The 72089-nt window shown below is 37.7% G+C and overlaps 1 protein-coding gene and 1 pseudogene across 6 annotated transcripts; both read left to right on the top strand.

Moving 5' to 3' along the window:
• The first annotated feature begins 29758 nt into the window (after positions 1–29758).
• On the top strand, positions 29759–49413 carry LOC118628755 (UDP-glucuronosyltransferase 2B31-like). Of its 6 annotated transcripts, XM_036259712.1 has the most exons (7): positions 29789–30098; positions 30450–30509; positions 32205–32353; positions 41293–41424; positions 44201–44288; positions 45161–45380; positions 49134–49413. In XM_036259712.1, the coding sequence occupies exons 1-7, from the start codon at positions 29789–29791 to the stop codon at positions 49411–49413; spliced, it is 1239 nt and encodes a 412-aa protein (XP_036115605.1). The 6 variants fall into 6 exon arrangements, with proteins under 6 accessions (XP_036115621.1, XP_036115605.1, XP_036115594.1 ...); XM_036259728.1 differs by having other exon boundaries at positions 29759–30513; positions 32209–32353; XM_036259701.1 differs by lacking the exon at positions 30450–30509 and having other exon boundaries at positions 29789–30257.
• On the top strand, positions 38924–39061 carry LOC118620841 (annotated as a pseudogene).
• Positions 49414–72089: the final 22676 nt, after the last annotated feature.

Genomic DNA, 72089 nt, shown 5'->3' with positions numbered 1-72089 from the left:
AAATAAAGGACCTATTCGCAAAAAACTACAGGTCATTGTAAAAAGAAATAGAGTAAGATAGAAAAAAGTGGAAGCACATACCTTGTTCATGGATTGGAAGAATTAACATCATTAAAATGTCCATACTACCCAAGGCAATCTATAGATTCAGTGCAATCCCCATCAAAATACCAATGACATACTTCACAGAACTAGAATAAATACTTCAAAAGTTCATATGGAACCAAAAAAAATCTCGAATAGCCACCGCAATCTTGAAAAAGAAGAACAAAGTAGGAGGGATCACATTACCAGATTTCAGGTTATAATACAAAGCCAATGTAAGCAAGACAGCCTGGTACTGGCACAAGAACAGGCACATAGACCAGTGGAACAGAACCGAGAACCCATAAACGGACCCAAGGCAATATGCTCAATTAATATTTGACAAAGGTGGCAAGAGCATACAGTGGAGTAAAGACAGCCTCTTTAATACATGGTGTAGGGAAAATGGGACAGTTACATGCAAAAAATATGAAACTAGACCATCAACTTACACGATACTCAAGAATAAACTCAAAATGGATAAAAGACTTAAATGTGACTCATGAATCCATAAAATCCTAGAAGAAACTGTAGGCAACAAAATTTCAGACATCATACGCAGCAGAATTTTCACTGGTACATCCCCTAAGGCAACAGAAACAAAGGAGAAAATGAACACACGGGACTACATCAAACTCAAAAGCTTCTGCACATCAAAAGATACAATCGTCAAAATGGAAAGGCAACCCACTGTATGGGAGAGCATAATTGCCAATGATATATCAGATAAGGGGTTAATTTCCAATATATAGAGAGTGCTCCTACAACTCAACAAAAGGAAGACAAAGAACCCAATTAAAAAATGGGCAGAGGAACTAAATAGACACCTCTGCAAACTGGACATACAAATGGCTAAGAGACAATGAAGAAATGCTCAACATCACTAATCATCAGAGAGATGCAAATTAAAATAACAATGACCAGAATGGCCACCATCAACAAATCATCAAACAACAAGTGTTGGCAAGGGTGTGGAGAAAAGGGGACTCTGGCTGGTGCGAATGCAGACTGGTGCAGCCACTATGGAAAACAATAAGGTGTTACCTCAAAAAATTAAAAATTGAACTTTCATTTACCCCAGTGATCCCACTGCTAGAAATATACCCTGAGAAGCCTGAAACACCAATCAAATAGCTAAGATCTGGAAACAGCCCAAATGTCCATCTGTAGACAAATAGATAAAAAAGCTGTGGTACATATACACAATGGAGTATAATGCAGCTGTAAGAAAGATCTTTTATCCTTTTTTTTTTAAAGGAAGCTCTTTATTCAGATAGAGTGGGAGGGAGAGAGAGGAAGAGAGAGAGAGAGAAACAGCGACCTGAAAGGGACACATCGAGTGGCTGCCACCTGCACGACCCAACCAGGGCCGGGGACAAACTGCAACTGAGGTACATGCCCTTAGCGGGAACTGAACCCGGGTCTTTCTGGACCACGGGCTGATGCTTTAACAACTGAGCCAAACCAGCCAGGGCAAGATCTTTTATCCTTTGAGATGACATGGAGGGACCTGGAAAGTATTATCCTAAGTGAAACAAGCCAGAGAAAGACAAGTATCATATGATTTCACTTATTTGTGGAATATAATGAACATAACAATCTGAGGAATGGGGTAGTCCCAGAGACATGGAAGTGGGGTACAGACTGACAACCCCCAAAAGAGTAGGTTTTGGGGGAGAGATAAGCCACAGAACTTATATGCATATATGCATGAACAATGGACATAGACAACAAAGCTGGGACAGGATGGGGAGGGGGGATCAGTGGGGGAAAAAGGAGAAACATCTATAAAAATAATTAATAAAAATTTAAAAAATCACAGCATTCTGACACCTGGACCTAACTATTTTGCATATTGCATTAATTAAAAGCAAAGAGAAAGACACTGACTTCAAAACTCCACATATTATTTCGAGAGACACTGTGCTAAGTTCCAAGTGTACTACAATATAGAAGATCACACAAGTTCAGTTTTTCTTGATCTGAATGGTCTTTTTAATAGACTCTTTCCATAACCAGAATATATCACTCAATTTGCCAAATTTATCTTAGCCAAGAGAGGTGTTTCCTTATCATCCTCTCATATATATAAAACATTTTTATGTAACTACTTTTAAAATTTTGAAAACCTAAGAAAAACATCTTTTTCAAAGGTAACTTAACCATCATTATTAGACATGTCATAATTACTCTCAATAACCAAGAAGGTTTATAAGGTTAATTTAATATTATAGAGGAAATAAATATCTGAGTTATAAAAGCATTTATCTTTATATATAAAGATTATACACACACACACATGCGCGCACACACAGGAGGCAGCGGCTTGAACCAAGACCAAAATCTCACAAGTAAATCTGTTAAAAATTCATCAGGTCATAAAAAAATAAATTCTTAATTGAGGCATTCAAGGCAATGGGAAGGAAAGCCAGGCATCAAATTGTAAATAGTCAAAGTACAAAGTTGATTGGTGATTGAAGTGGGAGGGTGAGTAGAGCTGTCCAGATTAAATAAAAAATCCAAAGACCAAAGTTTCTAAAATAATAATGCTAATAATTAATCAGAAATCATAGTTCATAGAAAATAAGCTCTTAGAAGAGATGCCATAGCAAAGAGAATGCAAGGTAACATGATGAAAACTAGGCATCAAATTGCAAATAATCAAAGTAGAAAACTGGAGAGCAAGTAGAGTTGGAGGGTGGTAGTTCTGTGGCAAAAGACTAAACAGATAATCCAAGAGCAAAGTTTTTAGTAAATCTGCTAAAATTAATCAGGAATCATACATAGATCATAGAAAATAAGGCCTCAGATGAAATATCATAGTAAGCACATGCACCATAATGTGTGTGTGGGGAGGGGGGGGTCACCGATGGCAAAACAATTAATGTAGAGAGCCAGAAAGAGAAAACTGGGTAGGTGAATGCATTGGCGGGTCTGTGGCAATATAAAACTAAATAATCCAAAGTCACAAAGAAGCTTAGAAAACATTTTAGGTAATAATGGAACAGAGGCACAAGAGATTGATGAAAATAGACTTTTGCAATGAAGTCAGTTCTCCATCCTCACTTTCCACAAGTTACCTGTCACAACACTGCTGATTTATTCTAAGGGTAAACTGACAAAGAAGATCCCTTGGCCAAGTTATATTTAAGAGACAGAATTTTCAGCTTTTTGCTGGTAAATACCCCTTACCACCCTTTCCCACATGTTTGGCAATATTTATATTTAGTTTTTCTAATATTTATAATTTTTTTGGAGACCAGACACCATACACACAAATTTAGGTATGGGAAAACACAAGATGGGCTGAATCATGGGAGTGTTCCTCAGGCTCCCATTCTTTTCAGGAAGTTATCAAGTCACCTTCCTTTTACATTAAATCATAATAATCAATGTTTCAGAATGGTTCACATTTATTAGGACAGAAAAATAAATGACATGGAGGTGGAGGTAAAAGATATCGTGTCATTTAGTTCACCTCATTTATCATGCACTCTTCTGACCACAGATGGTCCAGGAGTTTATTCCTGCAATAAGCTTTTTTCTGTCAACTATATTATGGAGGGCAAGTCTTTAAGCTATGAAAGGGAAGGCTTGTGTATTCCTGGTGACATCTGCATCATTAAGAAGGACTCTTAAGCCACTGGGATTTCCCTGCTTGCCTTTCCCTATACTCCTAAAGAAAATTTATCTTCCCATGAGAAACCTACTAATCTGGTGGCTGGCTGAGTGCAGCTGGGTACCAGATGGAGACAAGTATAAACCATTCAATTTCTTCATGTTTCACACCCTTATTCAATGTGGATGATCATTTTGATCTCTACAAAACAATTACTGAAAGTGATGTGAGAAACATGGCAGTAAGAGAGGTCCTACTAGTCTCTCCCTTGAAGTTATAATAAATTGAACAGCTATAATTTAACAAAGGATCGCCTGCTCAACACAAAAACACAACTGACAGATCCACGCATTTAAACATCTGAAGTGGGCAAATGGGAAAATAGGGTGGGATGGGGGGGTAGAGATGGGCGCTACAGACTCAGTCCAGAGCTCAATTCAGGCAAAGGGGAAGCAGAACACAAATCAGATTGCAGCATACACCCTCTGCAGCCCTGAGGAGCAGAGAAGTAGAATAAGCATTCCTCCTTGAGTGGTCAGCACATACTGAACCCAGTGGCCGATGCAGAGATGGAACACAGAGGTGTGGCAGCTGTGGTCTAGCAGCCACCACAGTCAGGCAGAAAACAAATTCACTGAGCCTGGCCACTTCCCCTCACCCTCCCAGAGCTAGCAGTAAATCCCAGAATAATCTGTAGCAGTGAGTATTGGGTTACAGAGCACACTATCTGAAGCCCTGAGAACTGGAGAGGCAGAAGCATTCCTCCCTTAGTGGCAGGAGAGCACAATGTAGCTAATCCCATTTACAGACGGGGAGGGAGATACAGAGGACAGGCAGCTGAGGTCTGGCAACCACCATTACTGGGAGGAGAACAAACCAAGAATTCAGGAGCCAGCTTCTCTTAACTCACCCTGCCCTTTGTTGAATTTTCTTCCCTTCATCGAATCCATTTTAAAGGGTCCACTAAAAACTTTAAAGAGACTCGTTCCAGTATTTGTTAAGCAAAAGGCAATTTATCAGACCTGTGGAATCTGGGCAAGGGCTGATGCAATCCTGTTATTCTTTTCTTTGAGAAAGTTTTGGAGCATTGATCCCAAACTAAATATTACACCACCATTCTCTCCTGAGCTCTGGACAAACTCTTCTATTTTCTGTATTATATAAAGGGCATTAATTAGGTTTTTTGTTCTATTGATTTTTTTTTTTTTTTAGTTTATTTGAAGTAAACAAATGCACAAATTTCTAAAAAGATAATTGTTAGAATAGTCTTTTCTTCTAACATGTCAAACCATTAAATCACTTTAGAAGGAGATGTGTAATATGAACTCCACTTTCTTTAACCAATGTATAATCAATGATTACTAGGCAACTATGGTGATTTATCTATCAATTCCCAACAAGAGATGGAAGTAAAAAGAAAGTGTTCTTTGAAGAACCCATCACATTATGGCAATACAGGTTTAATTTTCTTAAGTAAATACTAATGATAGTATAATTAATTTCTGTTCCATGTGTCAAACAATACCAGCAGGAATTTTTTTCCTAGTCTCGTGTATAGTAATACTGATATCCAGCAAAAATAGCTTAGTACTTTGTCTGAGATTGACAAGATGGAATCTACAAACAAAATGAACAAGCAGAACAGAAACATTCTCATAGATACAGAGAACATTTTGTTGGTTGCCAGATGGGAGGAGGGTTGAGGGAATGGGTGAAATAGGTGAAGGGATTAAGAAGTACAAAATCATTGCTAGACTGACAAACCTCAAAGGGAAAGGGGTTGGGGGGTGGGAAGAAATAAACCAAAGAACTTATATGCATAACCAATGGACACAGACAACAGTGTGGGAAAAGGCGGGAGGAGGGTGGGAGTGGGGAGGAGGGAGTCAATGGGGGAAAAATGAGGAACATCTGTAATACATTCAACAATAAAGATTTAAAAATTAAAAAATAATAATAATATGATGAAACTACAGGCCAATATCCCTGATGAACACAGATGCCAAAATCTTTAACAAAATATTGGCAAATCAGATCCAGCAATACATCAAAAAATTATTCACCATGACCAAGTAGAATTCATCCCAGGGATGCAAGGCTGGTACAATATTCGCAAATCAATAAATGTGATATACCACATGAACAAAATGAAAGATAAAAACCATACGGTCATATCAACAGAAGCTGAAAAAGCATTTGACAAAATCTAGTACCTACTCCTGATAAAAAAAGCTCAGCAATAGAGGGAATAGAGGGATCATATCTCAATATAATAAAGGCCGTATATGAAAAACCTACAGCCAACATCATACTCAATGGGGGAAAATTAAAAATATTTCCCTTAAGAACGGGAACAAGACAGGGATGTCTACTTTTGCGACTCTTATTTAACATTGTACTGGAAGTCTTAGCCACAGCAATAAGGCATAAAGAAAAAATAAAAGGGATCCAAATAGGAAAGGAGGAAGTAACTGTCATTATTTGCAGATGACATGATATTGTACACAGAAAAACCTAAAGACTCCATCAAAAATCTACTAGACTTAATAAATTAATTTGGCAAAGTAGCAAGATACAAAATTAACATCAAGAAATCAACAGCATTCTTATACACCAACAATGAACTCACAGAAAGAAAAACTAAAAAAATCCCAATTACAATTGCAGCAAAAAAATTAAGATACCTAGGAATAAATGTAACCAACGAAGTAAAGGATCTCTTCACAGAAAACTATAGGTCATTGAAAAAAGAAATAGAAGAAGATATAAAAAAATGGAAGCATATACCATGTTCATTTTTTGAAAGAATTAACATCATTAAAATGTCCATACTACCCAAAGCTATTTATATATTCAATGCAATTCCCATCAAAATGCCAACAATATATTTCACAGAACTAGAACAAATACTCCAAAAATTTATATGGAACCAAATGAGGTCCCGAATAGCCACAGCAATTTTGGGGAAAAACGTAGGAGAAATCATAATATCATATATCAGGTTATGCTATAAACCCACTGTAATCAAAACAGCAAGGTACTGGCACAAGAACAGGCACATAGATCAATGGAACAGAATAGAGGACCCAGAAATTGACCCAAGACAATATGCTCAATGAATATTTAACAAAGGTGACAAAAGCATACAATGGAGTAAAGACAGTCTCTTCAATAAGCGGTGTTGGGAAAATTGGACAGCTACATGAAAAAAAAAATGAAACTAGACCACCAATTTGAACCATACAAAGAATAAACTCAAAATGGATAAAAGACTTAAATGTGACTCATAAATCCAAAAAAATCCTAGAAGAAATGTAGGCAACAAAATTTCAGACATTATATGCAGATGTTTCACTGATACAATGCGCAGGGCAAGAGAAACAAAGATAAAATTGAACACATGGGACTACATCAAACTAAAAGGCTCTGCACAGCAAAAGAAACAACCATCAAAATGGAAAGGGAACTCACTATATGGGAGAGCGTAATTGCCAATGATACATCAGATAAAGGGTTAATTTCCAACATATATGGAGTGCTCATACAATTCAACAAATGAAAGACAAAGAACCCAATTAAAAAAATAGGCAGAGGACCTAAATAGACACCTCTCCAAAAAAAAACATACAAATGGCAAAGAGACACATGAAAAAATGCTTAATGTCACTAATCATCAGAAAGATGCAAATTAAAACAACTATGAGGTATCACCTCACACCTGCCAGAATGGCTGCTGTCAACAAATCATCAAACAACAAGTGCTGGCGAGAGTGTGGACAAAAGGGGACTCTAGTACACTGATGGTGGGAATGCAGACTGGTGCAGCCACTATGGAAAACACTATGGTGTTTCCTCAAAAAATTAAAAATGGAACTGCCACTTGACCTAGTGATCCCACTTCTAGGAATATACCCTAAGGAGCCTGAAACACCAATTAGAAAGAATATATGTACCCTTATGTTAATAGCAGCACTATTTACAATTGCTAAGATCTGGAAACGGTTCAAGTGTCCATCAGTAGATGAGTGGATACAAAAGCTCTTGTACATATACACAATGGAATACTATGCAGCTGTAAGAAAGAAAGATCTCTTATCCTTTGATATGCCATGGGGGAACCTGGAGAGCATTATCTAAGCGAAATAAGCCAATCAGAGAAAGACAAAGACCCATGATCTCACTTATTTATGGAATATAATGAACAAAATAAGCTGATGAACAAAATAGACCCAGAGACATAGGAAGGAGTATGGCTCAAACTGACAGACCTCAGAGGAGGGAGGCGGGGGGTATGGATGAGAAAAATCAAAAAACTTATATGCATGTATGCATAACCAGTGGACATAGACAACAATGCTGGAGGGGGGGGAGGCAGGATAGAAAGGGTGTCTAGTGGGGGAAAAGGAGAAATATCTGTAACAAAAATAAATTAATAAAAATTGAAATAAATAAGCTTTATGCTCTTCTTTGGAAATAAATAAAATATGTAAATTTGTGTTAACACAGAGAAAATCATCTGGAAAAATACACAAAATTCCCAATGACAGGAGTTTAAAATTTTTTCTATATAAGTTTTTACTGTTTGACCATTCGCTATACTGGTTTCATTGCATCATGTGGTTTAATGGAGGGCTAGAAAGTTCCACAACCCATTTCCCCCACTAAAACAATAAAGAACAAACACAGACCAACAAAAATAGCTTATGAAAAGCTTTTAACTATACTGTGTGAGCTTCAAAAATCAAAACAAAACAAAACAAAAAAACCCTGCAGAGCTCTATAAAATAGAAAAGCATAGCAAGCTTTTTCCTGCATCACCCCATGTTCCAGTACACAGCAGCTCAACACCAGGAGCAATCTCCTCAGAGGAATCTCACCCCATAAGAAACATGGGAGCAGGAGAACCCCAGCAAAGCTCACTTAGCAGCCTTGGCTACCTAGGATTCCCACTGTCTTTACCAACGCCTATCCTAGACGACACAGCTGCTCAGAGTCCCCACCACTGCGTCTCCTCCTGGAGCTGATGTGACAGTGAGACCTGCCAACATGGGTTCCTGTCACTGATGTGCCCCATTCTCTGGGATCAGTACAATAAGTGCCTTGCTATGTGCAGGGCCAGATCTGCTGCTGCTATGAGCTCCACCCTCAGTCCCAAATTACCATTACCATTACTGGGACAGCCATTGCTGTTCAGAGTCCTGCCCTCTGAGTTCCAAGTCACACAGTGATTTGCATTACTGAGGTCACTCTACCACTGCTCTGAGCCCCATCCCCTGCGTCCCATGTCTAAGCTCTGACCTCCAGTCCTGGGGGCCACACTGCTGCTGCTCTACAACCTGCCTAAGTGCCAACAGATGGCTTTAACTGGCCACCACTGGGATTGTGATGCTGCTGTTCAGCAACTGCCTCCTGGGGCCAGAGTTCGGACTCTGACAGAACATCCACAGGCTGGCACCCTATCCACTGTGCCCATCACTACTGCATCCTGTCACCCCAGAACTAGTGCTGCTGCTGCTGCATTCCATCCCCTTACCTCTTGCACAACTCACTGTAACATGCCCCAGACCCAGATCCCCAGTTCCACAGATCTGTACTTGCCAGGACCCTGGACACCAACATCATTACTATAGCATGTGCACTCCTGTGACCCAGGCACTGAAACCAGGACCCTGGCTTTGCTACCGCTCTGAGTTCCAGCATGCCAAACCAGTGACAACAGGGATCTAGTTTAGAATTTCTTATCACAGGCAAAAAAGGGGAACAGGAAGACCTCAGAAGCCTTCATCTCTGAGGATCCTGATAGTTCTACCACCAACAGAACATACACATTCTTGAACATTTAGGCATGAAACAAATCTCTCCACAGACATTTAGACAGAAGCAAATGTCAAGCACCTTTGGCATGGACCAAATGTCTCCATAGATGTTTGGACAGGACCCAATGTCCTGCAAAGATAGTAAGTCCTTACCTATAAACTATTATTTTGAATGTAAATTATTCCTAATTCTCTAATTAAGCCATAGAGAGTGGTAAAACAGATAAAAGCAAGAACCAGCTATATGTTGCCTGAATGAACTTTACTTAAAATTTAAAGATACTCATAGGATGAAAATAAAAGAATGAAAAAAGACATCCCAGAAAAAAATGGAAACAGAGAGCAAGGGTATCTTATTTCAGACAAAACAGACATTAAGGCAAAAGATGTAACAAGACATAAAAAGGTCATTATGTAAAAAAAAATGGAGTTAATTCATTAAGAAGATATAGCAATTGTAAATATATAAGTGCCAATATTGGAGCACCCAAATACATTAAACAGTAACATATCGAAAGGCAAAAATAGACAGCAATGAAGTAATAGTGAACTTAAATACTCCACTTTTAACAATAAATAGATTATCCATGAAAAAAATCAATAAGGAAATAACGGGCTTGTACTACATGTCATACTATTAAATCCTAACAAATACATATGGAACATTACATCAGCAGTATCAGAATACACATTTTTCACTAGTCCACATAGAATATTCTCCAGGAGAGATCACATGCTATGTCACAAAACAGTATTAACACATTTAAGAAGATTTAAATCATAGCAAACATCTTTTCAACCACAATAGTATGGCACTAAAAATCAATTACAAACAGAATATTGGCAAATTCACAAATATTTTAAAATTAAATAAGAAACTCCTGAAAGATAAACTGATGAAAGTATAAATCAAAAGAAAAATCAAGCCCAGCAGGTGTGGCTCAGTGGTTGAGTGTTGACCCATGCACCAAAAGAAAAATTTAAAAAATATTATGAGACAAATGAAAATGAAAACATAATCATACCAAAAGTTATATAATTTAGCAAAATAATTTCTCAGTGGGAATTCTGTATAATAAATGTCTATGTTAAGAAAAATGTCTTAAATAAACAAGTTAACTTCACAAATGAAAGGACTAAAAGGGGAAGACCAAACAAAGCCAGATGTTAGCAAAGAAGTAAAAAAATATATAACTAAAATGAAATATAGGAAATAAAATGACAATGAAAAGATCAACTAAACTGAGATAATTTTTTTTAAAGATAAAATTGATAAACCATTAGCTAAACTAAGAAAAAGAGGCAGATTCCAATTATAAATTAAAAACAAAATAGGAGACATTGAAAGTGATACCACTACTGTGAACAATATACACTGATGAATTAAATAATTTAGAAGAAATGGATAAATGCTAACAGGGAATAGACTGACGAATCTCACAGGGAAAGGCAGGGGTGGGGTGTAGAATGAGATTAGCCAAAGAATTTATACGCATATATGCATAACCAATGGACACAGACAATAGTGCAGTAAAGGCATGGGGGGAGGGGCAGGAACATGGTAGAGGATATCAATGGTGGGAAAGAGAGAAACATCTGTAATACTTTCAATAATAAAGATAATATTTTTTAAATCCTAGAACAACACCATAACAAGATAAAATCATAAGGTAATAGAAAATCTGAACAGCCCAATAAGTGGATTAAGTGGATTAAGTCACTAATCAGAATTTTCCCAGCAAATAAAAGCCCATGAACTGATATCTTCACAGGTACATTCTACCATTTTTAAAAAATTAGTATAAGTCTTTCTCAAAATGTTTTTATTTAATTAATTTATTTTTCTTACAGATGTTTCTCCTTTGCCCCCCTCTGATACACCCCCTCCTCCCGGCCCTGTCCCCAGCTTTGTTGTCCATGTCCATTATTCATGCATACATGCAAATAAGTTCTGTGCCTTATCTCTCTCCCCCACACCCTCTTCTGGGGATTATCAGTCTGTACCCCACTTTCACGTCTCTGGGACTACCCTGTTCCTCAGACTGTTATGTTCATTATATTTCACAGATAAGTGAAATCATGTGATATTTGTCTTTCTCTGATTGGCTTGTTTTGCTTAAGATAATACTCTCCAGGTCCCTCCATGTCATCTCAAAAGATAAGATATCTTTCATTCTTACAGCTGCATAATACTACATTGTGTATATGTACCACTGCTTTTTTATCCATTTGTCTACTGATGGAGATTTGGGCTGTTTCCAGATCTTAGCTATTGTAAATAGTGCTGCTATGAACATGAGGGTACATATATTCTTTCAATTGGTGTTTGAGGCATCTTAGGGTATATTCCTAGAAGTGGAATCACTGGGTCAAATGGAAGTTCAATTTTTAATTTTTTGAGGTAACACCATAGTGTTTTCCATAGTGGCTGCACCAGTCTGCATTCCCACCAGCAGTGTACTAGAGTCCCCTTTTCTCCACAACCTCGCCAACATTTGCTGTTTGATGATGTGTTGATGGTGGCCCTTCTGACAGGTGTGAGGTGATACCTCATTGTTGTTTTCATTTGCATCTCTCTGGTGATTAGTGATGTTGACCATTTCTTCATAGGTCTCTTGGCCATTTGTATGTCCTGTTTGGAGAGGTGTCTATTTAGTTCCTCTGTCCATTTTTTAATTGAGTTCTTTGTCTTTCTTTTGTTGAGCTGTATGAGCACTCTGTATATATATTGGAAATTAACCCCTTATCTGATATATCATTGGCAATTACGCTCTCCCATAGAGTGGGTTGCCTTTCCATTGTGGTGGTTGTTTTCTTTGCTGTGCAGAAGCTTTTGAGTTTGATGTAGTCCCATGTTTTCATTTTCTCTTTTGTTTCTTTTGCCTTAGGTGATGTATCAGTGAAAATTCTGCAGCATATGATGTATGAAATTTTGTTGCCTACAGTTTCTTCTAGGATTTTTATGGATTCATGAGTCACATTAAAGTCTTTTATCCACTTTGAGTTTATTTTTGAGGATGGTGTAAGTTGATGGTCTAGTTTCATTTTTTTGCATGTAGTTGTCCAATTTTACCAATACCATTTATTAAAGAGACTGTCTTTACTCCACTGTATGCTCTTGCCACCTTTGTCAAATATTAATTGAGCATATTGTCTTGGGTCCATTTCTGGGTTCTCTATTTTATTCCACTGATCTATATGCCTGTTCTTGTGCCAGTACCAGGCTGTTTTGTTTACAGTGGCTTTGTAGTATAACCTGAAATCTGGTAATGTGATCCCTCCAACTTTGTTCTTCTTTGTCAAGATTGCTGTGGCTATTCGGGGCCTTTTTCAATTTCATACAAACTTTTGAAGTATTTATTCTAGTTCTGTGAAGTATGTCATTGGTATTTTGATGGGGATTGCATTGAATCTATAGATTGCCTTGGGTAGTATGGCCATTTTAATGATGTTAATTCTTCCAATCTATAAACAAGGTATGTGCTTCCACTTTTATAAATCTTCCTCTATTTCTTTTGTCATTGAGTTGTAGTTGTTGGTGAATAGGTTCTTTATTTCTTTGGTTATATTTATTGCTAAGTACCTTAATTTTTTTTGCTGCAATGGTAAATGGGATTGTTTTTTAGTTTCTCTTTCTGTGAGTTCATCATAGGTGTATAAGAATGCCATCAAATTATTGACATTGATTTTGTTTTGCAAATATTGTACCAGCCTTGCATCCCTGGGATGAATCCCACTTGGTCATGGTGAATAATTCTCTTGATATATTGCTGGATTCGATTTGCTAGTATTTTGTTCAGGATTTTGGTGTCTATGTTCATCAGGAATATTGGCCTGTAGTTTTTTTCTTTGTAGTGTCTTTTTCTGGTTTTGGAATTAGAATTATGCTGGCCTCATAAAACAAATTAGGAAGTCTTCCTACTTCTTGAATTTTTTGAAATAGTTTGAGGAGAATGGGTATTAGTTCTTCTTTGAATGTTTGGTAAAATTCCCCCGTGAAGCTGTCTAGGCCTGGGCTTTTGTTTTCTGGGAGAGTCTTGATTACTTCTTCAATTTCTTTTGTTGTTATTGGTCTGTGCAAGTTTTCTATCTCTTCCCGGTTCAGTTTTGGGAGTCTATGTGTTTCTAGAAATTTGTCCATTTTGCTTAGATTGTCAAATTTGTTGCCGTATAATTGTTTATAATATTTATTCACAATCCTTTGTATTTCTGTGGTGTCAGTTATTATTTCTCCTCTTTAATTTCTGATTTTGTGTATTTGGGTTCACTCTCTTTGTTTCTTAGTGAGTCTAAATAAGGTTGATCAATCTTGCTTATCCTTTCAGAGAAGCAGCTTTTTGTTTCATTGATCCTTTGAATTGATTTTTTGGTCTCTATGTCATTTATTTCTGCTCTGATCTGTACTATTTCCTTTCTTCTACTTGCTCTGTGGTTTTCCTTTTGTTTGCTTTCTAGTTCTTTAAGTTGTGAGGTTCGATAGTCTATTAGAAATTTTTCTTGTTTCTTGAGGTAGGCTGTAGTGCTATGAACTTCCCTCTCAGAACTGCTTTCACTGTATCCCATAGATTTTGTGTTCTTGTGTATTCATTTTCATTGGTTTCCAGAAAGTTTTAATTTCTTCCTTGCTCTCCATGGTAACCCATTCATTGTTCAATAACATGTATTTAGCCTCCATGGGTTCAACTGTGTTTGCATGTTCTTGTTGCAATTGATTTCTAGTTGCATGCCATTGTGATCTGAGCAGATGCTTGATATGATTTCAATCTTCTTGAACTTGTAGAGACTTAGTTTGTGCCCTAACATGTGGTCTATCTTTGAGAATGTCCCATGTGCACTTGAGAAGAATGTGAATTCTGCAGTTTTGGGGTGTAATTCTCTGTAGATATCTATGAAATCTATTTGATCTAGTGCTTCATTTAGAGTCTGTGTTTCCTTGTTAACGTTTTGTCTCGAGGATCTATCCAGTGATGTCACGGGGTGTTAAAGTCCCCTGCTATGATTGTATTGCTGTTGATTTCTCCTTTGAAGTCCTCCAAAGATTTTTAATATATATTGGTTCTCTTATATTGGGTGCATATATGTTTACCAAGATTATGTCTTTCTGTTGGATAGATCCTTTCAAATTATGTAGTGGCCTTTTTTGTCTCTAGTTATGGTCTTCATTTGGAAATCAAATTTATCAAATATGAGTATTGCTACCCCAGCTTTTTTTTCCTTTCCATTTGCTTGGAAGATTTTTTCCATCCGTTCACTTTCAACCTATGTGAGTCTTTTGTTGTGAGGTGGGTCTCTTGTAAACAACATATTTATGAGTCATGCTTTCTTACCCAATCAGCTACTGTGTCTTTTTATCAGAGCATTCAAACCATTCACATTTAAGGTGATAACTGATATGTACTTATTTATTGCCATTTTTGTTTAGTGTGGTCATATTTTTCTTCCTGTTTCTTCTACTTATTACAGCAGTTCTTTTAGCATATCTTACAGTGCTGGTTTGGTGTTAATATATTCCCTTAGCCTTCTTCTGTCTGGCAAGCTCTTTATTTGACCTTCTTTTGAATGATAGCCTTGCTGGATAGAGTAGTCTTGGATTCAGATTTTTATTTTTCATGACCTTGATTATTTCGTGTCACTCCCTTCAGGCCTGTAGTGTTTCTCTTGAGAAGTCAACTGCGAACTTTATGGGGTTTTCTTTGTAGGTAACCTGTTGCTTATCTCTTGCTGCTTTTAGGATTCTCTGTTTGTCTTTCATTTTTGTATTTTAATTACCATGTGTCTTGGTGTGGGCCTTTCTTGGTTCTTCTTACTTGGGGCTCTCTGTGCTTCTTGAACCTGAAAGCCTTCTTCCTTAACCAAGTTAGAAAAGTTTTCTGTCACTATTTCTTCAAATATATTTTCTAACCCTTGCCCATTTTCTTCCTCTTCAGGGACTCCTATGATGCGAATGTTATTACGTTTCCAGTTGTCCCACAGTTGTCTTAAGCTGTCTTCCTGTTTTTTAATTGTTTTTTCCTTTTGGTTTTCTGATTGGTTGATTTTTTTTCTATTCTGTCTTCTAATTCACTGATCCAGTCCTCAGCTTCCTCTACTCTGCTGGTTAGTCCTTCCAATGTGTTCTTCATTTCTGCTATGTCATTCTTCATTTCCACTTGGCTGGTTTTCAATGTTTCTTTATCTTTACTCATGGTGCTGATGTACTTACTCATGCTGTTGAATTTCTTCAAGATCATGGCTCTGAACTCTACCTCTGATAATTTGCTTAGCTGCATTTCATTGATCTCATCTTCGATAGAGTTCTCTTGTTCTTTCATTTGGGATTTGTTTCTTTGTTTCACCATTTTGGCTATGTCAGTGGGTTTTGGAGCCTGCCATATTTTCCCTGTGGGTGTGGGTGTTCTGTTTGTGGCTCCCTCTACTGGGTTTGGATGGGCCTGGGTGGGCCCACGTTAAACACCCCTGAACAGGAAAGGTTCAGTTATCCTCTCGCTTTTTCCTGGTGACTAGTAGTCTCAGTTACTCAGTGCCTTTGAATGTAGCCCTGGTGTTCTGCATAAGAGGCTTCCAGAGGGTGGGATAGATGCTGATTGTTAATGAGCCTCAATTTGCAATTCTTTGCCTCACTTGGGAAAGGCTTAATCTCTGAGGGGGGGTGGCTGCTGCTTTTCTCCACAGCTCTCAGAAAGAGTACACTGGCCACTGTCCTTTGTGGCCGCAACTCAGCAAAAACTCTGAGTCGCCTCTAAATCCCGGTTGTCTCTACAGAGTTCCAGCCCAGGCCCTCCCTCTGCCGTAGCCCCTAGGTGAGTGGCTATGGCTATTTTAGCACTCTGTCTTGGCTCTCTGCACTGTGGAGTAGGTTTGGTCTTTATTCCCCAAGGGCCCTGCTCACAGCTAAGTCTGCTGCTGTCCGTGGACTCCCAGCCCACCACCCTCTCATGCCTTCGCAGATCCTACCAGTGTTTTTGATTATATGGTCCTGTCCTGCTGCTTTTCTGTTGCTTTTTTCTGAGGATTTGTCTTTATTTTTGTTGTAATTCCCGTTTGGTCCTGGAAGATCATCTGTGTAGCTTCCATTCACTCCACCTCCATTTTCACATCTTCCAAGCCTATCTTGTGCACAGCTGGGTCACACAGGCCTCTCTTGTGCCCCCACACCCTGCAGGTCCCACAGGTAACTGGATCACACAGTCTCTTTGGGGACCCAGCTCTATGCCTATGTTATGGGCTTCTGGGTCACACAGGCCTCCCTGGTGCTTCAGCACCCCCACAGGTTTCGCGGGTAACTAGATAGCACAGTCCCTGCTGGGTTGCACAAGACTCTCTGGTGTTTCAGCACCCCGCAGGTCCCGTGGGTAACTGCATTGCACAGTCCCTGCTGGGTTGCACAGGACTCTCTGGTGCCCTCACACCCTTCGGTTCCTGTGGGCGGGCAGCTGGATCACACCAGTCTCTCTCAGGCTCCGGCTTCCTACTGCTTTTATGAGCTGCTGGACCCCACAGGCCTCTGTGGAGCCTCAGGTCCTGCAACTGACGGCTGGGTAGTGCTGCTGCCCCATGGGGCTCAACTCCTGCTCAGCTTTTGCTGTAGTTTTTCGGGTTGGGTCTCAGCTTCTAGTCTGTGCTTCTGTTACCTGGGGATGGATGTCTGCTCCCCAGCCTCCGTTGCTGGGGGTATATCTCAACTCTGATCGGGCTGCTACTATGGGTGATGGTGCTAGGTTCCTGGCTGTCCACGGGCTTCCACGACAGGCACCTTGGGAGCTCCACTACTGTGCACTGGTCTATGTCGACACAGAGTGTCCACTGGTCCGATGGTGCCAGGTGCACTGATGGGTTCAGGTTGCTGGGCTCTAGCTACTCCCACTGCCTCTTTCCAGGGAAGACCCCGGATCTTCCAAAATGGTGGGACCTCCCCAAGGCACAGGGAGAAGTGCCCTGAAGATCTGCTTAGCGCAATAGTCGTCTGCTCCATCCACAGCATAGGAACCTTCTGCTCCACGTCTCTGCACTGCTCGGGTTTGGTCATCCACATTCATGTCCACTCACACTCTCTCACACACTAGCTCACACTCTCACACACTCATCCTCCCTCCGGTCCTGCACGCCACCATCTTCCTCTTTCTTTTATTTTTTCTCAAAATATTTTTTAAAAATTAAAGGGTAAGAAATACATCCAAAATCATTTTACAAAGCCAGAATTACCCTGATATCAAAGCTAGACAATGATATTTCAAGAAAGGAAAAGTATAGGTCAATATCTCTGAGGAATATAAATGCAAAAATATTCAACAAAATATTAGCAGATCAAATTCAAGAGCACATTAAAAGAATACATGCACAATTATTAATTTATCCCTGCAATGCAAGAATAGTCAATGTTCACAGATCAATAAATATAAACCATATTAACAAAATGAATAAAAAGCAAATCATATGATCCTCATAGTAGATTCAGAAAACTAAATTTTGCTAAATTCAAAATTTTTTCATAATTAAAACTGTGAATAAATTAGGCATATAAAACATGTACCTCAACATAATAAAGGTCATATATTACAAGACCACAACTAATGTATGTTCAAAGGTGAAAATTTGAAAACCTTTTCTCTAAAATCAGGAATAAGACAAGAATGCCCAGTAATGCCATTTTTTCCATTGTTTGTTTTTGTTACCATGTAACTGATTTCTTATTGCTATTTTTAAAGAAGAAATAGAGAAAATATTTATCCATGGTTCTAGCACTCATAAATAAATATTGCTTACATTTTAATGTATTTTCTCATCTCTTTTTGTTTTTTATCCTCACCCGAGGACATTTTTCGATATTTTGTTCAGATAGAGTGAGAGGGAGAGAGAGAGAGAGAAACATCGACGTGAAAGCGACACATCGAGTGGTTGCCACCCACACGACCCAACCAGGGCTGGGGACAAACTGCAACCAAGGTACGTGCCCTTAGCGGGAACTGAACCCGGGTCTCTCCAGACCGCAGGCCAATGCTCTAACTGCTGAGCCAAACCGGCCAGGGCTCATCTCTTTTCTTTGTATTTGTAGTACATAATTTTTTCTTCCTCTACTTAATTTAAAATAATATTCTATAAACTATTGTTAAACATAATTTTTAAATGGCTGCATTATATAGCATTATATAGATACCATAGTTTATCATTTATTTAACCAACATCTCCTCTTATAAATAATACCAGGATGATAATTTTTTACATAAATCTGTGGATATAGTATATTTCCTTGATTTTACTTCTTAAACATAGAATCATTAACTCAAATAACATAAACATAATTAAATTTTATTATACAGAGAGGGGCAATAGTAGATTTACAGATGTGAGGATGGAAAACATAGTTTATTCTTGTATTACTATAATTATTATATTATTGTCCATACAAATAACAGTATACCTACTTTTGTCCCACCCTGTATAAACCACAAAATATATGAGAAATGAGCAAGACTAACGAGAATCAAATAAATACAAATAATGAGATAACAATGCCACACACCATATTGGCAAAGATTTAAAAGACAGAAAATGCCCAAAGTTAATGAAGATGAAGGGATATGTGTTCTTTTATAGATTTGTTAGTGAGAGAGCAAGTGGCTATTCTTTTTTATTTTATTCCCATCATCCAACTCCCCCTTTAGAAATCATCAGCTGCCTCTGTATCTATGGGTCTGTTTCTGTTTTCTTTGTTCATTTGCTTTGATTTTTTTATATTATACATGAAGTGAAATTATCCAGTATTTGTCTTTTTCTGTCTTAGGTATTTCACTGGGCAATAATGCCCTCTAGGTTCATCCATGTTGTCAAAAATGGTAATCTTTTATTATTTGTATTGCTTAATAATATTACATTACACACACACACACATTCACAGCTTTTTTATCCATTCATCTATTGATGAATATCATATCTTGGCTATTACTAGTAATGCTACAATGAAAACAGGGGTACATATATCTTTTTCAATTAGTTTTTACTTTCTTTAGATATATACCCAGAAGTAGAATGACAGGATGGTATGGTAGTTCTATTTTTTAATTTCTGGAGGAATCTCCATACTGTTTTACACAGTGGCTGCATTGATTTACGATGCCACAAACAGTGTACGAGGGTTCCCTTTGCTCTGCATCCCCACCAGGACTTGTTCATTGTTCATTTAATAGTGATAGCTCTTCTGACAGATGTGAGGTGATATCTCATAGTTCTAATTTAAATTTCCCTGATGATTAGTGATCTTGAGCATTTCTTTCATGTCTGTTGACCATCTGTGTGCTCCCTGCACTTTTTAATTGAATTGTGTGTTTCTTTGATATTAAATTATATGAGTTTCTTATATATTTTGAATATTAATCCCTTATTGGATATACATTGGCAAATATTTTTTTCCCATTCAATAGGTTGTCTTTTCATTTTTTTAGTGATTTCACTGTGCAAAATCTTTTCAGTTTGATGCAGGTCTACTTGTTTTTCTTTTGAGGTCTTTGTCTGATGAGACACATCCAAAATAATATTAATAATACCAACATCAAAGATTTGCTATGTTTTCTACTAGGAGTTTAATAGCTTCAGGTTTTACATTTAAGTCCTTAATCTATTCAGTGTTTATTTCTGTATATGGTGTAAGAAAGTGGTCCGGTTTTGTTTTTTTTCACATGCATATGTCCAGTTTCCCCACTTATTCAATAAACTATCTTTACCCCACTGTATAACTTACCTTCTTTGTCATAGATTAATTTATTATATAAGTAAGGAATTATTTGGGGGCTATTTATAGTATTCCAATGATCAATATATCTATGTTTTTATACCAGTACCAGACTGTTTTTGTAGTATGCATAGTTTGATATGAGGGAGCATTGTTCTTTCTCAAAATATATTTGGCTATTTACAGATTATTGTGGTTCTACATAAATTTTAGATTAGTTGTTCTAATTTTAAGAATGCCATTGGTATAATAGCTAAGATCTGGAAACAGCCCAAATGTCCATCAGTAGACAAATGGATAAAAAAGCTGTAGTACAGCCCGGGCGGTTTGGGTCAGCAGTTAGAGCACTGGCTTGCGGTCCAGAGAGACCCTGGTTCAGTTCCCGCTAAGGGCATGTGCCTTGGTTGCAGTTTGTTCCGGCCCTGTTTGGGTCGTGCAGGTGGGTGGCAGCCACTCGATGTGTCTCTTTCACATCAATGTTTCTCTCTCTCTCTCTTCCTCTCTCTCCCTCTCACTCTATCTGAACAAAAAAATAGAAAAATGTCCTCAGGTGAGGATTAAAAAAAAAAAAAAAGGCTGTGGTACATATACACAATGGAGTACTATGCAGTTGTAAGAAAGAGCGAGCTCTTATCCTTTGAAATGACATGGAGGGACCTGGAAAAGATCATACTAAGCAAAACAAGCCAAACAGAGAAAGACAAGTATCATATGATCTCACTTATTTGTGAAATATAATGAACATTAACAGTCTGAAGAACAGGGTAGTCCCAGAGACGTGGAAGTAGGGTACAGACTGACAATCCCCAGAAGAGGGGGTGGGGGTGGGGGAGAGATAAACCACAGAACTTATATGCATGTATGCATGACCAATGGACATGGAAAACAAAGCTGGGGAAAGGGTGGAGGGGGGGGGAGGAGGGTCTCAATGGGGGAAAAAGGAGAAAAATAAATAAATAAATAAATTTTTTAAAAAAAGAATGCCATTGGTATTTTAATAAGAACTGCATTGAATCTGTCTATTGTTTTGGGTAGTAGGAACATTTTAACAATATTAATCCTTCTACTCCATGAGTAAGTTATATCCTTCCATTTACTTATATCTTTTCAATGTCTTATAGTTTTCAGAGTACAGAAGACAGCACTTTGGTTAAATCAATTCCTAGATATTTTATGCTTTTTGATGCAATATTAAATGGTATAATATTTTTAATTGTTTCTTCTGATTGTTCATTATTGGTATATAAAATGCAACAGATTTTTGTATAATGATTCTGTATCCCATGATTTACTGAATTCATTTATTAGTTTTAGTAGATTTTTTGTTTGTTTGTTTGTTTGTTTTTTGTGGTGTTTTTAGGATTATCTATATATAGTATCATGTCATCTATAAATAATGAGATTTTTACTTCTTCATCTCTGATTAGGATGCCATTTATTTCTTTTTCTTATGATTACTGTGCTATTATTTCCAATACCATGTTAAATAGAAGTGGTGACAGTGGGCATCCTTGTCTTGTTTTTGATCTTATAAGAAGAGCTTCCACTTTTTTTCCCCTCACCCAAGGACACTTTTGCATTTATCTTCAGATAGAGGAAGAGGGAGAGAGAGAGAGAAACATCAATGTGAGAGAGATATGTCCAGTGGTTGCCACCCACACTATCCCAACAGGGCCAGGACAAACTGCAACCGAGGTACATGCCCTTAGAGGCAACTGAACCCAGGACTCTCTGGTCCACCGGCTAATGCTCTAACTACTAAGCAAAACCAGCCAGAGCAAGCTTCCACTTTATTAACATTGAGTGTGGTATTAGCTGTGGTTTTGTCATCTATGGGGATTATGATGTTGAGATGTGTCCACTATACCCACTTTGCTGAGAGTTTTTATCATAAAAGAATGTTGAATTTTGTCAAATGGTTTTTCTGCATCTATTGAGGTGATCATATGGTTCTTATCCTTTATTATTATTAATGAGATGTATCATATTGATTGATTTATGGGTGGTGAATATCCCTGGGATAATTTTCACTTGGTAATGGTGTTAATCCTTTTAATGTATTGTTGAATCTAGTTTGTTATTTTCTTGAGAATTTTTACGTCAATGTTCATCAAGGATATTGGCCTGTAGTTTTCTTTCTTTGTAATGTTTTTATCTGTTTTTTGTATCATGGTAATGCTAGCTTCATAGAATGAGTTTGGAAGTGTCCCTTCCTCTTCAGTTTTGAAACAGTTTAAGACAGGTATTAATTCTTCTTTAAATGTTTGGTAGAATGAACCTGTGAAGCCATCTGTTCATGAACTTTTATTTGTAGAGAGTATTTATTACTGCTTCAATTTCTTTCTCTTTTCTTACAATAATTTTTTTTTTTTCAGTTACAGTTGACATACAACATTCTATTAGTTCCAGGTGTACAACCCAATGATTAGACATTATATAACTTACAAAGTGATCATCCCGATAAATCTTATGCCCATCTGACACTGTACATAGTTACTAAAATATTGACTATACCCCTATGTTCTACTTTACATCCCCATGACTATTCTGTAACTACCAATTTGCACTTGTTAATCCCTTGAACTTTTTACCATCTCCTCAAACCCCCTCCCATCTGGAAACCACCATTTTTTCCTCTGTATCTATGAGTCTGCTTCTGTTCTGCTTTTTGTTTGATTTTTACATTCAGTTGTTTATAAACATGTATTTATTAACATTTTATTGTTTATATATTTTATCTTTTTTTTTTCTTCCTCTTCTTCTTGTTAAAGAAGACCCTTTAATATTTCATGTACTACTAATTTGGTAGTAATGTAGAACTTTAACTTCTTCTTGTCTGGAAAGCTCTTTATATGTCTTTTGATTCTATATGATAGCTTTGCTGGGTACAGTAATCTTTGTTGTCAGGTTCTTGTTTTTCATCACTTTGAATATGTTGTGCCAATTGCTTCTGGCCTGCAAAGTTTCTGTTGAAAAATTAGCTGACAGTCTTATGGGAGTTCCCTTGCAGGTAACTAACTGCTTTTTTCGTGCTGCTTTTAAGAGTCTCTCTTTGTCTTTAACCTTTAAAATTTTAATTATGATGTGTCTTGGTGTGGAATCCTTGGGTTCATCTTGTTTGAGACTCTCTGCACTTCCTGGACTTGTATGTCTATTTCTTTTACCAGGTTAGGAAAGCTTTCTGTCATTATTATTTTTTTTAAATCTTTATTGTTGAATGTAAAAAGTATAACAGATGTTCCACATTTTTCCCACACTGACCGCCTCCTCCCCACTCCCGCCCCCTTCCCGCCTTTTCCCACACTATTGTCTGTGTCCATTGGTTATGCATATGAGTTCTTTGGTTTATTTCTTCCCACTCACCCAACCCCTTTCAATTTGAGATTTGTCAGTCTAGCAATGAATTTGTACTTCTTAATCCCTTCACCTTTTTCACTCATTCCCCCAACCCCTTTCCCAACTGGCAACCAACAAAGGGTTCTCTGTATCTATGAGAATGTTTCTGTTCTACCTGTTCATTTTGTTTGTAGATTCCCTTGTTGATAGATATGTATTCATTGCCATTTTGTTTGTTCATATATTTTATCTTTTTCTTCAAAAAGACCCTTCATCATTTCATATAATAATGGTTTGGTGGTGATAAACTCTTTTAACTTTTTCTTGTCTGGGAAAGTCTTTATATGGGCATCGATTCTAAATGACAGCTTTGCAGGATAGAGTAATATTGGTTGTAGGTTCTTGCTTTTTATTACTCTGAATATTTCTTGCCACTCCCTTCTGGCCTACAAAGTTTCTTTTGAGAAATCAACTGACAGCCTTATGGGAACTCCCTCGTAGGTAACTAGCTGCCTTTCTCTTGCTGCTTTTAAGATTCTCTCTTTGTCTTGAACCTTTTGCATTTTGATGATGATGTGTCTTGGTGAGGGCCTCTTGGGGTACATCTTGTTTGGGACTCTCTGTGCTTCCTGGACTTGTATGTCTGTTTCCTTTAGCAAGTTAGGAAAGTTTTCTACCATTATTGTTTCAAACAGGTTTTCAATTTCTTGTTCTTGCTCTTCTCCTTCTGGCACCTCCAAAATACGAATGTTGGCACGCTTGAAGTTGTCCCAGAGGCTCCTTACACTATCCTCATTTTTTTGGATTTTTTTTTCTTTTTGCTGTTCTGATTGGGCGTTTTTTGCTTCCTTATATTCCAAATCAATGGTTTGCTTCTTGGATTTAGTACTCTACTATTGAAGCTGTATAAATTATTCTTTATTTCAGTTAATGCCTCCTTCAATTCTGACTGTGCATTCATCATTTCTGACTGGTCCTTTTTTATGCTCTTGAGGCCTTCACTAAGCTCACTGAGGTTCTCACTAAGTTCATGGAGCATCCTTATAAGGAGTATTTTGAACTCAGCATCTGTTAGGTTGTTTATCTCCATTTCACTTCGTTCTTTTCTTGGGGTTTTGTTCTGTTTTTTCATTTGGGACCTGTTTCTTTGTCTCCTCATTTTGGTGTCTCCCTGTGTTTGTTTCTGTGTATTACCTAACTAGAGGTATGGGTCTAGCTGAGGCCAGATGCTGCTTGTTTGAAAGAATCTAGGAAAACCTGAAGCAGGATCCAGGACAGGCCAATCCTATGGTTAAGCAACTGGCAACAACTTGGGTGGGTCTGAAAGCTGGGTGGGGCAGCACCTCAGGAAATCACCAGGGCAGGGCAACCAGTGTGAGCTAGGTTGCTGGAGACCCAGATATGGCTTCTGTCTGCCGCCCCAGGGATGGGCTCACCAAAGGAACCAAGGCCTCTGACGGCACGTTTGTCCCGGAGAAAGCCCCCTCTCCAGCCCTCGCTCCAGTGCCAAACAGCTCAGTTCTTCCCTGTATGTCTCTGGTGCCCCTGGAGCTGCCTCCCCTCCAAGCTTAGAGGGAAGGGGTCCGATAAGTCTGTGCACGGGCTCTTTAAGGAGCTGCCTGGGGCTCCAGCCACTTCAGCTTCCCTGAGCCTCAGCTCCCACTGGTTTTTCCAGCCAGCAGTTATGGGGATTCTCTTCCTGACACTGGAACCCTGAGCGGGGCACCTGGTGTGGGATGGAGACCCCTCAGTCCTCAGGAAGGACCTTCCCAGCCGAGGTATCCTCCTGATTGTTATCCACCACACGTGGGTGTGGGACCAGCCCCTCCTACCAGTCTGGATGTGGCTGCTGCTTTAATTCCGTAGTTGTAGACCTTCCATTCAGCTTGATTTCAGGCGGTTTTGAATGATGGTTGTTCTGTAGTTTAGTTGTAACTTTGATGTGGTTGTGGTAGGACACGATACCACATTTACCTATGCCGCCATCTTGACCGGAAGTCTCTGTCATTATTTTTTCACATAGGTTTTCAATTTCTTGCTCTCTCTTCTTTTTCCAGCACCCCTATGATGTGAATGTTGATACATTTGAAGTTGGCCCAGAGGCTCCTTATACTATCCTCATGTTTTGAATTCTTTTTTCTTTTTGCTATTCTGCTTGGGTATTTTCAGCTTCCTTATGTTTCAAATCTCTGATTTATTCCTTTGCTTCATCTACTCCATTGTTGATTCCCTATAATGTACTTTTCATTTTAATTAGTGTATCCTTCATTTCTGACTGGTTCTTTTTTATATTTTCTATCTCACTTTTTATGTTTCCTATCTCTTTATTGAAATTCTCAGTGAGTTCATCTACTCTTCCCCAAAGTTCAGTGAGTATCTTTATAACCAGTGTTTTAAACTCTGCCCCTGGTAGATTGCTTGACTCTATTTTGTTTGGTTTATTTTTTCTGAAGTTCTGTTCTGTTTTTTTCACTTGGGACATGTTTCTTTGTCTCCTCGTTTTGACTGCCTCCCTCTGTTTGTTTCTATTTATTAGGTAGAGCTGCAACATCTTCTGGGCTTGGTAGACTAGCCTTATATAGTAGGTGTCATTTGAAGTACAGCCTCCCATTTCACCAAGCTGGGCACTCCAGATGGAACCCCCTGTGTGGACTGTGTATCCTTTCCTGTTGTAGTTGAGCCTTGATTATGTTGGCATGTCAGTGGGAAGGATTTACCCCCACACTGATCAGCTGCAAGAACTGGCTGCAACCACCATGGAGGATCAGCTGTGTGGGGCCCCACCCCAGAGAGCAGGACTTACTTCAGTAGGGGTCTGGTGCCTGCTGAGTCCACCCCTTGAGTGTGTCACTTGTGAAGGTGGTTGGATGGTGCTTCAACATGGTCTGAAGCTGTCCCCCAAGTGCACTAGCTCTGGGGCCTTCCAGGAGGTGCAGGTCAAGGTCAGCCACTGCTTGTGTTCTGCCTGGAGCCACCCTGCCTGAGCTATAAAGCAATCTGCAAATGGCTGCTACTTTTGGGGGCTTGGAGGGGCCCAGGAGAAGCCAAGCTGTGAACAAGGCCTGCTGCCATTAGTTCCCACCTAGCAATAGGTATGGGGCACACCTAGGCCAGATGTTGCTTATTTGAGAGATTTTAGGAGTCAAAAGCATGAGCCAGGACAGACTATTCATATGCAAAAGCCACTGGAAAGGGCTTGGAATGGGCCTGCAAATTGGGTGGGGCTTGGCCTTAGGGAATCACTAGGGTAGGGATAACAATGTTAACAAGCTTGATGGAGACTCATATGACACTGCCTGCCTGCCAGCTTTGTTGGGGGAGGAGGGTCATGAAAAGAACAATGGCTTTGCCAGCACTTTTGTCTGAGAGAAAACTGCCCCTCCAGTTTCTGCTCTAATGCCAAATATTTCAGTTTCTTCCTTTATGTCCCTGGTACCTTTTGAGCTACTGCCCTAACACTAGAACTCAGAAAGAATACAGTAAGTCCATGTGCAGGCCCTTTAAGAATGCCTGGTATTCCAGCCTCCCTCTGTCTCACTCAGCCACAATCCCTGCTGGTTTTTACAGCCAGAAGTTATGGGGACTTCTCTTCCTGGCACTGGAACCCGGGGCTGGGTGGGCCTAGTGTGAGGCTGGGGCCTCACTCCTCAAGGTGAACCTCTGCAGCTGAGATATCCCTCTCAATTTTTATACTCCACACATGGGTGTTGGACCAGCCCATTCCATGTCTCTGCCCCTTCTATTAGTCTGGATATAGCTGCTTCTTTATATCTTAGTTGTAGGACTTCTGTTCAGCCAGATTTCAGGCAGTTCTGAATGATGGTTGTTCTTTAGTTCAGTTGTAATTTTGATGTGGTTATGGGAGTATGTGAGGAATGCATTTACCTATACCACAATCTTGACAAGAAGCCCCTCTATTACTGCTTCAATTTCATTGCTAGTAATGAGTCTGTTTAAATTTTGTATGTCTTCCTAATTCAATATTGTAAGGTTGTATTTGTTTGTTCTAGACAGTTGAATTTCATGTAATTAGTTGTTTGTAATATTCTTTAATGAGTCTTTGTATTTCTATGGTGTCAGTTGTAACTGTCCCTCTTTCATTTATGATTTTATTTGGGCTCTCTCTTTTTTTCTTGATGAGTTTGGCTAAAGGTTTATCACTTTTGCTTCTTATCAAAGAATCAACTCTTAGTTTTATTGTTCTTTCCATTGATTTATTTTCTTTCTATTTCATTTAATTTTGCTCTGATCTTAACTAGTTCTTTCCTTCTCGTTATTTGGGTTTTCATCTGTTCTTTTTCTAGTTCCTTTAGATGTAAAATTAGATTGGCTATTTGGAACTTTTCTTGTTTCTTGAGGCATGCCTGTATAGATATGAACTTCCCTTTTAGAACTGCTTTTTCTACATTCCATAAATTTTGAAAAGATGTGTTTTCATTTTTATTTTTTATTTCTCATTTGATTTGCTCTTGATCTACTAGCTGTTTAGAAGCATAGTGTTTAGTTTTCACATATTTGTGTTCGTTCCAGTTTTCTTCCTGTAGTTGATGTCTAGTTTCATACCACTGTGGTCAGAAAATGTGCTTAATATAATTTCAATATTGTTAAAATAGGCTTTTTGTGGTCTAATATGTGATCTATCCTGGAGAATGTTCCATGTACACTTGAAAATTGTGTATTCTGCATTGAGGATAAAATGTTCCATAAATATCTATTAAGTCAATATGATCTAATGTGACATTTTAAGCCATTCTTTGCTTATTAATTTTCTGTCTGGATTATCTATCCATTGATATGAATGTGGTATTAAAATCCCCTACTATTATTGTATTACTTTGCATTTCTCACTTTATGTCCATTAATAATTGCTTTATATATTCAGATGCTCCTATGTTGGGAGTACAGATATTTATAAATGTTACATTCTCTTCTTAGATTGACCTCTTTATAGTTATATAATGTCCTTTGCCTTTTACATTTTTTGTTTTTAAGTCTACTTTGTCTGATATAAGTATCACTACCTCATCTTTCTTTTCACATGTAATATATTTTTCCATCTCTCCATTTTCTGTCTATATGTGTCTTTGGATTTGCAATGTCTCTTGTAAACAGCATATAGAAGGGACATGTTTTTTAATTTTTTCATCCACTCTATGTCTTCTGTTTTTAATCTTCACCTGAGGCTATGTTTATTGATTTCAGAGAGGTAGGGAGAGACAGAAAAAATATTGTTGTGAGAAAGAAACATAGATTGATTGCCCCCAAACACACCAGACCACGGATCAAATCTACAACCTTTTCAGTATGTGGCATGACACTCTAATCAGCTGAATCACCTAGTCAGGGCCACCCAACGTCTTTCTACTGGAGCATTAAATCCATTTATATTTAAAGTAATCTTGAATTTTCTCATTGATATTTCTCTCTCTCTTTCTCTCTCAAATCATAAATCAGTATTTACCTGTTGCCGTTTTGTTAATAATTTTTTGGTCATTTTATAGTTCTCCTCTGTTCCTTTTTTCATCTCTTGAATTCTTCCCTTGTGGTTTTTTGTTTTTCTTTAGTGTCTTGTTTGTATTCTTTCCTTTTTGTTCTTCGTATATTATATTTAGGGTTTTGGTTTGTGGTCATCATAACGTTTATGTATAGCATTTTATATCGATATCAGTCTATTTTAAGCTAATATGCATTTAAGTTCAAATATATTCTAGAATAATTAAATTTTTACTCCTCCTCCACATTTTTTGTTATTGATATCATGTTTTAGATCTATTATGTTATGTATCCCCTAATAATTATTCTATTTTTAGTTGAGCTTCATACTTTTTTCTTTCTACCTTTGTAGTAGCTTTTTAAATGTCTTATATGATGTATTTATTAAACATCTGGCTTTACTTGTGAGTCTTTTTCCTTTATCATATTTTCTTATTTCTGGTCATGGCCTTTCCTTTTCTAATTAAAGCAGACCCTTTAAGTGGAAGCGAGACTTGCATATGCAAGGTTATTGGTAGCATTTATAATCATAAAACAAAAAAGATCATCTATATTTGCCTTTTCAACTTCCATCCAAATGCTCTGTTCATAAATGTATTTACTTTGGAGTGTAGAAGTTATATTTTAACTTCCTGATTGATTTGTCCTTAGATATAAGCATGAGCCATAGCAGAAGGGATCAGCAATTTGAAAAGAAGCGTATGTTCCATCAGGATGTCTATGAAATGGATTTCAGTTCTTCTGCTGCTACAGCTGAGTTGTTACTTTAGCCCTGGGGGTTGTGGAAGGGTGCTGGTGTGGCCCACAGAATACAGCCACTGGATCAATATGAAGACAATCCTGGATGAACTTGTCCAGAGAGGTCATGAAGTGGTTGTTCTGGTGTCTTCAGCTTCGATTTTTGTTGATCCCAACAAAGCATCTGCTATTAAATTTGAGATTTTCCCTACATCTTTAACAAAAGATGATTTTGAGAATCTTTTCACGCAGCTGATCTCTACTTGGGTATATACGCCAAAACGTAATTTTTTTGCTCATTTCTCACTAATGCAAGATGCATTTTGGGAATATTTTGATTTTTCTCAAAAGATCTGTAAAGATGTAGTTTTCAACAAGAAACTTATGACAAAACTACAGGAATCAAGGTTTGAAGTCATTCTTGCAGATGCCGTCGGACCCTGTGGTGAGCTGCTGGCTGAGCTACTTAACGTACCATTAGTGTACAGTCTCCGCTTCTTTCCTGGCAACAACGTTGAAAAGTATAGTGGAGGACTTCCATACCCTCCTTCCTATGTACCTGTTGTCTTGTCAGAATTAAGTGATCGAATGACATTCATGGAGAGGGTAAAAAATATGATGTATGTGCTCTATTTTGACTTCTGGTTCGACACATTTAATCAGAAGAAGTGGGATCAATTTTATAGTGGTGTACTAGGTAAGTCATGTTTTAATTGGTAGCTTGAAGTCCTAACTTTGTTAGTGCCATGGGAGATGAGTTTGTATAAATAGAAAGTCAGAGGAATTTATCTTTTATAAGTAAAATAACTAAATAATAATAATATATAATGATCTTTCAATCTCACAAATATTCTAGAAATGCTTAAATTATAAGATTATTTTTAACCCTGTAGTCCATTATTAGTACAGGACACTTCAGGAAGTCAAAATCAACAAACTGAAGCTCTGAGGAGTTCTAGAAGCAATTACATCTCAATTCTTTGTTTGTTTGTAATATAATTTACTTTTTTATTCTTTTCTTCTGGGTAAAACATTTTATTCTCTCTTTGTTGTTCCCTAGTATAATTTCAAAATGTTACCCATCATATACTTATTGTTAGAGCACTTTTAAGTTCACAGCAATATCGAGTAAGATTTCCCACATAACCCCTGCCTCCACAGGTGCACAGATGCTCTCATTTTCAACACAGTCACCAGGGTGATACATTACAATTGTTGAACCTACATTGACACATCATTATCATCAAAGTCCACCACTTATGTTGGACATATTCCACGAGTTTTGACAAATTTATAATGACATTATAGAGAGTAGTTTCACTGCCCTAACAATTCTCTGTGCTGCACTTATTTCCAACATATCCATTTTACTATAATTTTTTCATCTTAAAAAAAAGCCATTAGAAATTCATTAAATACCTTGATCAAAGCAGAAATGTAGGTTGGGAAGTTACTTTATTTCTAGCACAATGTCTTGTAGCACTGAGGTAATTATTTCCACGTGTTTCTCCTCAATTTCCTTATTTAAAAATTAAACTGTTTTGCCATATTACCTTAAAAATTCTTTCACAAATGAAGAGATATAATGGCTCCATCCTAGATTCAAGAACCTATAATTCAAAGTTTCTAATGATTACATATTCATTCACTAAGTGCTTACCAATCATGTATTTTAAAGGCCAAAATCTTGTTGCAGGGTGGACAATCAAGCTATTAGTCTATATTTTAAAAAAATACATCTCTCCATTACAGATAAAATGAGCCAAAATTAAGGGGGGAAACATCTATTTTCATATCTTATGAAAATTTCTCAGCTGTTATTTGCAAATGTTATTAAATATATACAAATATATGAAGCTCTTACAATGAACAAAATACAATAGTACATATCCAGAACTGAAACATACTTTCAAAAACCTCACAGTTCTTAGAAAATCTAGTATAAAGAGAATAGCTTGCTAAATTGCACAAATTAAGCTGAGTACTCTAAGGAAACCTGTTTCCATTGGTTAATTGATTAGGGAGCACAGATAATTGTGTACATTCGCATCTGTTACTTTTGTAGCTTTACAGAGTAAACATACATGTTTCATTCTATAGTGGCTTACATTTAGTAATTGTTTATCAGTGTGAATGTACTGATGTCACATTAGAGATAAAAAGTCTCTACCACTTTGTCTTACACATCTGAAAGTAAGCATAAAACTTACAAATTTTATTAAATTATATGTACACACACACAATGTATAAATATTTGTGTTATCAAAGCACAGACACTCTAAAACATTTTGGCTACATTATTCCAAGCACTTTCCAGAGAATTTCCTAGTATAGTATTTATATCAAAATATTCTCATTTCCTCTATCCTTCTGTTTGCTTGTTTCTCTTCAGGAAGACCCACTACAATATATGAGACAATGGGGAAAGCTGAAATGTGGCTCATTCGAACTTATTGGGATTTTGAATTTCCTCGTCCATTCTTACCACATGTCCATTTTGTTGGAGGACTCCAGTGCAAGCCTGCCAAACCCCTGCCTAAGGTTATCTATTTCTGTTTGCTTTCTTTTGAGGATCTTCGCCAGTATTCTACTTAGAAGGAAGACAATTCCTTGACAATATGAATTTGTATTCCAACAATATTTGCAGCAATTCTGTCACTCCAGCATTTAAAACATTCCCCATTTGAGATCATTGGGTTTGACATCTTAATATAAAAACAGGAATACCTATTAAAACAGGTATTTTCAGCCATACGCCAAGCCTGCACAAAATCTCAATGAGGGAACATGGTTCTCAACCACACAGCTGACTGAAAAAATTAGCACAAAGAAAATGTACACTGCATAGATAATAAAAATAAAAAATCCTGCATATTTACCAATTGTGTCTGAAAATCACCCATAATACAAAATTGCAAAAGAATTGTCAGCATGTAGGATATTCCTTATGAAGGAAAGCAGTAGTCTAATATGCTTTAAATTGATATCATACCTTTACAACATTATTACAAAACAAGCATCCTTTAATGAATTATTTTACTATCTCTTAAGACATCCTGTTTGTCTGCCACTTGATTAGCAGCAACATAAAACAGATTATCTTATTCAAGGGTTAACCCAATTTCTATTTTGACTTAAAAATGTTTAGCTATATATGATAACTTTCACAAGGTGTAAAGCCTGAGGTTAAATTAGTAAAATTTGTATTCAATCTAATCCTCTTGTTTTTTATCTTTATTTAGGTATAATTTACATATAAAATTAAGATATTTAAAGTGCACATAGTGATTTATTATACATATATATTGTGAAGGAATTCTGCTCATGCAGTTAACTAACACACCATCACCTCACATATTTATCTTTTTTGTATGTGTGAAAATAGATTAGTTCTGCTCTCAGAAAATTGCAGTTACACAATACGGTGTTATCAACTTTGGTCACCCAGTTATACATTAGAGCCTCAGATCTATTAATCTCATAATAAAAGTTTATAGACTTATATCAACATATCCCTATTTCCTCCACCCCCAACCTCTGGCAAAACTTTTCTAATCTTTCTCTATGTTTGCCTTTTGTTTTTGTTTGAAGATTCTATGTATAAGTAATAATATGCACTATTTGTCTTTCTCTGTCTGGCTTATTTATCTTAACATAATGCCCTCATGGTCCATTTATGTTGTAACCAACAGATATTTCCTTCTTTCTCATGGCTGAATAATATTCCACTCTGTGTGTGTGTGTGTGTGTATGTGTGTGTGTGTGTGTGTGTGTGTGTGTGTGTGTGTGTGATATACATATCTCACTCATCCTTTGATGATCACCAAGGTTGTTTACATATCTAGGCACTCTGAATAATGCTGCAAAAAACATGGGAGTACAAATATCTTTTCAATACCCTGTTTTAATTTCCTTTGGATATGGTATACCCAGAACTGGAATTAGTGGATTATATGATAGTTCTATTTTTAATTTTTTAAAGAAACTCCACACTCTTACACTAATTTATATTCCTACCAAAACTATACATGTGTCCCCTTTTCCTCATATCCTCGCCAAACTTGTTATCTCTTTTTTATGATAGGCATTCTACCAGGTATTAGGTGATATCTCATTGTGGTTTTGATTTGCTTTTCTCTGATGATTAGTGACATTGAACCCCTTTTCATGTACCAATTGTCCATTTGTATGTCTTCTTTGGAAAATGTCTCTTCAGAGCTCTGCCCATTTCTTAATCTGAGTGAAACTTTTGCTACTAAAATGTGTGAGTTCTCAATATATTTTGGAAATTAACTCCTTATCAGATATATGATTTCCAAGTATTTTCTTCCACTCTGTAGGTTGCCTTTTAATTTTGTTGATGGTTTCCTTTGTTGTACAAAAGCTTTTAGTTTGAGATACTCCCAACTGTTATTTTCTCTATTTTCTGTGCTTTTGGTGTTGCATTAAAAAAAAAAAAAAAATCATTATCAAAACGAACATCAAGGATTTTTTCCTTTCTATAGTTTGTTGTGAGTGTATAAATATGCAACTGAGTTTTGTACATTGACTTTGAATCCTGGAACTTTACTTAATTTATTAAGTTTTAATGGAGTTTTTAGTGATTTCTACATAAATTATCATTGCATCTGTAAATAGAGACAATTTACTTCTTCCATTCCAATTTGGAGGACATTTATTTCATTTTGTTGCCTAATTGCTCTGACTAGGGCTCCAGGTAATATGTTAAATAAAAGTGGCAGGAGTGGGCCTCCTTGTCTTATTACTGATCTTAGTGGAGAAGCCTTCAGTTTTTCATCATTGAGTATTTTAACTGTGGGCTTGTCATAGATAGCCTTTATTTTGTTGTGGTCTTTCCCTCTATACCCATGTTGCTGAAAGTTTTCATAGTAATTGAATGTTGAATTTTTGTCAAATACCTTTTCTGCATCTTTTGAGATGATCATATGACTTTTATCTTTCATTCTATTAATGTGGAGTACCACATTTATAGATTTTTGGATTCTAAACCATCCTTGCATCACTAGAATAAAGCCCACTTAATCATAGTGTAATTTTTTAATGTATCATTTTATTTTCTAATGGTGTCCTTGTCTAGTTTTGGTATCAAGGTATTACTGAACTAATTAAATTGATTTGGAAGTGCTCCCTCCTCTTTTATTTTTTTGGAAGAATTTGAAAAGAAATAGTATTCTCATTTAAATATTTTGTGAACTTTACCCATGAAGCAATCTGGTTCTCTACTTTTCCTTTGGGGGAGATATTTGATTACTAATTCAATCACCTAACTCATAATCACTCTGTTCAGATTTCCTACTTCCTCATTTTTCAGTCCTGATAGGTTGCATATTTCAAGAAATTTATCAGTTTATTCTAGGTTGTCAAATTTGTTGGTGTATAATTGTTGATAGCAGTCTCTTGTGGCTCCTATTCTTTGTATTTGTATGGTATTAGTTGAAATATCTCTGCTTGCATTTCTAATTTTATTCTTTCGAGTCCTGTCTATTTCTCAGTAAGTCTAAGTAAAGTTTTGTGTTTTATCTTTTCAAAAAAAAAAAAAACCCAGCTCATATAGTTATTTGTCTTTTCTATTTTAGTCTCTATTTCATTTATTTCTGCTCTGATCTTTGTCATTTTCTTCCTTCTACTAACTTTCAGCTTAGTTTGTTCTTCTGTTTCTAGTTCCTTGATAGGTTGTTGATATGGCTTTCTTTTAAATAGAGATGTATCACTACAAATGTTCCTCTTAGAACTGCTTTTGCTGCATCTTAAAATTTTGGTATGTTGATTTGCATTTTAATTTGACTCAAGATATTTTTATTTCCCTTTGATTTTTTCTTTGACCCATTGGTTGTTTAACAAAATGTCATTTGATCTGGTAAGAAAAGATACTTGGGATGATTTCAATCTTCTTAAATCTATTAAGACTTGCTTTGTAACTAACATCCTGGAGATGATCTATCCTGGAGAATATTTCATGTGTCCTTGAGGAGAAAGTATTGGATAGAAAATTCTGTAAATATCTGTTAAGTCCTTCTGCACTAAAGTGTAGTTTAATTCCAGTGTTTCCATATTGACTTTTTTTTTTTGGATGATTTACACATTGTTGAAAGTGGGGTATTGGGTGCCCTTTTGTGATTGTATTGCTATCTATCTCTCTTCAGGTCTGTTACTATCTGCTTTCCATTTAGGTGTTCCTATGTTTGGTGCATAAATATTTTCAAATATAATATCCTCTTGTTGGATTGACCCTTTAATTATTATATTTGACTTTGTCTGTTGTGACCATTATTAGCTTAAATAATATTTTGCTGATATAAGTATAGCTACCTCTGCTTGCTTTATTTTCATTGTCATAAAATATCTTTTCTATCCCTTCACTTTTAGTATCTGAGTTGTCTATTCTAGGTAGCATATATTTGGGCCCTGTTTTTATTTTTTTTTTTTAATGCATGTAATCATCTATATATTTGGATTGCAGAATCTAGCCACTTACATTTAAAATAGAAACAAAAGATAACTATGGACTTATTATAATTATTTTTAACTGTTTTCTTGCTGTTTGTACTTTTTTTTTTTATCCTCACCCGAGGACATTTTTATATTTATCTTCAGATAGAGTGGGAGGGGGAGAGGGACGAAGAGAGAGAGAAACATCGATATGAGAGAGACACATTGAGTGGTTGCCACCCACACGACCATACCAGGGCTGGGGACAAATTGCAACTGAGGTACGTGCCCTTAGCAGGAACGAAACCCAGGACTCTCTGGTCTGCGGGCCAACACTCCAACCACTGAGCCAAACCAGCCAAAGCTTTGTACTTTGTGTTCTTTTCTTCTTGTCCTTTGTGATGTGATCATTTTTATAGTGATATGCTTAGATTTTTTCTCCTTATCTTTTTTATGTATCTATTACAGGTTCCTGCTTTGCAGTTGCCATGAGACTTACATAAATATCTTGTATTTATAAAAAGTATATTTTAAACTAATTTTAACTAAACTTTGAAGGCATGATAAAGTTCTATATGTCTAATCTCCTCCACATACATTTTGTTTTCGTTGTCACACTTTTCATCTTTTTGTCATTGTATCCATTAATAATTATTGTAGTTATGGTCATTTCTAATACTTTTTTCTTTTAACCGTAACAGTAGAGTTATAAATAATTTATCCCCTATCATTACATTAGAGTATTCCTAATTTAACTACATATTTACCTTTACTAGTAAAGTTGTACTTTCCTATGTTACTAATTAGCACCCTTTCATTTCAGCTTGAAGAATTATTTTAATGCTTCCTGTGAGGGTGGTCATAGTGGAGATGATCTTCAGCTTTTGCTTGTCTGGAAACTTTTTATCTTTCATTCAATTCTGAAGGACAAATTTACAGGGTAGAATATTATTGGTTGGCAATCTTTTCTTTCAGTACTATGAATATATCATGTCATTCATTCCCTTGGCCTCTAAAGTTTCTGCTGAAAAATCTGCTAGTACTCTTATGGTTTTTCCCTTGCTGCTTTTAAGATTCTCTCTTTAACTTTTGATCATTGTAATGTGTCTTGGTGTAGGTATCTTCATATTCCTCATATTTGGAATTCTCTGGGCTGTCTAGAAACGAATATGTTTCTTTCCCCAGGTTAGGAAAGTGTTCTGCCATCACTTCTTTAAATAACCTTTCTACTCCTTTCTCTTCTCCTTTTAGGAACTCAATAAAGCATATATTGTTGCAATTGATAATATTCCATATGCCCCTTTAATTACCTTCACTCTTTAATATTTTTTTTCTTTTGCGTATCTGATTGGCTGAATCTCGCTGTCCTTTCTGCAAGTTTTCTGATTCTTTTTCATTTGATCTATTCTATTTTGAATCTTTCTATTGAATTTTTCAGTGTATTTAATATATTCTTCAGCTCTATGATTTCTGTTTGACACTTTCTAACTGTGAAATTCTCACGTTGTTCATACATTATTTTCCTGACTATTATTTTGAATTCTTTATCAGACAAGTCACTTACCTGTTTCATTAAGGTATTTCCGAAGGTTTGTCTAGTTCTTTGGTTTGGAATATAACACACTCCTATTTCTTCATTTTCTTTGACTCTCTTGGGGTTCATTCCTGCACATTAGATAAAACAGGTACCTCTCCCAATCTTGACAGATGGTCTCACATGGGAGATGAAACTTATCCATCAGCCCAGCCAGAACTCTTGGTTGTGTCTCAAACTTTTGTTGGTTGTCTAATCTACTTTCTTTGTTCTTAGTGGCTCCCAGTAATTGAAAGTGTACCAAGATCTGTCAGTATCCCAAAGAAAATAACTGTAGTCATCACCTAGATGTAGGCTGATTAGAAATTGGACCCTCAGGCAGCAACCAGGAAAGTATGTAGTTAGGGTCCTTCCAGAGAGAAACTGGGAGATGTTTTGCCTGCCTCCTCTATACTGCTGTAGCCTCTGAAGATGCTCCTGCACCATTAATAACTATTTGTTTGTTTGCTATAGTCTTGTGGGACTCATGTAGTCAAATGTCATTGGCTATCAAAGCCAGTCAATCTAAATATCCATTCCTTGGGTGGCAGGGGCAAAAGTGGGCTGCCAGGTATATATACAAGCTCCTTGCAGGGAGATATTTGCAATTAGGGGTGGGCTCAATGAGAACCCTTCTGTGGTGCCTACTGGCTTCTCCTGACTCCAGGGAAATATGTTTGCTACAAGTAATGTATTTTCATGTTTGCCCAATGTGTAGAGTCACTCTGCTAGTTTCTGGAATTCTCTCAGAGGACACTTCTCCTATGTCTCCACCTTGGACTGGAATTAATCTATCCCTATTCTTTAAATCTATTTTTTAAAGCTTTCACCCTTCACATGAAGGGAAAGTGAATGTCAGTAGGACTAAGGAAAAAAGGAGGAGAATAAGAAGATGGATAGCAGTACAATCACAATAATTAGTGCTAGTATCGGTTGCTATTAACTTGAATCTAAATCAATGATTGTGAAACTTGTCCCAGAATTAGGATGACCAGTCTCTGTTAGTAATTAATCTGAAAAGAGAGGTTGTATTATTAAAATACTATAGGAAACCACCTTCCACAGCATGAATTAAGAAAGCTAATGGCATACTTACCTGGCAGGAAAGATACCATGATCATGAAGGTGGTTTTCGCAGGGCTAGGTTTATCCATTGCTCTCTAGATGTGCTGACCTCTGTGATTTCCCCAAATGTGGGAAACTTGACTGCATAATCTGTGGTAAAAAAAAAAAAAAGAAGGAAGGAAGGAAGGAAGGAAGGAAGGAAGGAAGGAAGGAAGGAAGGAAGGGAGGAAGGAAGAAAGAAAGAGGAAAGAAAGCTAATGGCAATCAGTTAATGAGACAAAACATTAAACACAAGTAATTTTAAATGTTGCTACAGATCACTAGAATTCCACATCTTAGCTAGATGCACCATGTGAGTCCTAGGGAAGTTCAGTGACCTTCATATTGAAACTAACATCATCATAGTAAAATTATAATTTTAAAGAATGCCCTAAACATTATAGTCTGCATGGACAAAATTTGAAAAGTTTTATCCTATTTTCTTTTATCTGTAAAAGCACTGTTTTAAAAAAGTTTATGACAATGAGTAAAAATGGAAAGTATATTTTTATTTTGGAAGATTTCAGTTATTATTTTTAAAGAGAAAGAAAACAAATAATAAATTTAAAACAGAAGAGACAAAAAAAAGATATAAGTATGCAGTTTTAATAAAATATCCAGGAAACATCTGGCTCGTCTACATTTCAGTTTCTGAGAAGAGTACATGGAAAAATGAGGAATTATGCCAATATTGAAAATAATAAAACTAAAAATGGGACATCTGTAATATGTTTAACAATTAAAAAAAAGAAAAAGAAAGTAAGTAATAAAACTATAAATATTGGCAAAGATTAGGGCTCACACACAAGTCAAAATTATTTTCAAACAATTCCAGGAAAACCTGACTTCAACAGAAACTTAAATAGGTGAAAGTAGGCTACTCAAAAGGATTTTAACCCTGGTATATTTCTCACTGTAATTAATGTGCTCCATGGCGGACTTAGTAAGGTAATAATGGAGTCCCTCATAGCTAGTGACACATAGCCTCTCTAATGGAACATTAATCTTATAATATGATTTCAGGTAAATGGTGTCATATGTAAATAAGCCCAGAAATATGGTCAATCAAATATGTAACTATACATATATAATTCTGGATTATATATAGAAATCTTAAGACTGTTTCAAGGAAATTCCAAACCATTATACAAGACTCCTGAACATCAACTATCCTTAACCTCCAGCCATTAAAAAGTGATTTAGAGGAAGCATTTTGGAAATTATGACAAATATTAAAGTACTACAGAAGTGAGAAGATAAGATATATAGTGATTCCAATCATAATTCTTAGGGAAATAAAACACTAATGACTAAACTAAAATAGTTCTACAGAAAATCTGCCTGAAATAAACACAAGTGATTTAGTAGAATCATAATGATAAAGAATAAAGGGCAAATTCAGAACTGCTGTGTGGCCTCCTTCCCAGAATCTGTACATATATATTAGTAATTAATAACATTATAAATGAAGTATTGCATAAAAACTGTCTAACAATATTTCCTCCTCACTACTGTGTACTAGCTCTACTTCATTTCTTGGTAATATACACACTTGCAAAAATATACAAGATAAAGGAAATCGATTTATTATACATGCACCCTTCCATAAGAACGAAAGGATTGAGTCAGTTTACAAAAAAAACTACTGAAAACAGAATGGAGATTCCCCCCAAAAAATGAAACTAGGATTACCATGTGGTCCAGCAATTCCACTTCTTGGTATATAGCCAAAAGAATTAAAATCACGGTCTCAATAAAATATCTGCACACCCAAATTCATAGCAGCATATTCACAACAATTAAAAGTGAAAGCAACCCAAGTTCTCATTGACAGAAGAATCAATAAATAAAACGTGGTATTTACATAAAATGCAATTTTACTCAGCCTTAAAATTGAAGGAAATTCTAACACATGCTACAACATGGATGAAGCCTGAGAATATCATGTTAAGTGAAATGAGCCACTGACAAAAAGACAAATACTGTATGATTCTACTTATATGATATATCCAGACTGGTCTAATTCACAGAAACAGAAAGTAGAATCATGGTTACCAGGGACTGGTGAAGAGGGAATTATTGCATAAGGGGTACAATTCCAATTTTGCAAGATGAAAAGGTTCTATAGTTTAGTTATACATCCATGTGAATATATATACTACTGAATTGTACAGTTAGGAACTGTTAAGATGGTAAATTTTATGTTGTATGTATTTTACCAAAACTTTAAAAAAAAAGTACTCATAATTCCAGATAGTACTTGATTTCTCTCATTAGTTATTTGAAGCATTCCTTTCAATGGCATTTGCTATGCTATTGTTTTTTTGTGACAGAACACATTGTTTCTTTACAGGAAATGGAAGAGTTTGTCCAGAGCTCTGGAAAACATGGTATTGTGGTGTTTTCCCTGGGGTCGATGATCAGTAACATCTCAGAAGAGAGAGCCAATGTAATTGCATCAGGCCTTGCCCAGATTCCTCAAAAGGTTAGACTAAGCACCTTAATAACAGACAACCCTGTGAAGGGTCTAATTACATAAATTTCCTGTGTGACATGTAAGCCATTATAATAGCTCCCATTTACCTCAGCTATGAATTCAAACCAAAATATATAAGGCAGGTGCTAAAACGGTAGTACAAAGTGTGTATATAACAGTAACTTTGGCATTGACATTGTGATTGGAATGAAATATATTTAAGAAGTACAGTGTAAAGTTTGGTATTATAATGATATTGTAAGTAGGTACCAAAATCGCCAAACTCCACTCTGTCATTTGCTCCTTTTCATTAGAAGGGTCCTGAAGGCACTGTACACACTACAGATGTTCTCAGAAAGGAGTGAAATTCTAACAGCAATGTTAAATTTTTTAACAGTCTAAAAGGAATCATACAGTTTAGGCCTGCTAAGTAATCCAGGCCACTCTTACTTACCCTAATTTTTGAAATAGACATATTCGGTGTGCTTTTCTAGGTGCTATCCAGAGAAAGAATAGCCAGGATTCACTAAGGTATGTCCAGGTACCCAAGCCAGTCACAATAATTAGAGAAAGAAAAACTGTCATGATCTGGTACACTGGATCCTATAAAAGTAGAAGAAGATAAATTAGAAAGGGAGGGAGATGGGTCCACCCCTTAAAGTGACCCTGTGCTTTATAAAATGTAGCTCCCAAAACTCTCTGGTTATAACCCATCATAATAATAGCTCGTCCTGCTTGAGGAAAGAGTAGGGAATACAATAAGGAGTGAATTGGAAGCCCAGTACAGGAAAGCTCCAAATGCTCCTTTCTCCATAAAACAGTAGTAAATTATTTTCCAATATACAGAATACATCTACAGTCTTTGGATATTTGTGAATTACTTTTTAGCTCCCAAACTGCGGTAATTTCTGCTTATAGCCTATGCTAATTTTCTGTTGTTAATCTTCACCCAAGGATATTTTTCCATTGAATTTTAGAGAGAGTGGAAGGGAGTAGGGGGAAGAGACAGAAAAATTGACATGAGAGAAACACATCAATTGGTTGCCTCCTGCATGTGTCCCTGTCGGGGCAGATTCAGAACCTGCAACACAAGTACATGCCCTTGTCCAGGAATCAAACTTGCAACCCTTCAGTGCATGGGCTGATGCTCTGACCACTGAACCATTCTGGCCAGGGCTAGCCTATGCTAATTGTTGCTGAGACTTTGATGCTACTTTAACATTCACATAGCATATACATATTAAGCATTTGTAAATTATAATCCAGTTTATGAGAGTCACTGAACAATTTCAAAATCAGAATCTATTTTGGTCCTGGGCATAAAAATTGTTGGCTACAGGTCCCATAGAAATCAGTGCTGTCCATGATTTGCAGTGTATCAGTGAAGTATTAACAGTTGAAAAACTTTTAGCATCATCATAATTTTGGATTTTTTCAACAGTTATACTGTAATAAAGTGCCAACAGGCTTTCCTTTTTTACATTTAAAAAATTTCCAAGCCTAGAAATAGTAACAAACCTTAGATTTATGGGGATAAAAAAGCTGTGGTACATTTACACAATGGAATACTACTTGGCAGTAAAAAAAAATATCTTACCTTTTGGGACAGCAAGGATGAACCTGGTGTGTATTATGCCAAGTGAAATAAGCCAGTCACTAAAAGACAAATACCACCCAGCTGGTTGGCTCAGTGGATTGAGTGACATCCCATGGACTGAGAGGCCCTGGTTCAATTCCCGGTCAAAGAATATGCCCAGTTGTGGGCTCAATCCTCTGTGGGGGATTGCAGGAGTTAGACAATCAGTGTTTCTCTCTCCCATCAATGTTTCTCTGTCTCCCTTCATCTCTCTCTAAAAAAATCAATAACAACATTTTTTTTTTTTTAAAGACAGATGTCATATAATTTTACTCATATGTGGAATCTAATGAACAAAACGAACTAACAAGCAATATGAGACAGATTCATAGAGAGCAGGCTGACTATTCTTGGGGTGGCGAAGGGAATGGGGGCTGGTGAGGAGTGACAGGACTGAGCAAAAAAGAAAAAAAAGAAAAACTCATGGACACAGACAACAGTGTGGTGCTTTTGAGAAGGGGGTTATGGGGGAGGGTATAGAAGGTATAGTGATGGACAGAGACTAGACTTAGGATGGTGAACACACAATACAGTATACAGATGACATGTTGTAGAACTGCGCTCCTGAAGCTTGTATAATTTTCTTAACCAGTTTCACCCCAATAAATTCAGTAAAATAAAAGTTAAAAATTAAAAAGAATTAGTGACCTTAAATACATAAATAAAACAGAAAAATGTAAAAATTAAGTTAAATCTTTGATGTAAAAAAAAACTTATGTAACAAGTAGATATAAGAAAATTCCCTTCTGTAATAGTTAAAAAAATTGGTTAATAAAACTGTAAAGTGGAAACAATTATAATGAATAGATAGATAGATAGTAATTGCCTACTTTTTTGCACTAGAATTATAACTAGACTTAAATTTTTCTTAAATTCTTCAATTCATCATTGATGATTATATTTGTAGACCTGTATGTGCTCAACATGATTGCATTCATACTTGATTAAATATAAAAATAAGCATATAAAATGTGAGTATTTCTATTATACCAGTGTTATAATAGTCCTCAATTTTAACATCTCTTGTCCGTATTGCTTATCTATCTATTGAAAGGGTTTAACTAGATTATCTCTTAATTTCCTTAGCATTCAAACATGCCATAACTTTAGTTCAACTGATGGAATAAAATATTTTCTTTACTTTAACAGGTTATATGGAGATATACTGGCAAGAAACCAGATACCTTAGGGCCGAATACTCGGCTCCATAAGTGGATCCCCCAGAATGACCTTCTTGGTGAGACTCTGGAAAACAAACAATAAAATGACAATAACTCCAAACATAATGATAATAGTTCAAAAGGAACTGAATTTATTAAACATTTATTAGACAAAACTAAAAACTAAAACTTAATTTCCTTATGTTTGTTTTCCAGTCCTGAAGAAAAAGAATACATAAAAGTTAGCATTTTATTATATACAGTCTCTTTCCTTATGTCTAGAATCAGATATCTTAATTTCAGGTGTAATTACTTCCATGAGGAATTTTTTAATAACTCCCTGGATTATCACAGTGTCTCCAAACTTTGCCTTCTTATTTCTACTCTTTCCCCTTCTATATGGGTACTCACTGTCATTAAAAAACAAAAACACCTCTTTTACTACCAGTGACTCTACATTTTCTAGAAAAATATCCACAATCTTTTTCATGAAGTACAACATATTTCATGATAAAGTGTGGTGTTTTCTTTCTCTGACTCCAGAGTCATCACAGCCATTTTCCTGCTGCCTGGATACCCTACATGGACTACACAGTGACAACACTATTTCTTTAAAAGAATATGGTCTAACATGACATTTTTTCTGTTTTTTTCATTTTGTTTTCCTGCACATGCTATTTTTTTAATCCAAAGTGTTCTCTTTCAATTTGTCCACTCAGCAATCTTGTATTCATTTTTCAAGTCACAATGCCACACCAATATCCATTTACCTCTTCAGCAACTAAAGCACTTCTCACTCTGAGATCTAAAATACATTTTAATGCAGTTTCGTGTGTATAACAATCTGTCATCTAGAATACACTGCCTCTCTGAGTACTTTTCTTGCCCAACTCTCATTTTATTTCTAAGACTAATTATTAATAATTAACTGAAATTCACCCAATCCTAGGTCACCCAAAAACCAAAGCCTTTATAACTCATGGTGGAACCAATGGCATCTATGAGGCGATCTACCATGGGATCCCAATGGTGGGAATTCCTCTGTTTGCGGATCAACCTGATAACATTGCTCACATGCAGACCAAGGGAGCAGCTGTCAAACTGGACTTCCACACAATGTCTAGCACAGATTTGTTCAATGCATTGAAGACAGTCATTAACGACCCTTCGTGAGTACCACAATTTTAATAGTATTTATAAATAGATAATTTTGTCAGCATGAGTTTAATCCCACACTGAGAGATTAATTTTGAAATTATTAACATAAATTAAACTATCTTAAATCTGCTTTTATTTTCAACCAGACATTAATTTCAAAGTTGCATTTAATCTAATTTAATGAGTAACCAATTACTGTAACACTTTTCTACACAAACACAAAGATATATTGGTCACTACAAGGACACATTTTTTTAAAAATATGATAGAACCCATAGAATAAAAGAATGAAGAACTCAAAATATTGTATGAAATATTTCAATTCAATGTCAAACACTTCTGAAACTATAAATCTTGTGGACGAAAATAAGGGTTCTATCTGAAAAAGAGGATTAATCTGACATTTCAAAGATATGTCAACCTAGATGCACAAGAACAATGGACAGGGCTTGCTTAGGTGAAAGATAAATATTTATAAGTGAGAGGAATGACTATCCACCATGACCTTACCAGTTAAAAATGTCATGATCATAAGTGGATAAAAAAGCTGTGGTACATATAAACAATGGAGTACTATGCAGCTGAAAGAAAGAAAGATCTCTTATCCTGTAAGACAACATGGAGGAACCTGGAAAGTATTATCCTAAGTAAAACAAGCCAAGCAGAGACAAACAAATATCACATGATCTCACTTATTTGTGTAATATAATGAATATAACAGTCTAAGGAACAGGGTAGACCCAGAGACGTGGAAGTAGGGTACAGACTGACAACCCTCAGAAGAGGGTGTGGTGGGGGTGGGGGGAGATAAACCACAGAACTTATATGCATGTATGCATAACCAATGGACATGGACTACAAAGCTGGGGACGGGAGGGATGGGGAGGAGGATGTCAATGGGGTAAAAAGGAGAAACATCTGTAACAAAATTTAATTAAAACAAGAAAAAAAAAAAAAGAATGTCATGATCAGATCACTCTGTGAGGTTACTTTTGAATTATTACAGAGCCCCTTTGTTGTCCACAATAGTCTACATATGGATATACTTCACTTATTTATCCATTGATCAATTCATGAATGTTTTGGTTGTTTCTACATTTTGCTATTATAAACATTGCTATACATGTTTTGTGTGAAAATGTTTCAATTTCTTTTGAGTAGAAATAGAATTTCTGGCTCATATGGTAACTCTATAAGGAATTGCCAAACTGATATCCAAGACATTGCACCATTTTACATCCCCATCAGCTGTGTATGGGAGATCCAAGTTCTCTACATCATTAACAACATTTACCTCCTGTCTTTTTTATAACCATCCTAGTGGGTATGAAGTGGTCTCTCCTCCTGGTGGTCTTGATTTGCATTTCCCTTATAGCCATAATTATTTATCATCTTTTCATGTGTTTATTAGCATCCATATAGCCTCATTAGAGAAATGTGTGTTCCAATACTTTGACAATTTAAAAATTTGGTTATTTGTCTTATTATTGAATATAAACAACTATTGATGTATTATGGATATAAGTACATTATCAGATATATAACTTGTTAATATTTTCTCCCGTCCTGGATGGGTTGATTGTTCACTTTCTTGATTGTACCTTTTAAAGCATAAAATTTTTCAAATATGATAAGAATAATATTACATTTTCCATATTACAGAGGAAAATAGTGTGGTGAAATTTATAGTGCTAGCATGGCAACCATTAATTCAGAATTTTTTACTATTATTTATATTATTATTTTATTAGTAGGGTATCACCTAAAAGAATACTTCAAAATGTATTATTAAAAAATAAAATGATAGAATAATTGAATAACGAAAATACCTCAAAATATGAAAGAAAGAATAGGAAAAGAAACATAAAGCAGGTTGGACAAATAGAAAAGAACATATAAAACAAGATGGTAGATGCAAATGTAAATATGCCAGTACTTACATTAAATCTAAACAGACTTGACATTTAAAGACAAAGATTGTCAGACTACATTTCAAAAACTAACTATATGTACTGTTTACAAGACATATTTAAATGGTAGTATATAAGAATGTTGTAAGTAAAAAGATAGGAAAAGATCTATTTAAACAGTAACCATAAATTTTGTACCTATACTAATTTCAGACACAGTAGTTCAGAAGCACTACAAACAAATATCTCTTAATAATTAATAGATCAATTTTTGAAAACAATATAAATTATCAATTGGTAACATCTTCTAATAAAAACTCAAAATAGTCAAAGCAAAAGTGGACAAAGGAAAAAAAATACATATCTATAATCATAATAGAGAGTTTTTAAACGCCTTTCTCTGTAACATAGAAAAAGATAACAAAATAATGGATAAAAGTTTTAAAGAACACAATTTTAAAATGTAACCTGTTTGATATTGTTTTGTGCTGGTCTCAGCCGGATTGCAAGACATTGTTCAGCAATTACCATAAACACTTTTTAAAAATAAAAATTTATTATTAACAAAACCTGGAAATTACATAGGACACCTGGGGCCACAAAACAAAGTCACAGGTAGAGAGAGAGACACACAGCCTGCTTTTATTGGAATAAAGATCAAGAGTTTGGCAAGCTCACTCTTTATTCCTGGATTTAAAACATAAGAGCCAGACTGAAAGAGCTGGAAAAAGAAAAAAAGAAAGTAGCCCATATAGTCAGTTAATGAACTGAACTAAATATCTAAAACAAAGGAACCTCCATGGAGGGGGCCAGGCCAGCTCTTTATCTAGTCAAGTGGCTGGCAAAGAGAGCCCTCTTCCAAGTAAATGCCTTTTTGAAATGGATGCCTCAGCAATTAAGGCTTAGGTCATGCACTTGCATTAAGAGAAAAAAAAAAAAAAAAAACACGAAAAAGTGCCCTGGCAGTTTGTTCACAGCAGCTAGAGCATTGGCCCATAGACCTAAGGATCATGGGTTTGATTCCAAGTCAAGGGCATGTGCCTGGGTTGCAGGTTCAATCTCAGCCCTGCTATGGGTCATGCGAGAGGCAACCAATCAATGTGTCTCTCTCACATTGATGTTTCTTCCTCCCTCCTTCCCTTCCTCTCTTCCAATCTATCTAAAAATCAATTGAAAAATATCCTTGGGTGAGGATTAACAGCAACAAAAACTGCCAGGCAACTTCAAGGAACAGCTAGAAAGAAGGCCAATGCACCTACAACAAAGTATGCATGAGACCAAGTAAAAGGCAGAGAGGTTGCCAGGGGTATGGATATGTAGAGTCCTTTAGTCCAAAAATCATATTTGGACTTTCCTAATGATAGAAATTTTGAGCAGGGAAGCATAATATGTGATGCTTGTTTCAAAACTCATTCTGGCTAAATGATGGAAATTAAAAAGTAGAGGGTCAAGAGAAGAGCAGAAGCACAGGGACTGTGGAGGAGGCATTTCACTCACGATGACACTATTCCCTTTACATACTTCATGAGAATCACTCTAAACGTGCACAGTATTTCCACCATCTCACTTATTGCTGCAACAATGATTCCTATCATTTATTCTGCTAGAAAAGACTGAACTATCCCAACTTAACTTCTATTTTCACTTTTCAAAATATATGTCATCAGAAAATTCCAATTTAAAAGCCAAAACACCTATGAAGAAGTAAAATATATATTATATATTTTTTGCAAGTCAATGAATGACATTATTTTGAATCATATGTATGATATTTTCAAAAACCTTTCATGGGCATTATATGCTTGGGTAAATTAACTTTCTTTCAATGTCGGTATCCTTGGGTTTCTCCTTTAGATATAAGGAGAATGCTATGAGATTATCAAGAATTCAGCATGACCAGCCAATGAAGCCTCTAGATCGAGCAGTCTTCTGGATCGAGTATGTCATGCGCCACAAAGGAGCCAAACACCTGCGGCCAGCCTCTTATGACCTCACCTGGCTCCAGTACCACTCTCTGGATGTGATTGGGTTCCTGCTGGCCTGTGTGGCAACTGCTATGTTTGTCATCATGAAATGTTGTCTGTTTTGTTGTCAGAAGTTTGCTAAACCAGGAAAGAAAAAAAAAAGAGAGTAGCTGTTTCTACGGCCTGAAGCTGAGATGCTTTATAGATGGGATTCCTTCCATTTAGTCCAGCAAAATGAAGTTGCAACATAAGGATCCCCTCTTCCTGTGACAAAATGAATTTTTACAATTTAGCTTCTCAGATCAAAATTTGTTTTCAAGGGATTTACTGTCTAAGAGTTAAAAATATCCATGGCAAAAAGATTTAAAAAAAAAAACTGGGAAAAAATAATAATAAAAATATGTTATAAGTGTTAAATATTGAATTGTATTATTCTAATTCTAAAATTATACCAAAAACATTATTAAGCTCAACTGCGTTTCAAACATTAGGTATAAACACAAGAACATTAAGTAGTTTATTCACAAGATCAGTATTACTGTGCAAATACTCAGAATATTTTAACTTTATTTTGATGTTAAACTTTGTAAGTTTGTGGTGTTTTTTGTGAAAGAAATTATTCTATAGTTAGAATTGTGTAAAGTGATTCATCCTTCCATTTCATTTTGGGAGACCAGTAATGCTCCTGGGTTTTACTGTAAGAAATGAGCTTCAGCATCACTTCTTACCTAAAGACATGGTAAGCCATTGGCCCTTATTCCGTTTGAGTCATTTCCCATTAAAGTGTATGTGGATTTAGAAATATAATAGCTAATTGCTTCCTATTATAAAACTGAGCTATTTATAAAAGACATGGTTTTAGTAACTACTTCTCTATACCTCACAGCCCCATGAAAAGATTTACCTGGTTGCTTTAACTCTTGTTTCAGTCTCTGATAATAGATATACGTTCCCTGTTGTAGGTTTGATCACGTAGAACCTGAGAGAGGTCAGTAAGCCAGGACAAGTGGAATAGGAAAAACTGAGACAGATAGCTAAACAAACTGGCAGAGCAATTTACAGCAGCTACATCTAGGCCCCAGTTGTATTTCAGCTTGAGACCCAGAAAAGAAGCAAAACCAGGTGGGCAACACCAGGACCAGCTGCAATGACTAATGACCCCCTGCCCTGACACTGACCGATCAGTGGAGACCACGACCCTGAAGACACACACCTAGAAAACTGACAAATATTCTGCTGAAACCCTCCCCTAAGACCCCCCCTAAGATTCTCTCCAGCAAGAGAGAGATAAACGCCTCAAATCAAAGGACCCAGCATTAGCTCTACTTCCCAGGAGCATGCCAGTACCTCTCTCCGCCTTCTTTCCCCACAGGGTTGTATTTCCTAAATTCTAAGGTACCCCACAAGGCTTGTAATCAGGGCAGTAATAGGCAATGGCAGTTCATCCCAGGTAAAGCCCTTGAACCTGCCCTCAAGGCCCCCATTTCTCTGACTTAGTGAACCATAGCAGACCAGCCTAGGCTCATTTTCCCAGCCCTTCCTTGTTTCACTGTCCCCAGCTTTAACAAACATCCCCTAAAATTCACCTGGACTCATGTTGTGAAATTTTTCCTGCACAAAGTCAAGAACCCACACACTACTGGCCCAGCTCTAGGCAGACCCACTCAGGGCCAGGTCCCCTTTCCAGTAACAGAACCCATATTCTAAAGGGACTTACTGAATTTGTATTCTCTCCCAATGTGTGTGTACATACATAAACCCACTTCTTGCAAAACAAGGCACAGCATCACTTAACTACTTACAGACTCAGTGAACAATTCAATGTGTTTGTTGAAGGAAGTTTGAAATAATGATTATTATTCCATATAACCACACTAAATCAGCGTGTCTCATTTCTTCTCTCTTTCCTCAGAAGCCTGTTGTCTCATCACTCCCATTATGCTAACATGGAAACATTAAAATCTATTGGCCTGACAAAAAATATACAATCACCTTATTCTTTTAAATCTAGACACACTATGACTGACCACAATCAATAACAATGCAAAGAATGCAAAAATCATGTAAATTTTATGGAAATAAAAAATCACATCAAAGGGATGCTCAAAGCCCTCCTAAAACATACTGGTGTTTCTCCTGTGGCACACTGGTTGAAAATCGCTGATCTACATGACAGGTGGTTACTAGACTTATTGTGGTGCATACTTTGTAAGGTATATAAGTGTTGAATCACTAAATTGTACACCTAAAACTAATGATATTGTATGTCCATTTTCATTACAAATAAATGTTTTAATAAAAAATGTTTTTTAAAGGTAAGCATTCTATTCTCTGGAAATAAAATATAAATAAATTTGGGTAAACACAAAGGAAATTATTTGAAAGAAAAAAGAATGTATAATGATAAGAATTTAAGTCCCTAAAGAACCATTATAGAGTTACGTGGGGTTGGGCAAGTTCCTGAACCTCCCTATGCCTTACTTCCCCAGTGAAGTGGATATGAGTAATGGAATTATTTTCATTGTGAGGTCGTTGAAAGGATGAATGCAAAACATGGTAAAGCACTAAAAAAATGTGTTCTATATACTTGCTATATATAGCAAAATTCAACTTGCATTAACAACTATCACTATTAAATGAAAAAAAATAGTTCCATAATAATTCTAGTATCTATATAAATTACCTTATAATTAAAATGTTACATATTCACATGTAAATAAGAAAAATAACAGATTCCTATTTCAACTATGTAGGAATTAAATTTATGGTGTAACCTAATAACTGAAAAACTAGGGCCACTAGTACAAATCTGATCAGTCATTTATTATTATTGTTGTTGTATTTAACTGAGGTACATTCACAAAAATAAAATTCACCATTTTAAAGTGTGCACTTCTGGAGCATTTCATATATTTACAATGTTGTGCGATATCATCACTAGATCCAGAGCATTTTCATCACCTCAAAAGAAGACCATTTATTAAACAATCACTTTGTGTATCTCCCTCTACATAGTCTCTGGCAACCACTAATGTGCTTTCTATATCTATGGACTGATTGCTTACTCTGCCCATTTAATATAAATGCAATCATAAAAACTGTAGCCATTTGTGTCTGGCTTCTTCACTTTAACATGTTTTAATATCCATCAGTGTGGCATACACTATTACTTAATTCCTTTGATGGTGAATTCAACTTTATTGTATAAACATACCATGTTTCATTTGGTGGACAACTGCGTTGTTTCCACAAGTAGCCTATTGTGAACGGTGCTGCTATGAACATTCATATGAATCTTTGGTTTGAATACCTGTTTTCAAATGTTGAGGGTATGCATAAGCCTAAGAGTAGAATTGCTGGTTGCACGGTAATTCTATGCTTAACCATTTGATGAGCTGCCAGACTGTCTTCCAAAGCGGTGGTACCATTTTATTGGTGATAGATTAGGGAAGTGAAAGAAAGCAAAGTGGATAGATCTCCGAGCCTGGGAAAGAAGTAAAATGGATAGTTACATAATTTTTACATTGGTGGTACAGGACAGTTAACAATGAACATTTACAGCACATAGAGATGATATGTGGGAGAACAAGGTAACAATGATGGGTTCTGTGGACTCGCATTCTGGTGGGAGATTGTGCCCTGAGTCATCTGGTAAAAGGGGGATTACTCTGACATTCCAAAGGTATGTAATTATTTTCTTTTCATATTTTTTATTGCAAGTGCAGAGAAATACAACTGACTGTTAAGTGTGTTCACCTTGTACCCTGAAACTCTTCTGAATTTGTTTATAGCTTTAAATTTTTTGTGGACTCTTTAGGACTTTCTATATGTTTCTAAAATGTGTTTTTATTGATTTTTTTTTTAGAGAGGGGGGGGGAAGGAGAGAGAGATAAAAAACTTCCATGTGAGAGAAAAACATCGATCAGCTGCCTCCTGCATGACCCCCCACCGGGGATCAATCCGCAACCCAGGCATGTGCCATGGCACGACACTCAATCCACTGAGCCACACAGGCTGGGCAGGATTTTCTATATTTAAAGTCATGTCATCTATAAATAGAGGTAATTTTACCATTTCCTCTCTAATCTGGATGACTTCTCTCTCCTATCTAATTTATCTGGCCAGGACTTCCAGTACACTGTGGAATAGAAGTTATAAAAACAGTGTGGATGAAAAAGGGGCCACATACTAAACCTGACAAGTTCAGGGGAGGCCTGTTTGGTGGGCCTTACAAACTCCTCAACCTAAAATAACCACATAGGATGGCCTGAAATTAAAACTTCCTAACTAAAAGCAAGTCATGGCAGGTGGTCATGTCCTAAGCTGGTATCTTCCTGGGCAACGGTTAATCTTTACTTTAACTGAGCCTGTCTATTGTCTTTTTGCTCGAAGATCTATCCACTTTGCTTTCTTTCACTTCCCTAATCTATCACCAATGGATTTCATGCTCCACCCTTATGTCTTCCTCTTTGATTCTGATATATAAAATAAAGGGTAAAACTGCCATTTTCTGGAGCGTTTTCTCAATCTTTTGAGGTTTTGCTTCCTGATAATTGTTGTCAGTTTGGCTCAAATAAACTCATAAAAATTCTCTATAGGTTTAAGTGTTTCTTTGGCAAGAATTTTCTATATGTTGACAACTCGTATCTTTGTTTTGTCCCTGTTCTCAGGGGTAAAACTTCTAGTCTTTCATTAAGTATGATGTTAGCTGTGGACTTTCACAGATGCCCTTTATCATGTGAAAAAACTGCCCCTGATATTAGTTTTACTGTCTTCACAATGATTTTCTTAAATGTTTTTATGTGTTAATGAGATGACCATGTGGTCTCTCCCCTTTATTCTATTATGTGGTGTACAATGATAGATTATTATATATAGTACTACACTTGCATGTCTGAAATAAATTTCTTTTGGAAATGCTGTATGTTTTTATATGCTAGTGGATTCTGTTGGCTGCTGTTTTGTTGAGGATCTTTATGTTACAGAATAGCAAGAAGCTAGAACAATTCCAAGGCAGGGGGAATAGGGAAACTGAGACAAGAAAATTAAACAAGGCCAGTTTGGCAGCCTGTAGCCAGCTTGTAAATAGGAAGCCCTTATTTCCCCCCAGCCAAGGATGCTTGAGAGAAAATGGTTAATTTCTCGCCAAAGACAACAGAGAGGAGGAGGAAAGGGAAGGAAGACTGCAGCATATTCTCATCCCACTCCCTAAATGGAAATTGTCAGGTGCTTCTCACAAATTCTGGGAAAGTCACAACAAAGTAAAAATAGGACCTTGAAAATTAATCTGTACTTAGATATCTGGCAGAGGAATTTAAAATTCTATAGACTAAAACATATATAAGGCAGAAAACCCCACCCCATTCACTCTTCAGATTAGCTGAGAGTCCATCCCTGCATTATGCTGGATGAGAGATTGATTTGTCTTGCTTCTTTCATAAATTTGCATGCTTTAAGTTTTTAATAAATTGGCTTTATCACAACACAGTCATCTGGAATCACTCATTTGAGTTCATTCCTACAAACACAAGGTGGGGTCAGCCCTCCCCCTCTGAGTCAAGGGGCTGTCCAATAACACCTCCCTGATGCCTGTAACATTTACATCTACATTCATAAGGGCTACTAATCTACCATTTATTTCTTGTAATGTTTTTCTGGATTTGCCGGCAAGGTAATAATGGCCTCATAAAATTTGTTGGAAAATGTTCAAGAATACTCTCTTTGTATTATTTGAAAGAGTTCTAGAAGGATTGTAACAGAATAAAATGCTTGCTCTCTCTCTTAATTCTGGCCAGTATTTCTCCCATGGTCTTTAGGCTAATAGCTCTTGCCTCCGATATGCTAATTAACTAGAGGAATTCTGCCTGGAGCTTAAGTTTTTTCAAGAACAGCCCTTGTCAGAGGATGCCTTTCACTAAGGGGAAGGAAACATGCACAAAGTAATGACTGTTTATTAAAGATTTACAAGAGTCTCCAGAACTCAGATCAGTGGAAATTGATGACCGACTGAGCAAAAAGGGGTTTAGAAATTTCACTCTCTTCTGTGGATCCCTTTAGGTACCTAGCTGTCTACAACCCTCACCCACCTCTTGCCTCGCCCTTCCCTTCTTCCTCCCTTCACTTGACATGAAAAAAAAGGGCCTCCTTAATTTGGGGCTCTCTTAAAATGGATTTGAGGATTAGTTCTCCCATATTCTCAGTTGGCACCTTCTCGACCAATAAACCTTTCTTACTCCAAATGGTGACATTTTGTATATTGGCCTACCTTTTGAAGCATCAGCACATGAACCTTGTACTTGTACTAGTGTTGCCTCTGAATGTGATGAGTTCCCTTGCAGTGATGTGAGAAAAGAATTCCAAATGCACATGTCTGGAGAAGTTATACGTGAAGGTCAGATTTTATTGGAAATGAAGAAGAATTAGTGCACTCTCAGGGACTTAGAGGGTGGCCAGATTCTATAGCACCGACACGAGGCTTCTGTTAATTCTAAATATATCTTCTTGGTTCAGGTAAAGGACAAAGAACCATCAAAATTATCCAACCCAAATTCCTAACTTTTCCAGAGCCCGGATTGGGCCCTTGTCCCAGTAAATTCCTATTGAGGTTTCATGCCCTCTCACCAATCCAATTACCTCTCCTATTGTTCCCAGGCTAGGCCCTGCCTGCCCCTCTGTTTCCTCACCTGACACGCATTGTCTGTGAAGGGCGGCTGAGCAAAGGTCTCTTGTTCCTGTGGTGTTTGCCTGGCTCGCCTAGGAGCCTTTAGTCCCAAGGCCACTTATTGACCCTGCGTGCTGGCAAGGCCCACGCAGGGGCATTCTGTCCAAGGTCTCTTGTTGATCCTGTGTGCTGGCAAGGCCCACACCAAAGCGTCCTGAGCCATGAGCAAGAATGTATCAATAGTCTCCACCTGAGCTCAGAGTCCTATAAGAAACATCTGGGATTTGAAGACAATAAAACTTTTAAACCTTCCCCTCCTTGCTGAGCTAGCTCGGGGTAACTGTCTCTCCATCAGAGAGCAGTGTCCCACCTGGCCCCAGCTCTTCTCTCTACAATGTTTCTGTGTCTGTCTTAGTCTCCCATCGCCCCTACTCAGGTCTGGTTTGAGTAGCACGCAGGTCTTGGCGATTGTGCATGTCCAAACGTTTCATTATATCACCTACTTCCTACTGTGCATGTGCCCAGCAGAGGAATTTCCTCTCCCTGCTCAGATACCAGGCTTTCAGCTCCCCTGGGGAGATTTTCCTGTCCCTTTCCGAGGATGTCCATTTCCGTGGCAGTCCCCTAGAGTGTGTGAATGTGTCTGTCTACCAGTGAACCAGCTAGAAATTCTGCTGTTACCTTCTGCTTCCCAGTTTATTAAGATACTTAGTTCCCTTTTGCTTTCTTCCTTATATTAATAATTATTTTCCTCATATCGATAACTAGCTACCTATGCTGACAATAGGATTGATGTTGTTATTCTTTGAACATTTGGTACACAATTTATCAATGAAATCATCTGGCTCTAGGCGTTCCTTCGTTGGGAGGTTTCTGAATATTTATTCAATCTCTTACTTGTTAAAGGTGTGTTGAAATTATCCACTTTTCCTTGAGTCAATTTAAGTATTTGTTTTTCCATTTAATCTAGGTTATCACATTTGTTCACATAAAACTGTTCAAAATATTCTCTTAAAATTCTTCGTAAGATCAGTAGCTATGTCTCCATTTCATCACTGATTAATGTTGATTAATAGTTGATGTTGGCAGCAAAACAGCACTAGAATATTAGACCTCAGTTCAGCAACCTTGGTACTTGAGTTCTGGCTAAGAAAAATTCATAGCCAATTTTGTGGCAGAAATTTAGTCAGTGAGGAGAGACAGACTGCATGTACTCAGAGGATTAGAAAAGGACTGTTTCTTGCGCACCGGTGCTGGCCCAGCGGAGTCACCTCCAAAGGCTGAGCCCTGCACTTTTATATATGATAAGCCTCCAGGTACTTGGGGGTTCTAGTTCCACTGTAGTTTAGATGGTTGGCAGATGTAAAGGGATTACAAGAGCCAGGGGCAGGGGTCTCTGCACTGTGAGATAAGGGGGTTGTCTGTGTCCGGCAGGGGTAGGGGTCTCTGCACTGTGAGATAAGGGGGATGTCTGTGTCTGGCAGGGGCAGGGGTCTCTGCACTGTGAGATAAGGGGGTTGTCTGTGTCCGGCAGGGGTAGGGGTCTCTGCACTGTGAGATAAGGGGGATGTCTGTGTCTGGCAGGGGCAGGGGTCTCTGCACTGTGAGATAAGGGGGATGTCTGTGTCCGGCAGGGGCAGGGGTCTCTGCACTGTGAGATAAGGGGGTTGTCTGTGTCCGGCAGGGGCAGGGGTCTCTGCACTGTGAGATAAGGGGGTTGTCTGTGTCCGGCAGGGGTCTCTGCACTGTGAGATAAGGGGGTTGTCTGTGTCCGGCAGGGGCAGGGGTCTCTGCACTGTGAGATAAGGGGCATGTCTGTATCAGGCAGGCTTTCTCACCAAAACTCAAACTAGAAGCAACAATTTATTTAGAAAGTCACAGAGGTCAAAGAAGTGAGCCATAAAAGAAATGGGCTCAAGAAGCAAGTTACAGAGGCAAAAGAAGGGCCCTTGGAACTTAGGAGCAAGAGAAAAGCAAGGGAACCGCCTGGGAGAAGGGGGTGGGGAAAGGTGCTGAGCTTTTGTCCTTTGTCTTGAGAGTACTTATCTGGAGGTCTGGGGTGGGGGTGGGGGGTTAAGGGGATGATTCCAATAGAATATTCATGACCTTTCAGGGCCATGGTCTCTACTGATTGGCTGGCACCAGGGCAGGGGGTTATTAGTCAATGCAGCTGGTCCTGAGGTCAGCCATGGCATCACTTGTCTTGTTTTGCTGCTTTTCTGGGCCTAGAGCTGTAACACAACTGCCATCTAGATGTTATCCCTGGGGGTTAACGCTTAAGAGAGTGATCAAGCAAGAGCCCAAATGGGAGTCCAATGAGGCTAATCTTCGGCCCCTCATTCCTCCTCCAAGGGGGTCTACTGCATGACTAGCATCATACCAGGGGAGGAAAGGTCAGGGAGGATCCCCAACTGCATGATGAGGGATATAAAAGGTCAAGGGGTTTAGACCACATGACCAGCAATATGCTGGGGGAGGAAAGGTCACTCTGGGGGAAAGGTGCCTGTTTTCCCAATTTTGCTGGTTAGACACCCAGGGCTTCCCATCTCCGTGACCTCCTGTACCTGGCCCATTGCCCTTGCTCTGCTCCTGTCTATCTAACTGCCTACCACAGTGTGCAAGTCTAACTAAATTTTGTCAATCTTGTTGATCTTTTCAAAGAATCGATTTTGGGTTTTATTGATTGTCTTTATTGTTTTTCTATTGTGTATTTAATTAAACTTCATCCTAATTATTATTTCATTCCATTTACTAGCTTTAGGCTCTTTGTTATTCTCTTTGTAGTTTTTTTTTTAATCCTCACCAGAGGATATTTTTCCATTTATCTTCAGATAGAGTGGGAGGGAGAGTGGGAAGAAGAGAGAGAAAGAGAAATATTGATGTGAGAGAGACACATGGATTGGTTGCCTTCCGCACGACCCTAACCAGGGCTGAGGACAAACCACACCAAGTTACATGCCCTTAGCCGGAATCAAATCCAGGACTCTTTGGAACCGCAGGCTGATGCTCTAACCACGGAGCAAAACTGGCCAGGGCTCTCTTTGTAATTTCTTAAGGTACAACTCAGATTACTTTTTTGATAATTTTTTTTTCTTTTTTATGCAGGCAATTGCAACGATAAATTTTCTCTTAGTGCTGTTTTCAGTAGATCCCATAAGTTGTGGTAGGTTGGCTTTCTTTTTCATTTTTCCTAAAGCCCTTTCTAATTTACCCTTTGATTTCTTTTTCCAGTTACTCATTGGTTAATTCAGAGCCTTTATTTTAGATTCTGTTCCAAGATGGTGATATCAGAGACTCCTTAATTCAACACCTCCCACAGACACACTGAATCTACAGCTACACATGGAGCAAATCCCTCTGAAAGAAATCCAAAAACTAGAAAAGTGACTCCCACACATCAGGCAAACTAGAAAATGCCCACATCAAAATGGGTAGGAGATGCTGAGACACACTCACCATAAACTTCATACCCAGTATAGCATCATACAAACAGGAAAAAACTCACAACTCCCTGCTACTTCCTGAGAAGTAAAGGTATTTGGACCCAACATCTAGCACAACTTTTAAAACTACCATCGGGGGCCTGGCCCCCCAACCACATAGCTTGGAGTCACAATGGGGCTTGTGCGCATTTTAAGGGGCTTACAAGGAATCACTATTTCTATCTTCTAAGGGCTCAGAGCAGAGGCAGCAGAGAGAAATGCTAATCTCTTAGACTTTCCTTTAATGATGATTATCTATCTGTATGCTTCAAAAACTGCTGCCTGGGGTTCAGGTTTCTAGATTAGCACACATCTATGGTCTGACCCTAATCTTCCCAGAGACCATGGAGTCCAGTGTGTGTTGTACCTTTATTTTCCTTCCTGCCCAATCAATGCCACTGGTATCTCCCTGGAAAGAGCTTCTATACACTTCTATAACCCTGGGTTTTGCTTCTGCACAGAGGATGCACTCATTCATCACCTGGCTCTGGTTGTGAGTAGAACCTGAAGTCCCAAGTCCCACAGGTGTATAGCAAGCAAAGAAACATTTCTTAACAGTCTGTCACCCCAGGGCTCAGTGCAGAGGCAGCAGACAGAAATGTTCATCTCTCCTTCTCCATGAAACAGGCTTATTTATACACTTTTAAAGCTACTGCCTGAGGGTCTGCAGGTAGTGCTGAGATCCTCCCCTTTGGGACACTGACAGGTCTCAGCACACCCTCCACTACTGGAAGGCCCTAAGAACAAATAAAATGGCTTTGAAGATCACAAAAGTTTGAGAGATAACCAGGAACTTGGGCAGGCTGAACAATACGATTTATCTTCTACATGAGATCTTCAAGACTGGTCTCAAAATACATAAAAACCAACACAAAATCAAGGGATATATACCAAACCAAAGAACAAAATAAAAATCTTGAAAGCATAAATTAATGAAAAGGAGATAACTGATTCACCTAATAATGAGTTCAAGTAATGGTTATAAAGATGCTAATCAAGGTCATGAAAATAGCACATAGACAAAATGAGAACTTCAACAAAAAGACAGAAAGTATGAGAGTACAAAACAGAAATCATAGAGCAGCAGAATACACCTTCTTCTTAAGTGTACATAAAACATTCTCCAGAATAGGTCATATTTTAGGCCACAAAACAAGTCTAAATAATTTTAAGAAGACTGAAGTCATGTCGAACATGTTTTTTGATAACAATGATATGATATTAGAGATCAATTACAAGAAGAAAACAAGAAATTCACAAATATACAGAAGTGTGTGAGTTTCTAATTGATAGGTCACTTTTTACAGATTCTCATATCTCTCGCGGTGTGATCAGACATTCTGGATGAAGGACACGGAATCATCCCTATATATATACCTGTGGTCCTGTCAGAATTAAGTGATCAAATGACATTCATGGAGAGGGTGAAAAAGATGACGTACAGTCGTCCCTCGCCACTTTGTGCTTCGACTTTCACGGCTTCACTCTATCGCAGTTTTTTCAAATATATTCATTAAAAAGTTGATTGAGACAGTGAAAATGACACAGCATGCGCTCGGTTGTCTGACTCAATTACACACCCCTGTATTATAATTAAAATTAAAATTACTGTTAGTATGGACTGTAGGCCTATGTATTCGAGCACCCCAGGAATCCTTCAACACCAGGTGCAACCACTAGAGTCTGGAACGGATTGACCGCAATAAACGAGGGACGACTGCACATGCTTTACTTTGACTTCTGGTTCCAAACATTTAATCAGAAGAAGTGGGATCAGTTTTACAGCAAAGTACTAGGTAAATCATAAAATCCTAACTTCCCTAGTGCCTTGAAAGATGAGTTTGCATAAATATTATGTCAGAGAAAATTGTCTTTTATAAGTAAAATGACAAAATAAATTATAAAATGATCTCTAGTTCTCTCAAATATTATGGAAATACTTAGATTATAGGATCTTTGAGGAATTGTTTCCTCTTGTTTAGTTTAGTTTGATTTAAAAACAGAACTATTTTTCCATATTACCTGAAGGATTCTTTCACAACAGAGAGATAGAGTGCTCTATACCAGACTCAGGAACTTATAATTTGAGGTTTCTAATGATCTCACATCCCTTCAGTAAGTACTTACAACTCATCTGTTTAAACATTAAAATTTTGTTGAAGGGTGGACATGTAGGCCAGTACACTATATTTTGTGAAATCTCTCCCTTCACTAAAGACAAAATGAACCAAAATTAAGAGTGAGCATATCTTGCCCTGGCCAGTTTTGCTCAGCAGTTAGAGCATCGGCCCGCGGACCAGAGAGTCCTGGGTTCGGTTCCCACTAAGGGCATGTATCTTGGTTGCAATTTGTCCCTGGCCTTGGTTGGGGTCATGTGGGTGGCAACCAGTGGATGTGTCTCTCTCACGTCGATGTTTCTCTCTCTTTCCCTCTCTCTCTCCCTCTTGCTGTATCTGAAGATAAATGCAAACACGTCCTCGGGTGAGGATTAAAAGAAAAAAAAGAAGAGTGAGCACATCTATTGCCATACTTTATGAAAATATTCCAGCTATTATTTGCAAACATTTTTATTCATGCACAAGTATTATTAAGCTCCTAAAATGAACCAAATGCAGTTATAGTACCAGGAATTGAGCCACACTCTCAAACCCTCAGTTTTTGGAAAATCTAGGATAAAGGGAATGGCTTGATAAATTGCAGAAACAAGACTAAATAATCTAAGGGAAATGTTTCCATAGCTATGGCAGAATTAACTGATCAAGGAGTTGAAATCATTGTTTACATTCGCATCTGCTACTTTTGCAGCTTTACAGAATAAACGAATGCATGTTTAATTCTACAGTGGCTTGGGGTTAATCACTTTCTGTGATTGTGCATGTCCTGATGTGATGTTGGAGAAGAAAGACATTTACATTTTATATGTAGTTGTTCATATATATGAAAAACATAATATAAAATATGTATATTATATAAATATGTTTGTATTAGTGAACCACAGACACTTTAACATCTTTTTCTACATTATTCCAAGCTCTTTTTATCCAAAAGTTAAATGGTATATTCACATTACAATATTTTAATTTTCTCTATCTTCTGTTTGTTTGTTTTTTCCTTTCAGGAAGACCCACTATATTATTTGGGTTAATCACTAAAACTGAAATATGGTTCATTCAAAACTATTCTGACTACCTCGCTCACTCTTGCCACATTTTAAATTCGTTAGAGGCTTCCACTGCAAGCCTGCCAAACCTTTGCCTAAGGTGAACCTATTCATGTTTGTTTTACTTTGCATTTCCAGTAGGACTGATTTGTATCCTTCATTCAGAACATCTGATCACACTGCGAGGGATATGAGAATCTGCGTAAAGTGACCTGCCAATAGTAACTCACACATTTCTATACTATTTCAGGAATCTAAATGTCGTTGTCATTACAGAATAAAGAATTATACTTGGGAGACTTTGAAAATAGCATCAGTTATATTAAGGTCTTCATTATCCAACACATAAAAAGTATCAGCCATTATTTCAAAAAGTAATTCTGAAGTGACCAGCCCAGTGCAAGTATAAATGATAGATGGGCGGAGGAACAGTGTAGACAGTTTTTGCTCCCACACACCAGATACTCTACTAGAAAAGATAAAATATAAGCAAGTTCTAGAAATGGTATGAAAAAGTATTATAATAAAGAAAAAAACATAATGCTACAATAATGCTAGAGAACATCCCATGGAAATGGATCATGATACCTCAGGAGTAACAACAGCAATCTGGTGTATGTGAACATAAGACATCTCTTGTTTTTGTCCCCTTTCAACAACAAAAATTTGTTATCTATCCATGAACAAAAGTACCTCGGTGGAAGTTTTGGGATTCAGCATCATATGGCAAGAAACCTGGGAAGAGTCTTGCCCATCTGTGCATCAGGTAATGGGCAGAAAGGCTCCACTATTGGCTGTGATACCTACAGGATATTGTGAATTGGTTCCAGCCCCTCGTAGCTGCAGTCCAGGGGCACCCTGACTTGTGCAGTCACGTATGGACTAGACAGCTTTTGTGGAAGTCCTGATTTCCAGAGGAGAAGTTCCAGCACTAGTGTTGGGGCACAGAATACATTCATTTAAATGCATTGGTGTGGGTGAGAGGAAAGCTTGATTTTGCCAGCATTGTTCCTCCTCCAAGGAAGCAGTTTAAGAAGGCATGCGATTTCTTCACACAGGGGACAGGGAGAGCAGGTGAGTGGATGCAAGCTTTCCCCGGTGTGCAGGATGCTTCCCAAAAGCTCCGGTCTCTCTCACAACATCCAGAGCATTAAATTAGGAGCTCCGTAACTGGTGAGAGGGAGCAGATCAGAAGAGTGGCATATATTAGAATTCCAGAGGGCAATAAAGAGACACGGCTCCTCCTGACTGCATTCTGTACCCTAACCACAAACCGTGATGGAAGCCTCACTTACAGATCCCCCCAAATGGCCTGTGGACACCAACAGGGAACTGCATTCCAAACCCATACCTCCTCTACTCTGCAGCCAGCTCCAGGTACAAGCCGCCAAGGGCAGCAAAAGCAAGATTTGAGAGAAGGCTGAGGAGCAAGAGCAGAATGCCGACAAGGTTTGGCAACAAGAGAGAACCCACAAGCTTGAGCTGTAGCACCACCTTCAGGAAAAGAAAAGAGAGGCTATCAGCATCTGGCCTGATGCTAAGATGGAGGGAAGACATACAGGTTTAAGAATTCTCCCACAAGAGGGAGCAAGAAGCACAGAGCAGACATATTTATACAAGGTCTGAGAATGCCTTATCTGTAGCCATTCTGACAAAAGGTATCTCTACCCTGAAAGTAATAAAGTTAATTAGGCGCCTGCTAACTCAAATGCAAAAACAGCAATGCAAAACTCCAAAGAACATGAAAAAATCAAGGAAACATTAGATCACCAAATTTTACAATAATCTTCCAGCTCTATCTGAACAAAAAATGGAAAATGTCCTCGGGTGAGGATAAAAAAAAAACAAAAACCAAAATCAATTAAAAAAAGAAAACTAAAAAACCTGAATATACGCATACTAAATAAACAAGATCCTACTAAACAACAAATAGGTAAAAGAGAAGAGGAAATCAAATAGAATATCAGAAACTACTTTGAAACAGCCCTGGCTGGTGTGGTTCAGTGGTTGGAGCATCAGCCCATGCACCAAAGGGTCACGTGTTCGATTCCTGTTCAAGGGCATGAACCTGGGTTGCAGGTTTGATCCCTGGCCCCAGTCAGGCAATGTGTGGGAGGTAAACAATTGATATGTCTCTCTCTCACACCTATGTTTCCTTCTTTCCACTCCCCCCCCCCACCAACCTCCCTTCCACTCTCTCTAAAATGGAAAAAATATCCTGGGATAAGGATTAACAACAAAAAAACTACCTTGAAACATATGATAATTAAAATAAAACTTTCCAAAATCTATGAAATGCAACAACAGGAGGTCTAAGGAAAATTCATACTGATTGAGGCCTACCTCTTGAAAAAAGAAAATCCTGATTCAGAAACTTCCGGTCAAGATGGTGGCATAGGTAAACACAGTATTGCGTCCTCCCACAACCACATCTAAGTTACAATTAAACTATAGAACAACCATCATTCAAAACCAACTGAAATCAAGCTGAATGGAAGTCCTACAACTATAAAATTAAAGAGGACTCACTGAGACAGGTAGGAGAGACCGAAGCGCAATGGGCTGGTCCCACACCCACATGTAACTGATAAAAATTAGGAGGATACCTCGGCTGGGCAGGTCCTCCCTGAGGACTAGGTGGTCCCCGTCCCACACCAGGTGCCCCGCTCAGGATTCCAGTGCCAGGAAGAGAAGTCCTCATAATTTCTGGCTGGAAAAAACAGTGGGAATGGAGGCTCAGGGAGGCTGAGGCGGCTGGAGCCCCCAGCAGCTCCTGCCCACGCACAGACTTATCAGACTCACTCCCTCTAAGCTTGGGGGAGAGGCAGCTCGAGGGGCGCCAGAGCCATATGGGGAAGAACTGAGCTGTCTAGCATTGAAGTGAGGGATGGAAAGGGGGCTTTCTCCTGAACAGACATGTTGTCAGAGGCCTTTGTTCCTTTGGTGAGCCCTTCCCTAGGGCGGCAGACAGCCTTCATATCTGGGACTCCAGCAACCTGGCTCACACTGTTTGCCCCACCCTGGTGATTCCCTGAGGCCCCGCCCCACCCAACTTTCAGGCCCACCCAAGCTGTTGCCAGTTGGTTAACTATAGGACTGGCCTGTCTTGGATCCTGCTTCAGGTTTTCCTAAATTCTTTCAAACAAGCATCATCTGTTCTCAGATAGCCCCATACCTCTTGTTAAGTAATACATAGAAACAAACAATATAAGGAAACAGAGAAACAGGTCCCAAATGAAAGAACAGAACAAAACCCCAGGAAAAGAACTAAGCAAAATGGAGATAAGCAACCGAACAAATGCTGAGTTCAAAATATTGCTTATAAGAATGCTCAATGAACTTAGTGAAAACCTCAGTGAACTTACTGAGGGCCTCAAGAGCATAAAAAAGGACCAGTCAGAAATGAAGGATGCATAGTCAAAAATGAAGGAGGCACTAACTGAAATAAAGAATAATTTACACAGATTCAATGGTAGAGTAGGTAAAGCCAAGAAGCAAACCATCGATTTGGAATATAAGAAAGCAAAAAATGCCCAATCAGAACAGCAAAAAGAAAAATGAATCCAAAAAAAATTAAGATAGTGTAAGGAGCCTCTGGGACAACTTCAAGTGTGCCAACATTCGCATCTCGGGGGTGCCAGAAGGAGAGGAGAGAGAACAAGAAATTGAAAACCTATTTGAAACAATAATGACAGAAAACTTCCCTAACTTGGTGTAGGAAACAGACACACAAGTCCAGGAAGCACAGAGAGTCCCAAACAAGATGAACCCCAAGATGAACACCAAGACACATCATATCAAAATGCAAAAGGTTCAAGACAAAGAGAGAATCTTAAAAGCAGCAAGAGAAAAGCAGTTTGTTACCTACAAGGGGGTTCCCATTAGACTGTCAGCTGATTTCTCAAAAGAAACTTTGCAGGCCAGAAGAGAGTGGCAAGAAATATTCAGAGTGATGAAAAGCAAGAACCTACAACCAAGATGACTCTATCCTGCAAAGCTGTCATTTAGAATTGATGGCCATATAAAGAGTTTCCCAGACAAGGCAAATCTAAAGGAGTTCATCATCACCAAACCATTATTATATGAAATGTTGAAGGATCTTCTTGAAGAAAAAGATTAAAAAAAAATATGAACAAACAAAATGGCAATGAATATATAGTTATCAACAATTGAATCTATAAACAAAATGAACAAGCAAAACAGAAACATTCTCATAGATATAGAGAATATTTTGTTGGTTGCCAGATGGGAGTGGGGATGAAGGAATGGGTGAAAAAGGTGAAGGGATTAAGAAGTACAAATGGGCCCTGGCCAGTTTGGCTCAGCGGTTAGAGCGTCGGCCTGTGGTCCAGAGAGACCCGTGTTTGGTTCCTGCTAAGGGCGCGTGCCTCGGTTGCAGTTTGTCCCCGGCCCTGGTTGGTCATGTGGGTGGCGGCCACTAGAGGTGTCCCTTTCACATTGATGTTTCTCTCTCTCTTCCTCTCCCACTCAATCAGAGAAATAAATAGAAAAATGTCCTTGGGTGAGGATTTAAAAAAGAAAAAAAAAAGTACAAATGGGTTGCTAGACTGACAAATCTCAAAGGGAAGGGGAGTTTGGGGATGGGAAGAAATAAACCAAAGAACTTATATGCATATATGCATAACCAATGGACACAGACAACAGTATGGGAAAAGGCAGGAGGGGGGCAGGAGTGGGGAGGAGGTGGTTAATGGGGGAAAAATGAGAAACATCTGAAATACATTCAACAATAAAGATTAAATAAGTAAGTAAGTAAATGTAAACTGTTCAAAGATAAAAGAAAAAGAAACTTCTCAGGATCTAAGATGGTGGCAGAGAGGGTGGAAGCTACATTCATATCCTCCCAGGTCAAAACTGGAATTAGAGCTAAATTATAGAACAATCATCTTGAATAACCAATTGAAAACTAGCTGAAGAGGAGCCATACAACTAAGGATTTACAAAAGAAGCCACATCAAGACTGGTAGGAAGGGCGAAGACGCAAAAAAACTGGCCCATACCCACAGACAGTGGCTGAAGTTCTGGAGTGATATCTCAGTTGTGCAAGGGGTTCCTCCTGAGAAGCATGAGGTGTAGACTCTAAGCTGGGCTCCCAAGTCCAGAGCACCAGACCTGGATATAGGCAGCAACATAACATCTAGCTGTGAAAAGCATTGGTGTTTCTGTCCACCAGAGAAAGATGACTAGAGACACAGGCACTCTTTTAGAGGGCCAATGCACAAAATTTCTTTCACAGCCACTCAACCTGAGCTCTGGTTGAAGAAGAGCAAAGCAGACTAGAGTCACACAAGGACAGTCTGGGGTTTGTGGCTTTGGGGAGGAAGCTGAAGGAACAGCCACCAGGATCCTTGTGCTGAGTCATTCTCCATTACTGCAGTTGCCATCTTTCTTGAATGAAGTACTCCCTCCATGCAGTATCAGCCAGGGGGAAAACAGTTCCATCCACTGGACTTACTCTTACCCCACACTGTGGAGCTCATACCCTGCTAAAGAATAGTGCCAGAGGTACTTTCAATGACTAAGCCTAACAGGCAGCCAGCAAATGGAAACAGGCAGAGGCAGATTTTGTTGAAGTGCCCTGGGACTTTTGCTGCCCTGCCGCCAGGCCCAGTGCTGCTAAAAACTGGATTTGTTGTGCAGCTTGGTACTTCCTGCATGCACCCAGGCCCAGCAGAAACAGCCACAAACTGTGAATCACTTGTACCTCCTAACAGGTTGCCCAAGGCCAGTCACAGGCAGTATCTGATATTGGCCTGCACAAGAGTCTCTCCCAAGAAGCCCCAAACCAATACACTCAGTGGCCAGCTTCAGACAACAACAGAACAGGTTCTGATAGGCTTCAAAAATAGCATATCCAAAGACAAATCATGACAGGCACCAAAATCTGCTGAGGCAAATTCCACTTCATGGGGTCAGCACCTGCACAGCAGCTCACATGCCATGGTTGGAGTTGAGACTCACAGTCAGCCAGAGCAGGGGTCGAACCCATGCATGAACTGGAAAAGAGCAGTGAAGACTCAATTACAACAGGAGGGTCTACATAACTCACACAAGGAACATTCCCAGAGCATCCAGCTCAGGTAATCAAGAAGACTGCACCAGTAGCCCCTTCAGGACACCTATTATATGAGACCACCCAACGAAGACTAGGAGCTAAAGCAAATCTACCTAATATATAGAAACAAACACAAAGAGGCAGCAAATATAGGAAGAAAACTAAACAGGTTCCAAATGAAAGAACAGAAGAAATTTCCAGAAAAAGAGTTATACAAAATGAAGGCAAGCAATTTATCAGTTATAGAGTTCAAAGTAATGGTTATAAGAATGCTCAAGAGCATGAAATAAAACATAAAAACCATAAAAAAGAACCAGTCAGAAATGAAGAATACACTGGAAGGAATAAACACTAGATTGGATGAAGCAGATGATCAAAATGGTGACTTAGAAGCCAAGGTAGAAAAAAAAATCAAATCAGAGCAGCAAAAAGAAGAAAAAATAATTATTTAAAAATTTTTTTTCTTTTCATTAATTTTAGAGAGAGAGGCAGGGAGAGGGAGAGAGAAATAGAAACATCAATGAGAGAGAACATTAATTGGCCACCTACTGCATGTCCCCCACTGGGGATTGGCCCCACAACCTGGGCATGTGCCCTGACCAGGGCTTGAACTGGCAACCTCTTGGTGCATGGGTCAATGCTCAAACACTGAGCCACATCAGTTGGGCTGAAAAAAGAATTTTTAAAAAATGAGGATAGTTTAACAGAACTTACATGCATATATACATAATCAATGGATATAGACAACAAAGCAGGGGACAGGGCAGAGAGTGGATTGGGAAGGAGGGTGTCAATGGGGGAAAAAGGAAAAACATCTGTAACAAAAATAAATTAATAAAAGTCATTTTTAAATAAATTAGGATAGTTTAAAGGACCGTTGGGGCAAGATGAACATAACAATATCCACATCATAGGGATACCAGAAGAAGAAGAGAGAGCAAGGGATCAAAAACCAATTTGAAGAAACAGTGACTAAAAATTTCCCTAACCTGGAGAAGAAAAAAGACACAAAAGTCCAGGGAGCACAAAGAGTCACAAGCAAGATGGACCCAAAGAAGCCCACACCAAGATACATCATACTTAAAATAGCAAAGATTAAAAACAAAGAGAGTATCATTTTTTTTTTAATACTTTTTTAAAAATTTGTTTTAGGGAGAGAGGAAGGGAGAAGGAAAGATAGAAACATCAATGAAAGAAAACATTGATTGGCCACCTCCTGCATGCCCCCCACTGGAGATTGGGCCCATAACCTGGGCATGTGCCCTGACCTACAACCAAAGTTACTTTACCAAGCAAGGCTATCATTTAAAACTGAAGGAAAAATAAAGAGTTCTCCAGACAAGAAAAAGCTAAAGGAAACTGTTATTACCAAACCAGCTTTACAAGAAATGTAAAAGGGCGTGCTCAAAGAAGAAGGTGCAGGAGATGGAGAAGGAGGAGGAGGAGACCAAAACAACAATGAGGAGGAGGAGGAAGATGAGGACAAGAAAAAGAAAAGAAACACAGGAACATATTTAAATAAAATAGCAATAAATATGTAGATAATAATAATCACTTTAAATGTAAATGGTTTAAATGCTCCACTCAAAAGACATAGGGTAGCTGAATGGATAAGAAAGCAAGATCTATATATATGTTGTCTAAAAGAGACCTACCTGAAAATGAAAGATACACACAACTAAAAGTAAAAGGGATAGAAAAGTATTTCATATAAATGGGAATGGAGAAAAAGCTGGGGTAGCAATACTTATGTGTGACAAGATAAACTTTAAGACAAAGGCTGTAGTAGGAGACTGCAAAGGACGGTACATAATTTTAAAAAATAAAAAGGGGAACAATCCAACAGGAGGATTTAACCCTTATAAAAATTGATGCACCCAACATAGGAGCACCTCAATGTGTAAATTAATTTTTTTTTTTTTTGGAACCAGACAATGAATTTATTATAAAACAAATACTTTACTTTTGTATAAATTAATATATTCCCGACCAAATTTATATATTTTATAAAACTGTAATATTTGATGACCTGGTAAGTGGCTTTGTTGTCCTCCCAGAATTTCTTCTTTTTTATTTTTTTAATTTATTTATTTTTTTTATTAATTAATTTTTGTTACAGATGTTTCTCCTTTTTCCCCCACTGATTCCCCCTCCCTCTCCCTCCCTGCCCTTACCCCAGTTTGCTGTCCATGTCCACTGTTCATGCATACATGCATATAAGTTCTGTGGTTTATCTCTTCCCCACCACCCCCCTATTTAGGGGATTGTCAGTCTGTATCCCATTTCCGCATCTCTGGGACTACCCCCTTCCTCAGACTGTTATGTTCATTATATTCCACAAATAAGTGAGATCATATGAAACTTGTCTTTCTCTGTTTGGCTTGTTTCACTTAGGATGATACTTCCCAGGTCCCTCCATGTAGTCTCAAAGGATAAGAGATCTTTCTTTCTTACAGCTGCGTAGTACTCCATTCTGTATATGTACCACTGCTTTTTGATCCATTTGTCTTCTGATGGACACTTGGGCTGTTTCCAGATCTTAGCTATTGTAAATAGTGCTGCTACAAACATGGGGGTACATATATTCTTTCTGATTGGTGTTTCAGGCTTCTTAGGGTATATTCCTAGAAGCGGGATCACTGGGTCAAATGGAAATTCAATTTTTAATTTTTTGAGGTAACACCATATTGTTTTCCATAGTGGCTGCACCAGTCTGCATTCCCACCAGCAGTGTACTAGAGTCCCCTTTTCTCCACACCCTCGCCAACACTTGTTGTTTGATGATTTGTTGATGGCGGCCATTCTGACAGGTGTGAGGTGATACCTCATTGTTGTTTTCATTTGCATCTCTCTGATGATTAGTGATGATGAGCATTTCTTCATATGCTTCTTAGCCATTTGTATGTCCTGTTTGGAGAGGTGTCTATTCAGTTCCTCTGCCCATTTTTTAATTGGATTCTTTGTCTTCCTTTTGTGGAGTTGTATGAGCCCTCTATATGTATTGGAAATAAACCCTTTATCTGATATATCATTGGCAATTATGCTCTCCCATACAGTGGGTAGCCTTTCCATTTTGATGATTGTATCTTTCGCTGTGCAGAAGCTTTTGAGTTTGATGTAGTCCCATGTGTTCATTTTCTCCTTTGTTTCTATTGCCTTAGGTGATGTGTCAGTAAAAATTCTGCTGCGTATGATGTCTGAAATTTTGTTGCCTACAGTCTCTTCTAGGATTTTTATGGATTCATGAGTTACATTTAAGTCTTTTATCCATTTTGAGTTTATTCTCGTGTAGGGTGTAAGTTGATGGTCTAGTTTCATTTTTCTAAATCTTGATGGATATAAAGGGAGAGAATGACAGTAATACAGTGATAGTAGGAGATTTGAACATCCCATTGACATCAACGGATAGATCTTCCAGACAGAAAATCAACAAGGAAACAGTGGCCTTAAATGGCTCACTAAATCAG

This window comes from Molossus molossus, unplaced genomic scaffold (genome assembly GCF_014108415.1).
Source record: "Molossus molossus isolate mMolMol1 unplaced genomic scaffold, mMolMol1.p scaffold_m16_p_1, whole genome shotgun sequence".
NCBI classification, from domain to species: Eukaryota; Metazoa; Chordata; class Mammalia; order Chiroptera; family Molossidae; genus Molossus; species Molossus molossus.
This window is presented reverse-complemented; position numbering and strand designations above follow the sequence as displayed.

Bases quoted from the DNA above. Each gene is read 5' to 3' on its own strand.
- LOC118628755 (XM_036259728.1), top strand. From the start codon at position 29,789: ATGTCTATGAAATGGATTTCAGTTCTTCTGCTGCTACAGCTGAGTTGT. The intron at 30,514-32,208 runs GTCATGTTTTAA...CTCTTCAGGAAG, and splicing joins TATAGTGGTGTACTAGGTAA to ACCCACTACAATATATGAGA. The intron at 32,354-41,292 runs GTTATCTATTTC...GTTTCTTTACAG, and splicing joins CTGCCAAACCCCTGCCTAAG to GAAATGGAAGAGTTTGTCCA.